At 37.4% G+C, this 72,089-nt stretch overlaps 5 protein-coding genes and 1 long non-coding RNA gene across 9 annotated transcripts in view; 2 read left to right on the top strand and 4 right to left on the bottom strand.

Annotated features, from left to right (window-relative positions):
- LOC137389575 (uncharacterized) overlaps positions 1–10,740 on the top strand; it is a 12,354-nt gene extending 1,614 nt beyond the window's left edge. The window contains exons 4-11 of the mRNA XM_068075623.1: positions 12–125; positions 1,310–1,420; positions 1,818–2,017; positions 5,629–5,865; positions 6,409–6,575; positions 7,695–7,826; positions 7,966–8,163; positions 9,984–10,740. Of these exons, the coding sequence (XP_067931724.1) occupies positions 12–125; positions 1,310–1,420; positions 1,818–2,017; positions 5,629–5,865; positions 6,409–6,575; positions 7,695–7,826; positions 7,966–8,163; positions 9,984–10,142 (1,318 nt within the window). The 3' untranslated portion in view covers positions 10,143–10,740. The remainder of the gene's footprint in view (positions 1–11; positions 126–1,309; positions 1,421–1,817; positions 2,018–5,628; positions 5,866–6,408; positions 6,576–7,694; positions 7,827–7,965; positions 8,164–9,983) is intronic.
- Positions 10,741–11,775: 1,035 nt separating this feature from the next.
- Positions 11,776–24,554, bottom strand: LOC137389871 (regulator of microtubule dynamics protein 1-like). Of its 4 annotated transcripts, none has more exons than XM_068076021.1 (9): positions 24,535–24,554; positions 23,765–23,964; positions 22,609–22,717; positions 20,315–20,447; positions 20,001–20,127; positions 17,548–17,637; positions 17,067–17,122; positions 15,216–15,334; positions 11,776–12,288 (listed from the first exon to the last, which is right to left on the bottom strand). In XM_068076021.1, exons 2-9 carry the CDS (start codon positions 23,942–23,944, stop codon positions 12,113–12,115), a joined length of 990 nt encoding a protein of 329 aa, XP_067932122.1. In that variant the 5' UTR covers positions 23,945–23,964; positions 24,535–24,554; the 3' UTR covers positions 11,776–12,112. The 4 variants fall into 4 exon arrangements, with proteins under 4 accessions (XP_067932122.1, XP_067932121.1, XP_067932123.1 ...); XM_068076020.1 differs by lacking the exon at positions 24,535–24,554 and adding an exon at positions 24,510–24,529; XM_068076022.1 differs by lacking the exon at positions 24,535–24,554 and adding an exon at positions 24,371–24,521 and having other exon boundaries at positions 15,212–15,334.
- A 4,768-nt stretch (positions 24,555–29,322) lies between these two features.
- LOC137391239 (WD repeat-containing protein 38-like) lies at positions 29,323–43,518 on the bottom strand. Its single transcript, XM_068077653.1, has 7 exons — positions 43,386–43,518; positions 42,681–42,792; positions 41,897–42,054; positions 39,752–39,910; positions 31,027–31,173; positions 30,405–30,590; positions 29,323–30,128 (listed from the first exon to the last, which is right to left on the bottom strand). The coding sequence occupies exons 1-7, from the start codon at positions 43,498–43,500 to the stop codon at positions 29,845–29,847; spliced, it is 1,161 nt and encodes a 386-aa protein (XP_067933754.1). The 5' UTR covers positions 43,501–43,518; the 3' UTR covers positions 29,323–29,844.
- Positions 43,519–49,598: 6,080 nt separating this feature from the next.
- LOC137391738 (uncharacterized) lies at positions 49,599–51,963 on the top strand. Its single transcript, XR_010978161.1, has 3 exons — positions 49,599–49,662; positions 50,999–51,118; positions 51,743–51,963. It is a non-coding gene; the product is annotated as an uncharacterized lncRNA (long non-coding RNA).
- A 6,047-nt stretch (positions 51,964–58,010) lies between these two features.
- Positions 58,011–72,089, bottom strand: part of LOC137390265 (polyubiquitin-A-like) — a 253,552-nt gene continuing 239,473 nt past the window's right edge. Inside the window, 2 exon segments of the mRNA XM_068076600.1 lie at positions 58,011–59,875; positions 60,003–60,110. Coding sequence (XP_067932701.1) covers positions 58,149–59,875; positions 60,003–60,110 — 1,835 coding nt within the window. The 3' untranslated portion in view covers positions 58,011–58,148.
- LOC137390270 (uncharacterized) lies at positions 68,372–71,048 on the bottom strand. The gene is made up of 4 exons (XM_068076605.1): positions 70,191–71,048; positions 69,963–70,071; positions 69,159–69,264; positions 68,372–68,624 (listed from the first exon to the last, which is right to left on the bottom strand). Exons 1-4 carry the CDS (start codon positions 70,240–70,242, stop codon positions 68,514–68,516), a joined length of 378 nt encoding a protein of 125 aa, XP_067932706.1. The 5' UTR covers positions 70,243–71,048; the 3' UTR covers positions 68,372–68,513.

The following is a 72,089-nucleotide window of genomic DNA, read 5'->3' as shown; positions in this document are numbered from 1 at the left end:
CATGCTTTCAGAACATGTCGTGTGAAGCCAAGCGAAATTGAGGGAGTTGACAGCCTGAGCTCGTCCAACTGTAATCTGAGGTTGGCCAAGGAGGTTGTCATCAATGGCACATTGCCAGAAGACAGGTAGGCTTCACCTAGCTCTTGAGACGACTTCATATCACTCTGTATTTATTGGGCAGTTTATCTACAGTAAAATCATTATTTCTATTATTAGACTTTCCTTAAAATGGCAAATAACAGCAGCACCTTCATGGCCTGTGTTCCTATGGTGCTAGGTGAATTATTCACAAATGTGGTGCGCTGTGCCCCTGTTACGAGCTCCACAGTTTAACGATTAGTTTGAACCAGAACTCTGTATCATATCGAGTTTCTATAGCTCCGCTCTTAGAGAGAGACCCAGCTAGCTTTTATTAGATGTAGATATATAATATTTATTTATATATATTTTTAATTATTGCTCCCTGAGAGCAGCAGATTATATTGGCAGCAGTGGAGCAGCGCTGAGCCCGACTGTTGTATCTTGGCATCTATCGAAGGTCTAGTATGATACCTGGTTGCATAGGCTGCAAGCAGAAACTGGTGAGCAAGTGTTTAGTAGTGCAAACAATATCTCCGTTATCTAGACTAGGCGTGTCTGGTGTCAGTGGCATGCAAACCTCAATGACCGGAGATATGTACAGCTGTGTTGAACAGCCACTGATCCCTTTTTAAGAATTCATCTGCCCCTGCAGTTTATTGATGAGCGTTCACAGACCATTGGGTTTGGCAAGGAGAGCACTTCAAGGTTGAACACCTTTTCTCTCACAACCAGTGGCCTCTGTGGGACTAGAACCACAACGTAAGCTCAGCCTTTTCAAAGAATGACAGCTTGCGCATATATATCGAGGAGGTTGCGCTTGAACTATGTGTCTCTCGAGGAGTCTATGTGTCTGCATTCCTTACCTGGTGCAGAACTCAATGTCGTACTTGAAGACTGTTATTTTATGTTTGACAGATCAATAGCCAATAGCCTGCATACGGTAGGAGTTTCAGTGGCCGAAGATTATCTTCACCAAGTTCTAGCAACTTAACTTTTAAACTAACTGTTAAATAATCTTTCTGAATTTGAAGTTTGCAATGACTTACCTTGCATTGTTTGCTACCGTCCTACAAATGGATCTATATGCCATATATTTCTGTCTGTGCCTGTATGTCTGCGTATGTGTGTGTGATGTGCCAGTGTGTATCTGTGTGTGCCAGTGTGTCTCTGTATGTGCCTGTATGTGCAAACATTAGCTCTACCCCTATACCTGTGACATCATCAACAGGAAGAGCTCGTGTCAGCCCAGGGATTGTTCTTGTACCTCTAGTACTAGCCAGAGCATGGATACATTGACCAATCAGAAACTGAATAGCAACGCCCGACTTCTTTGGTTAAGGTCAGTCTCATTGCATGCCTATAAAGATGACAAGGAAAGTCAGGATGCTTTCATAGACATGTCGATAATATAATCTTGGGGATGCCTTATGCAGCCAATAGCATACCATTGAAAGTGTGTTGTGCAATGTTAATAATTGACAATTTCTATATAGTCAGCCATTGTTGATGGTTTTAAGCATAGTGTGTGGATTTTACAAAGAAAAATCTAAATGCCGATTCATATGTGAAACTGATTTATCAAAAAATGTAATTATCATTGGGCTGACAACTTCTAGTTCAAGATTGAAAGAAGTACAAGCGGTACTGACTGAATATATCTTCTCAAGAAGTACTTGCTGCTTGTTGCTATTTGTCTGGTGAAATTTCTCTAAGTACATGATTTATTCTATGTATAGCGAGCAACGGTCTAATAAGGCTGAAATGAAGAAAGGCAGCAGTCAAACGTGGAGCTCTTTGTCCGCAAGGCAAAGACAGCCCTTCATAGACAGGGCCAGACTTGCAATGGATGAACCTGCACTTCCTGCCACCAGAGCAGCCCAGCAAGATGAGACTGGAACACTACGCACGAGGAAAAAAACCAAAGCTAGTGCATTAGGTGAGGCTGTTCAACTCAATTATGCTTTACCTTGTGGTTAGTTAACTAGTAAAATTTTCATTGATGCATGTTATTGGTGCGTATAACAGAGGAGGTTGGGGTACGTATAACAGAGGAGGTTGGGGTACGTATAACATAGGTAGTTGGGTACATAAAATACAGTTAGGGTACATAAAATACAGGTGGTTGGGGTACATGTAACACAGGAGGTTAGGGTGCACATAACACAGGAGGTTGGGGTACATATAACACAGGAGGTTGGGGTACATACAACACAGGAGGCTGGTGTACATATAACACAGGAAGTTAGGGTACATATAACACAGGAGGTTGGGGGTATATATAACACAGGGGGTTGGGGTACATATAACACAGGAGGTTGGGGTACATATAACACAGGAGGTTGGGGTACATATAACACAGGAAGTTAGGGTACATAAAATACAGTTAGGGTACATAAAATACAGGTGGTTGGGGTACATGTAACACAGGAGGTTAGGGTGCACATAACACAGGAGGTTGGGGTACATATAACACAGGAGGTTGGGGTACATACAACACAGGAGGTTGGTGTACATATAACACAAGAAGTTAGGGTACATATAACACAGGAGGTTGGGGGTATATATAACACAGGGGGTTGGGGTACATATAACACAGGAGGTTGGGGTACATATAACACAGGAGGTTGGGGTACATATAACACAGGAGGTTGGGGTATATATAACACAGGAGGTTGGGGTACATGTAACACAGGAGGTTAGGGTACATGTAACACAGGAGGTTGGGGTACATATAACACAGGAGGTTGGGGTACATATAACACAGGAGGTTGGGGTATATATAACACAGGGGGTTGGGGTACATGTAACACAGGAGGTTAGGGTACATGTAACACAGGAGGTTGGGGTACATATAACACAGGAGGTTGGAGTACATGTAACACAGGGGGTTGGGGTATATATAACACAGGAGGTTGGAGTACATATAACACAGGGGGTTGGGGTACATGTAACACAGGAAGTTGAGGTACATATAACACAGGAGGTTGAGGTACATATAACACAGGAGGTTGGGGTACATATAACACAGGAGGTTGGGGTACATATAACACAGGGGGTTGGGGTACATGTAACACAGGAGGTTAGGGTACATGTAACACAGGAGGTTGGGGTACATATAACACAGGAGGTTGGTGTACATATAACACAGGAGGTTGAGGTACATATAACACAGGAGGTTGAGGTACATATAACACAGGAGGTTGGGGTATATATAACACAGGAGGTTGGAGTACATGTAACACAGGAGGTTGAGGTACATATAACACAGGAGGTTGGGGTACATATAACACAGGGGGTTGGGGTACATGTAACACAGGAGGTTAGGGTACATGTAACACAGGAGGTTGGGGTACATGTAACACAGGAGGTTAGGGTAAATGTAACACAGGAGGTTGGAGTACATGTAACACAGGAGGTTGGGGTACATATAACACAGGAGGTTGGTGTACATATAACACAGGAGGTTGAGGTACATATAACACAGGAGGTTGAGGTACATATAACACAGGAGGTTGGGGTACATATAACACAGGGGGTTGGGGTACATGTAACACAGGAGGTTAGGGTACATATAACACAGGAGGTTGGGGTACATATAACACAGGAGGTTGGTGTACATATAACACAGGAGGTTGAGGTACATATAACACAGGAAGTTGAGGTACATATAACACAGGAGGTTGGGGTATATATAACACAGGAGGTAGGAGTACATGTAACACAGGAGGTTAGGGTACATGTAACACAGGAGGTTGGGGTATATATAACACAAGAGGTTGGGGTATATATAACACAGGAGGTTGGGGTATATATAACACAGGGGGTTGGGGTACATGTAACACAGGAGGTTAGGGTACATGTAACACAGGAGGTTGGGGTACATATAACACAGGAGGTTGGGGTACATATAACACAGGAGGTTGGGGTATATATAACACAGGGGGTTGGGGTACATGTAACACAGGAGGTTGGAGTACATGTAACACAGGAGGTTGGGGTACATATAACACAGGAGGTTGGTGTACATATAACACAGGAGGTTGAGGTACATATAACACAGGAGGTTGAGGTACATATAACACAGGAGGTTGGGGTACATATAACACAGGGGGTTGGGGTACATGTAACACAGGGGGTTAGGGTACATATAACACAGGAGGTTGGGGTACATATAACACAGGAGGTTGGTGTACATATAACACAGGAGGTTGAGGTACATATAACACAGGAGGTTGAGGTACATATAACACAGGAGGTTGGGGTATATATAACACAGGAGGTAGGAGTACATGTAACACAGGAGGTTAGGGTACATGTAACACAGGAGGTTGGGGTATATATAACACAAGAGGTTGGGGTATATATAACACAGGAGGTTGGGGTATATATAACACAGGGGGTTGGGGTACATGTAACACAGGAGGTTAGGGTACATGTAACACAGGAGGTTGGGGTACATATAACACAGGAGGTTGGGGTATATATAACACAGGGGGTTGGGGTACATGTAACACAGGAGGTTAGGGTACATGTAACACAGGAGGTTGGGGTACATATAACACAGGAGGTTGGAGTACATGTAACACAGGGGGTTGGAGTACATATAACACAGGAGGTTGGAGTACATGTAACACAGGAGGTTGGGGTATATATAACACAGGAGGTTGGAGTACATATAACACAGGAGGTTGAGGTACATATAACACAGGAGGTTGAGGTACATATAACACAGGAGGTTGGGGTATATATAACACAGGAGGTTGGAGTACATGTAACACAGGAGGTTGAGGTACATATAACACAGGAGGTTGGGGTACATGTAACACAGGAGGTTGGGGTACATATAACACAGGAGGTTGGGGTATATATAACACAGGAGGTTGAGGTACATATAACACAGGAGGTTGGGGTACATATAACACAAGAGGTTGGGGTATATATAACACAGGAGGTTGGGGTATATATAACACAGGAGGTTAGGTACATATAACACAAGAGGTTGAGGTACATGTAACACAGGAGGTTGGGGTACATTTAACACAGGAAGTTGGGGTACATGTAACACAGGGGGTTGGGGTACATATAACACAGGAGGTTGGGGTACATATACCACAGGAAGTTAGGGTACATGCAACACAGGAGGTTGGGGTACATTTAACACAGGAGGTTAGGGTACATATAACACAGGAGGTTAGGGTACATATAACACGGAAGGTTGGGTACATATAACACAGGAGGTTGGGGTATATATAACACAGGAGGTTAGGGTACATATAACACGGAAGGTTGGGTACATATAACACAAGAGGTCGGGGTATATATAACACAGGAGGTTGAAAGAAGAAATAATATAAACCGTTAAACAAATGGTTGTATGATGCTTGTTTTTAAATTTTCAATCACAACATTTCCAGCAGTTTTTGAAGCTGTGATGGGTGAAGATTGACTGATTAGACACTGTCGACATTGTGATAGCCTCACTCCCTCATCTGTTGTCTGCCTACTTCAGGTGTCAAATACGAAGGCAACACTATTATTTTCTCGCAGGCAAGATTAAAGTCAACAAGCGCACATGTGAACCCAAGGTGCCAAAGGCTAAAGGTGGAGACTTGGTGCTGACGGTGACTCATCCGACTATGGCCCCAGCCGTTGCTGCTTCTGTTCCTGTAACGGTGGAGCCCTCCTCGCAAAGCCCTTCATCACACGCCGCAGTGGCCCGATGTTCTCAGTCTAAGCCATCTGACAGATACGATATGAAGAGGCCTAAAGTGAAGAAGTCTTCTAGTAGGTGTTTAATATCTGTTTTGCACAAGTTCATCAGGTTTCGCTAATGTTGCTTCGACTTGTCAAAGTCTGTAGCTGAAGTCACCCTTAACTTTTATCTCTGTACTCTCATTGCTGTCTTTTTATTGATCTCTTTGTGCCAGTCTTCACATTGAATTGACTCTCCCGCGTTGCACCCCTGTCTCTGTTGCAATGTACTAGCTGTTGGATTACTTCAAATCATATTGGCAGCATATGTATGCTGTGCGCTGTGTATGCCATCCTATTATTTCTGTCCTCACTGGATATACATTTAGTTGCCTGCAGCAAAAGCTATAGAGATGATGATACCACCTTATGTAGTCTGACATAGACTAGTAGACAGGTACTAGCAGGTAAACATACATACACTAGCTAAACTAGGTAGCTAAGTTTGAATGCTAATGGATACTAACTCAGTGGTGAGCTGAGAGTATCACAACTGATTGTAATCTGTGCGATTTAACTGTGTGACAGCTCGTGTGGTGCATGCCTGGCTGATAGTATGCTGCTCTTGTATTGCAGGTGGTTTTTCGCCGCCATTAAGAGAGGATTACAATGGATGCCAAGAAGCGCAGAGGTTCTATTCGATGCCGGGCACAGTGCAGAAGTTGTATTTAGAGAGGGAGCTGTTGGAGTGTCGGGGCCTGATGAACAACAGTCAACTGAAGACAATGCTTAATGACTACAAGGTGCTCAGGCTTGTTATCTCATTGGATTGTTATCTCATTGACTTCTGTTTCTTTTTGGTGGTTTGTTCAGCTGCTCCAAATCTACAGCAATCTCAAACTTTATCCAGGTTTTGCATGAACAGGTAGATGTATCTAGTTGCCCAACTCCATCAATTTCACAAACAGCAAACTAATTTCTTTAAGCTATTTTTAATTGATATCTTGAGAAAGCGATATTCTTGTGCAGCATTTCAGACGAAATTCTCGACGACATATGTGAGACATAAGTGAGTTCCCAGTAGCTTGGAGAATATCTGTGAGGGCATTAGAATAGCATAGAAGTTTTTAGTGATAGTTAATCAGATATGTGCAGATACTGTTCTCTATACTCTGGACAGTGTTCTCCTCATGGCTAGTATACCTCATCTGTGAGAGAGATTATTTTACAAGGTTGTTCATCTTGTGCCTGAAGGTTCAGCTATTCTTAAATTGAAAGATGTTTTTATTGTTTGACTCAGTCACATTTTATATCCGTGAGGAGATGATTCTTAACCCAAGCGTACGAGAGCTTGAGGCTGATCACACGAGCGAATGTCCAACCTCGCTAAGAGTGTTTGAAAACTACCACAGGCATATGATTAATTGATAGTTGGCGTGTTGAGATCTGTAATTCCAGATTAATTGGAGCTTGATGATTATTACAGATAAACTAGTAGATTGGTAGAGTGGTAGGGGGGTAGTGTGAACCAACCAACCAGCGTGCTATAGACTGTGTTTCTCTTGCTCACCTTTGATTCCTCGAGCAAATTGACGAGCACGACATTACTACAAATAAACCCCATTTTCTCGCGGCATATGTATTTGGAAGCGTGAGAGATTATAGATCATAACTGGTAACCTGAAAGCGTGTTTTGTGAAAAAGTTTTAAGTGAAATTGCTCATTGCTGTGTGAAAATTAGTACTATTTAGAAAATGTCTCCTCCTGTCAGCGACCTTGTAGTAATGTGCCACACGTATCATCTTGAGGCAGTCATACATTGTAGTTGCAAAAATTTTGTATTGCCATAATGCCTTGGCCTTTTTATTTTTCATCCTTTCACTGTTGCGCTATTGGCTGATCCTCAGCGTTATTTTTTGCAGCACGAGTACACAGAGGTGCGACGTACATTTATCGCTGCCAACAACCTAATGTCTTCGAGAACAAAGAAGGAAAACTTGGAAATTATACAAAGGTCTATTCTCTACTCTAAGATACAGCACCACAAGCAACAGGTGCTGGCTGTCTCATTCTTGGAGTTGGCTGCTCATCTTATTATAATTGTCAGCTCATCTCATTCTGCTAGTTTTCAGTTCATTTCATTCTTGTCTTCATATGGCTCTGCAATGCCCTGACTTGGATTTATTCTTGCAGGCAATAAACAGTGGCGTCTGTCCGTTTCCTCTCATGGATTCGCCTAACCTGATGTCAGATTTTCACAGCCTTGTGGACTACATTATCGATACAGGCATCTGCCCACCCGTCATGTATCCAACATGCTCCCCAGAACTCACCCTCGTCTTAGACTCGCTAAATACTGTTACTAGTAGTTTTGGACCAGAGGATAACACGGTAACTTGCTAAATCTTTGGTCAATCTATTCTGTAGGGCTACCATTGAGCCTGTCTAATGTGTTACTGTTGATGATTTTTCTCACATCTGCATACATGCCTCATTCACTATGTTTCCATGATGTGCAGTACTTCGGAGTTGCACCCTCTTCGTATTATGGAAACGGCGTCTTCGCACTGAAATCACTGCGAACTGATTAGTGTGAAGCCAGTGCAAATTCGCAGCAAGGAAACGGCATTGCACAGTGGCTACACATAGCTCTTTTGCCGTGGAGGCCGATTCATCGAGGGCCACGAACTAGTACAAAAGTTATCCCGCTAATCTTGTTTTTTTCTATTCTTCCGACCTTCTTTCACTTAAATTTAATTATGGTCTGCGCCCACGAGGATGATGAGGTGATTACTTTCCTAGACTTTGTTATCGATGCCAACACTTTTCGAAAACTAGGTGGCAAATCCTAAAGTAACGTTTAAATAGTATATTACCTAAAAATACTTATTAAAAATATATTACTTTGTAAAAATTGTGTTAAGGTTTGTAAACCTTGTGAATGTGTATTTTAAATAATAGTATAATGACGACAGAAGCATAAAAAGACTGTTTCTGATGTTTGGTATCCATGATCGATTCTATTTCTCCATCAGGCGATTCGATTTATACAATTTATTTTTTCTGGCCAATTTGCTGAAAACCACTGCGCAGCATGGAAACGTACAATCCCCTCGACTTCAGAGGGGGCTGCATCGCAGTACTGCGCATCATGAAAACATAGTGATTGTGTGATGATGTACGTTCTCTATAGGCACCAGTACCTCATAGTGCACCAGTATATCATAGGTACAGGTGCACCAAATACCTCACAAGTACAGGTGCACCTGTATCTGTGAGGTACAAGTGCACCAAATACCTCATAAGTACAGGTGCACCAACTACCTCGCAGGTGCGAGTACAGGTGCACCAACTACCTCGCAGGTGCGGGTACAGGTGCACCAACTACCTCGCAGGTGCGGGTACAGGTGCACCAACTACCTCGCAGGTGCGGGTACAGGTGCACCAACTACCTCGCAGGTGCGGGTACAGATGCACCAACTACCTCGCAGGTGCGGGTACAGGTGCACCAACTACCTCGCAGGTGCGGGTACAGGTCAATGAGCATGATGATTAAATATGTGGCTGTGTACAAGTTTTGTTTTATGAAATCTAGTACATGAATTTAAATTTTTTATTTTTACATAAAAATAAATTTTTGTGTTTATTGGCGTTATTTCAATGCTAAAAACCATGAGGGAAAAACAAAATTTTGGCTACCAATTACATTTACATTTTCTGTTTTTAAGTTTTATGACATTCTGGCATCCTTGTAATGTCAGAGCTGCCTCTAGAATCGTTTCAGAGTTAGTCAAACTTGGTAGGAGCTAATAATTGACCGCAGTGGTTAAGATCTCTAAATCGCTCATTCTAAATACACAAACAATGCAAAGGCAATGAATCTCGTGCATATCCATTGTGGGTCTTATCATTACATGGAAACTCATTATAAAAATCCTCAAGCTATTAAAAGTGTTTGATTTTCTTTTACAATGAAACTTTTAGTTATGTACACCTTTTGGTAAATTCTTGTCTATTAATAAGGTTAGCAACTCCAAAATCTTATTTCTTCTTCAACTATCTGAAGGGAAATAGGACATTTTTAAGGCGTATGTTTAAACCAAAATATTTGCCACGGTAATCCAACAGTACGATCCAACAGCTGCTTCACCAACTTCTAATATGATGAAAGATATCATATTGTCAAATAAACCTAACCTTGTCTGTTTTAGGCAGAAACTGCTAGGCAGAGTGACTCGTACGTCAGCATACTCAATTCTCTGCTCTCCGCTGAGCAGTGTATAGACTCGGAAAGTTCTTTACCTGATTGTGACATACCACTGCTACTCTCTCTCTCCGAGACAGCTCTTGACCTTCACCTTGACTCATGATGCCATGCCCTTTTTATGGCAGTACTTATCGCTAGTGATGCCAGGGCTTCCTCTCATGACATAACGTCCTTCACATTGTGATCTCACATTTTCCATTCGTAATGTCACTCCCTGCTTTCTTTACTTCACGTATTCTACCCTCGATGTCACACTTCGCTCTCGCTATGACACGTTGTTCACCCACGGTGTCATGCTTCCTACTCAGTGTGGCATCCCTTCCACTTATAACATCACACCTGATGCCAAGCTTCTCACTATTTGTATATGACACTGATTGACAAGGCTTGAAGCATCCTTGGTTACTTGTGCAATTTTCTTAGCCATTTTAAATATATCCACTGCATTTTTCATTGTGATTCTAGTAAATTCTAGTAGTATCCCGTAATGGGAACAGATTTTGCTATTGCTGGAGATGTTTATGACCATAGTCTTAATGGCGTAGGCAAAGTCCAGCGATTGACAGGTGGGAAGCAAGTGCTTTTTACTATGTGCAATTGTTGAGCTTAAGGCTACAGCTGCAGTAAAGTTGCCTACCAACCAACCTACCCAAGTATTGCCTACCAAGTCAACTCTTTAGGAACCTTTGGTAAAACGCATGATTTGGAGCCATATTTAGTTATAATTGTTATAAAGCTACCTTACTTTTATTAAAAAATGGTAACTTTATAACCACAATTTATCTTACCGCAATAAAACCCCACCAATCAGCATACCATGTCACCTTCACAATATAATCCTTGCTTTTCAGCCTATCACAGCAACTTTACAATATAATCCCTGCTTTTCAGCCTATCACAGCAACTTTACAATATACATGTAATCCCTGATTTTCAGCTTATCACAGCAACTTTACAATTTCAACATTCCATCCCTTAGAAGTTTGATTAATTTTTGCACCTGACACCCAATATTCCCTGTGAAGCCTTGTAGAAGCATTTCTTGATTGCTCTGTTCTTGGTAAACTCTAGATTGGTAAACAATAACTAACTATTATTATATACTTTTTCACCCCATATTTGTGAGAAAGTATATAATAATAGTTACTGTTTACCAATCTAGTTATTGTTTATTATATTCAGCTTTTCACAATTATTTACTGTGCAACTTTGATCTTTACTACAGTCAGACCGGTGTCTGTTTGTCCATCTGACCGAAGCAAGGGTTGAAGGTTGGAGTAAAAGAGCTGCTTCTGAGCAGCTCAGCACTCCACTAACCAACCGTCTTCCAACATTTCCGAATAATTGTGGACATACTTATTATCTGTGCTATATTGGTACACCTGACCATTTCTCGCAGTACACTAGACTGTCAGGGTACTTGTTATAATAAGTTTGTGGCAGAATTCTCCGTAGGTTTGGCAGAAACATGGTTGAATTTTGCGGGATACTTTTGAGCATATGAATTGTTGCAAAGCGATTAATTAAATGGGTTTAGTTCAAACCCAGGCTCAGTCAATGTCATGTTGGCTTATCGGGTCATAAGCTGCCCATAAGACTGCATTGCAACAAAATCAGGTCATCTAACTGGCTGGTCAGAGAACTACTAAATAGATCAGCACAGAAGCATCCGAGTGTCCTTGATACACTCTCTTCTATTTGTACTCGGATAGCCAAGTCAGCATTCATTTGACATCGCCAATGTACGAATATATTACTGTATAAATGGATTGTTCGGTCATGCCATTAGCTAGTTTGAAAGAAATGTTGGATAACACTATGCATTACAATGATGCCAACTGCACAAATCGGACATTTGACAAAGGACATAAATATTTGATATATAAATATCTTTGGCTAATAAAATATAAATGACGATAAGAGAAGAGTTATATGGAAGAGTATCTATAAATCTGCATTTTCACACAACACAGCTGTGATGGCTGTCTTATAAGACAAACACATACCATAGCTCCATGATGTGTTACGAGACAAAAAGTGCCATGCCACGTGCCAGCGAATAATCTATGTAGTCTACTGAAGTTGTTTGAGTAACTCTATTGACTCGGCATGAGCTTCCTTGTCATCAGGAGATTTGACTGGGAGATCTCTGGCTCTGACTAAATGTTCTTTGGCCTTGACCTTGTCATTTAATTTGATGTAAGTTTTGGCTAGCATAATGTGATTCATACTGTAGAAATTTGGGTCCGCTAAAAAGAAAAACTGACAAATTACCAACAAGCACAACAACTGAGCAATACGATACATATCAACCGCATTACATATACAGTAATACCTTGAGATATGAGCTAAATTGCAGCTGTATTACATATACAGTAATACCTTGAGATATGAGCTAAATTACAGCTGTATTACATATACAGTAATACCTTGAGATATGAGCTAAATTACAGCTGTATTATAATGCATATACAGTAATACCTTGAGATATGAGCTAAATTACAGCTGTATTACATATACAGTATTACTTGAGATATGAGCTAAATTACAGTTGTATTACATATACAGTAATACCTTGAGATATGAGCTAAATTACAGCTGTATTACATATATAGTAATACCTTGAGATGTGAGCTAAATTACAACTGTATTACATATACAGTAATACCTTGAGATATGAGTTAAATTACAACTGTATTACATATACAGTAATACCTTGAGATATGAGTTAGAATACAACTGTATTACATATACAGTAATACCTTGAAATATGAGTTAGAATACAACTGTATTACATATACAGTAATACCTTGAGACCTGAGCTAAATTACAACTGTATTACATATACAGTATTACTTGAGATATGAGCTAAATTACAGCTGTATTACATATACAGTATTACTTGAGATATGAGCTAAATTACAGCTGTATTACATATACAGTATTACTTGAGATATGAGCTAAATTACAGCTGTATTACATATACAGTAATACCTTGAGATATGAGCTAAATTACAGCTGTATTACATATACAGTATTACTTGAGATATGAGCTAAATTACAGCTGTATTACATATACAGTAATACCTTGAGATATGAGCTAAATCACAGCTGTATTACATATACAGTAATACCTTGAGATATGAGCTAAATCACAGCTGTATTACATATACAGTAATACCGTGAGATATGAGCTAAATTACAACTGTATTACATATATAGTAATACTTTGAGATATGAGCTAAATTACAGCTGTATTACATATACAGTAATACCTTGAGATATGAGCTAAATTACAGCTGTATTACATGTACAGTAATACCTTGAGATATGAGCTAAATCACAGCTGTATTACATATACAGTAATACCTTGAGATATGAGCTAAATTACAACTGTATTACATATATAGTAATACTTTGAGATATGAGCTAAATCAAAGCTGTATTACATATACAGTAATACCTTGAGATATGAGCTAAATTACAGCTGTATTACATGTACAGTAATACTTGAGATATGAGCTAAATTACAGCTGTATTACATATACAGTATTACTTGAGATATGAGCTAAATTACAGTTGTATTACATATACAGTAATACCTTGAGATATGAGCTAAATTACAGCTGTATTACATATATAGTAATACCTTGAGATGTGAGCTAAATTACAACTGTATTACATATACAGTAATACCTTGAGATATGAGTTAAATTACAACTGTATTACATATACAGTAATACCTTGAGATATGAGTTAGAATACAACTGTATTACATATACAGTAATACCTTGAAATATGAGTTAGAATACAACTGTATTACATATACAGTAATACCTTGAGACCTGAGCTAAATTACAACTGTATTACATATACAGTATTACTTGAGATATGAGCTAAATTACAGCTGTATTACATATACAGTATTACTTGAGATATGAGCTAAATTACAGCTGTATTACATATACAGTATTACTTGAGATATGAGCTAAATTACAGCTGTATTACATATACAGTAATACCTTGAGATATGAGCTAAATTACAGCTGTATTACATATACAGTATTACTTGAGATATGAGCTAAATTACAGCTGTATTACATATACAGTAATACCTTGAGATATGAGCTAAATCACAGCTGTATTACATATACAGTAATACCTTGAGATATGAGCTAAATCACAGCTGTATTACATATACAGTAATACCGTGAGATATGAGCTAAATTACAACTGTATTACATATATAGTAATACTTTGAGATATGAGCTAAATTACAGCTGTATTACATATACAGTAATACCTTGAGATATGAGCTAAATTACAGCTGTATTACATGTACAGTAATACCTTGAGATATGAGCTAAATCACAGCTGTATTACATATACAGTAATACCTTGAGATATGAGCTTAATCACAGCTGTATTACATATACAGTAATACCTTGAGATATAAGCTAAAGCACAGCTGTATTACATATACAGTAATACCTTGAGATATAAGCTAAAGCACAGCTGTATTACATATACAGTAATACCTTGAGATATAAGCTAAATCACAGCTGTATTACATATAAAGTAATACCTTGAGATATGAGCTTAATCACAGCTGTATTACATATATAGTAATACCTTGAGATATAAGCTAAATGCTTTTCGGGACCCGATCTCGTGTGTCAATTCACTCGTATCTTGGTTTTGAAATTGCCCATATAAAATAACAATGACAATTTTTTCCATACAAAATAACTACACACATATCAATCCGTTCACACCCTCTCAAGAAACATCTAAAACCATGATTAAACAATGAAAAAACTCGTTTTTAGTTTCTCTTTAAGTGGTTCAACACCTACGCTCAGCGACATTTATCAATCTAGTGGTTATATTCTGCAATACAATGTAACATTATTAAGTACAGTACTGTATGGAGTGCTTACTTTTGAGACAGACAGTGGTGGCTAACGGCCGTATGCCCTACTTTTGTGGCTGTGTAATGTAACATAGCTGTCCTGAATTTCAGGGCAAAAATTTGCATGGATTTTTCCTATATCTAAAATTTTTCATGTATCAAGGTATTAGATATAGTTGATGTTGACAACTTCAATAGAAGCATCAAGAATATAATGGGAGTTCACTGGTAGAACGTAAAACTACGTCGCTGTGAAGTACCTACTTTCCTCTGCCTGGGAGAAGTACTTTAGAGCCTCTTGAAAGGTAGACGTTGGAGGAGTTCCAAATATCAGACCAGCTATTTTCTTTGTGTACCATGACATCTCAGCAAAGTAGTAACACCTTTAATACAGCATAGGTAGGCATCGCTTGTGTTATTTATTATATGTTGTCACAAATAGGAACACATTGTCACAACCAGTAACAACTGACACACTCCCCAGGTAAAAACAACTAGACTGGTTCACACCATATCGCTGTATCTCGGCATCGATGCCACAATAGTTTGACAATCCTCGGTGATAACAATGCTTACACTATCACAAAACCTTTTCACGTTTGCATCAGCGAACTTTCCGCGACACAGTGTTATCACTTTTTTTGTAGGAATATTTTTGTTTCTGCGTGTTCACATCAAATACTAGTCCAGCATCAACTATCATAAACGAAAACAGCGAATCCCCATTGCTGAAATGGTGCACAATGTACAGGCTGTCATCAATGCTGGGCGAACTATTGGGAAAGCTTGACAGCTGCACACTTTACGACGTATCCACGTTGCTTCATCGAGGTGATTACTTTACAGTGCACATGGTCGATGCTATCGGTCCCAGGTGCGCATATTCGATGATGAATGTCGAAAAGACAACCCCGACATACGATAATACAGTGTGAGCCAGTCTAATGGCACATGCCACAAGTAACAGCATTTGAATAATAACAACTGAAGTGAAGTTTACAGGTAATAATGAATCTTCTGACACACGCCACAGGTAGTAACGAATCGGACACGCCACAGGTAGTAATGAATCGGACACGCCACAGGTAGTAACGAATCGGACACATGCCACAGGTAGTAACGAATCGGGCACGCCACAGGTAGTAACGAATCAGACACGCCACAGGTAGTACGAATCAGACACATGCCACAGGTAGTAACAAATTGGAGACATACCACAGGGACTAATGAATCGGATACACCACAATTAGTAATGAATCAGACACATGCCACAGGTAGTAACGAAACGGACACGCCACAGGTAGTAATGAATCAGACAAATGCCGCAGGTAGTAACAAATCGGACACATGCCACAGGTAGTAACAAATCAGACACATGCCACAGGTAGCAACAAATCAGACACATGCCACAGGGAGCAAAAAATTGGACACATACCACAGTGACTAACGAATCGGAGGCATGCTACAGGTAGTGATGACGGTGACTTACACCACAGATAGCGACACCCACAGTGCATGACCTTGTTTTTAGGTGTTCTAGAAGCACAATGCAGGAGCCAATGTAGAGCCTACCCTTAGTGGTTTTTAATTGCTGTTTTGCATTTGTTCAGCAGACGGATTTAGGACAACTCATATTGTACCTCACAGCGTGCGTACAATTTGTATTAATCAAGATTTCACCTTGGAAAATGTATTTATTATTATTGAAGACCAGTATCTTCGACGCAATGACAAACCACAGATAAACAGTTTTGTGTCCTAATAGAAAATCTACTTAATTTAAAAGGTAATGTTTTATGCAGTCAAAAAAGTATTGCAAAGTAGTGTAGAATATCATTGTAACAGTTTTATGGCAAGTTGGGGTGACGGCACAAAAACTATAACAACCATTACATGTATTCATCACATGTTAAAGCGTCCACAGCAATCTCAGCCAACTTAACTACATCAGATGTCAGCTAGGGGTTGGGTATCCAGCCGAGCTTTAATGAACAAAAATAACTTGTTAAATTTAGATAATCAAATTGATTGATCAATGAAGCCATCAAAGACTCCTTTTCTGATCAGTGAGAAATACTTGTCACCTACACGCAATGACATACGAGTATATATTACCATTGTCCAAGGCAGTACATAGAGGTGGCATCAGTAGGATCCAACTCCATCGCTTGCTGTCAACACAAAGTAAATATTTAGAGCATAGGGAAAGTAGCGTGTAAAGTGACACTTCACATTTCATACTGCCAAAAAAATGGTTGAAAACTTTCCATTGGCAGACTTTGTGTTTGACTCATTCAGCTACATCACGGTGGTTATTTGTGTACCAAGTTTAACAATATATTTTGTGAAAATTGCAAATGTTAAAAAACCGAAACCGCTGCAGAAAGTTGCAAAATAAACCGATATGACAGTGAATACCAGCTAAGCTCTCCTATTCACTAGTAGATGTCAGAGAATCGGCGAAGTAAATGCAAACAGATAGGTCAAGGTCAGTTAGTGTCTCAAGAGTCTGATTAGTGTGAAACTCACGTCTCGAAAATGTTGAAATTGAGTGACCTTAGCACAAGCATAAACTTTAGCATAGTGGTATAAGCACCTGGAAATGTTGCTGTACTATATAGGAATACTTTATTTTCTCTTTGTTTCCTTCATAGTCGCCAACATAGTTTAACATTACAGCATACCACTGTAACAGAGTGTATGACATGACAGCGTACCACTGTAACAGAGTGTATGACATAACAGCGTACCACTGTAACAGAGTGTATGAGATAACAGCGTACCACTGTAACAGAGTGTATGAGATAACAGCGAATCACTGTAACATAGTGTATGACATTACAGTGTATCACTGTAATAGAGTGTATGACATAACAGCGTATCACTGTAACATAGTGTATGACATTACAGCGTACCACTGTAACAGAGTGTATGACATAACAGCGTATCACTGTAACATAGTGTATGACATGACAGCGTACCACTGTAACAGAGTGTATGACATAACAGCATACCACTGTAACAGAGTGTATGACATAAAAGCGTACCACTGTAAAAGAGTGTAAGACATAACAGCGTACCACTGTAACAGAGTGTATGACATAACAGCGTACCACTGTAACAGAGTGTATGAGATAACAGCGTATCACTGTAACATAGTGTATGACATTACAGCGTATCACTGTAACATAGTGTATGACATTACAGCGTACCACTGTAACAGAGTGTATGACATAACAGGATACCACTGTAACAGAGTGTATGACATAACAGCGTACCACTGTAAAAGAGTGTATGACATAACAGCGTACCACTGTAACAGAATGTATGACATAACAGCGTATCACTGTAACATAGTGTATGACATTACAGCGTACCACTGTAACAGAGTGTATGACATAACAGCGTATCACTGTAACATAGTGTATGACATTACAGCGTACCACTGTAACAGAGTGTATCACATAACAGGATACCACTGTAACAGAGTGTATGACATAACAGCGCACCACTGTAACAGAGTGTATGACATGACAGCGTACCACTGTAACAGAGTGTATGACATAACAGCATACCACTGTAACAGAGTGTATGACATAACAGCGTACCACTGTAACAGAGTGTATGAGATAACAGCGTATCACTGTAACATAGTGTATGACATTACAGCGTATCACTGTAACATAGTGTATGATATAAATAACTGTATTAGCATCTGTAAAATAAAGGAAATGTCCAATATTGATTTATACGCATGGACACAGCGTGTTCCAAACTTGTCTCTTTCCATTGACATTATCGCTAACATGACCTCTACAATGCAGTTTCAGCTCCTCTACTAGAATTATTATAACATGTCAGCTAAAGATATTTCATGCTGCAGAATCCTTCAACAAGCAGACAAAAAACGATCTGTTTAAAGGTTGACTTGCAACAAATTTCACATTACAGTTATTTGGTATCAAAAGATTCACCATGTCTTAATCTGTAGTGTTGTAGGTGCCAAATATGTGGAAGTGTGATTACAAGCTCTTAAAAGCTCAAAAACGAAAAGCCGCCGTAGATTGGAATCTGTTTATTTCTCTGACTTTGTCATTACAGGTTGGTTATTGTCTTGTCACATGACAGTCTCACGTGAACTGAAAGGCCAATAAAAATCTCAATATAAAACTTATCGTAGCACTAGTTTATGACAAACACTTCGGAGTTTGTTGAAGACCCCGTATCAAATATAGATGCTCGCTACTTTACAGTTTTGTTTTGGCTTGGTCTAATCAGCAAGTCGTAATCTGATCATGTGACCCAATACTGCGCAAATAATTTCTGCAGCACTTATCGATTATCACAGGTGACCAACAGGCTGGTCATGATTATCAGACAATGATATGTGCTCCTTCGAGGTAAGGTTAAAAAATTAAATGAATTTTTACGGTAAGTTATAAGATATCACTGCTAAAAGTGACAGCATTACAATGACGATAGAACAGACGCGTAAGAACAATAAACATGGTTTTATTGAATGCGTGAAGTATATTTGTGAAAATATTTCGACGAATAAGGTTGCATGAAAGTGTAAACAGAAACCATCTACCACAACTACAGCACATTTGAGTCGTTTTGGAAAGAGAATCCAAACTAAGGCGGTCTCGTGTGACTGCGATTAGCTGTTCGCTTTTTAGCTTTTAAGAGCTTGTAATCACATTTCTACATATTTTCCACCTATAACCCAACAGAGTAAGACATGGTGAATCTTTTGATATCAAATAACTAATGTGAATTTTGTTGCAAGTCAACCTTTAAACATACATTTCCCCAACGTTTCCGGGTTATAACAGACAGACACTGATCATCCTGTAATTATCTGTACATTATAATAAATGCCACATAACCTGGAGATGACATATTAATAAGATAATAAATAGGAAAGCTTGGAAATACGAAAATGAGAAGCTGAGCAATAACTATCCGTATATCCACCAGATGGTAACCTTTGGTTAGATTAGCTTTCAGACAAAGATTGGCTGACACTGAATGATGTGTTACACTTACTCTATGGCACGGTCCACATTTGTCATCCAGGGTCATACTCTTCTCCGCATATTTTAGCCCTTCTTTCATGAGAACCTTTCGCTCCTCTGACTTGGCTTCGCAATGCTTAGCCTTATCACACGCTGCCCTAGAAATGAGTACCCAAACCTAGATAAGTTCGGTTCTCGTCCGCCTCAACACGACAGCGACATTAAGGCTACAGCAAAAAGCAGGAAATGTCACTCGTAAGTAGCATGTACTCATACTGTTACGCAGTGAGCAGTCAAGGTAATATTTATCTTCATCTAAAATTGCTAAATATGATCTAAAGAGACCTAGCTTGTCTCCAGGCGATCTCAGCACTTGTCGCATCATCGTAAGTACGCAGGAAATCATACAGCTTGTCGACTTCACTCTGGGAATAGAGAGTATCAGCCTCACGTAGAATCCTTCTCAGCTGCTCCTGACCTATAAAATGAATTGATGCTTTAATCGGCTTCTTCTGCAATGCAGGGTTTACTGTTTTGGCGTTTGGTTCCCCGTGTTTTCTATACAAAGAGTTATTCTCTAAACAAGATCCGCCAGTGCATAGGCGCTAAATACTTGGGAGATTTCCTGAAATTCCATGAAAAGTGCAACATGCGCGCATTCACAATAACATTTGACTATTTTTCATCATTCGAATGGTTTTACTCTAATGGACGATAGCTTTTTGCTATTTGGGTTTAGAAATGACTTGATAGTGGTTTGAACAACCTAATTCTAAAATAAGCACCACAAACTGTACAAAGAGAAGCCAATGCTCAAATAACATGACTTTTAGGGAAGCCCTACAAGATATACATGCCTAACCAGAGTAGCGAGTTACCACAGCATTAAACACCAGATCATGCAATTATTTATAATCAAGTCAGGGTTGAGGGTGCCACTCCAGCTGGAGTGGAAGCAACAGTGTTATGGAAGAGTAGAGGGTGTCAGTACTAACAGAACATGAAGAGGTGGCAGTGAGACAAGAAGGGGGGGGGGGGGAGTGCAGCTCTAGTGAAACAAGAAGGAGGGGGGTGCAGCTCTAGTGAAACAAGAAGGGAGGGTGCAGCTCCAGTGAGACAAGAAGGGGGGGTGCAGCCCTAGTGAAACAAAACGGAGAGAATGATTTTGGAAAAAGAACAGATGGCAGAGGTAACTAGAAACACAGCAAGAAATGAAATATGACCAAAGCAGGCAAGTTGTGAAACTGATTATCTCTATAGCGCTCCATTTACCAGCCTTGTATTGCCGTCTGCCATTGACCAGAATGAAAATAAAACCCTTCAATTGAACTTATTTTGTAATATTCAAGTTAAACTCAAGCCCCATTTGGAAATAACTAGATACTTGTTACAGGGGCAACTAGTACTACCAGAAACGATGTCTTTTTCTGTTACCCCCGCATTAATATTTCATGACGTGCCAAAACACCAACCAACAGAACAAGGTCTTCTGTTGTATTCCATATACATGTATCTGCTTAGAAATTAGATTTACATTGAGAAATGAGGCTAATGCAACAGAATACAGTAAAGTACGGCCAGTACTTGTTACTTCACGATGAACTTATCTTCAGTTATAAACAGTTTCCAAAAACTAAAAATATCAACTTGAAGAAGATGGTGGAGGCAGACTGCTGCCTTTCTTTAGTATAGCACTATTTACAATTAATGAATCTATTAAAGTAAACACCAATTTCAGAACAAGTTCTGAAAAATGGTAGAATGCATACATGAGGTCAGCTGGACAGATTGTTAAAACACCATGAGATTCTTACAACAGATATCTGTGCCCAAATGTCACATTGAGAAACAATATTCGAATGTGAGCTAAGCTCAAGGCATTGGAGAAGTTATAACATGTGTCAAGGGCTACCTTATGCCAATACCGAATACCGATTACTTATTTTCAGGCCACTACTTTTAATAACTTTCTAAACGATTTTTTGGACAACTAATCAGTTGTACTAATCTTGTCTAACGAATTAGCAGTAAGATATACTAGCGCCGGCAGCAATACAAGTTGCTTGAATTGTTCGTATAACCATAGCCCAAACCAGAATAGCATCTAACAATGTGAAAAGATAATCATATTATGCAATAATATATTATGTAATAATCATTCAGCGACTCAATGGTATACTGCTGCCAGTTAGAGACCAAATGTGAAGTAACTCAGTAACATGCATTTGGCAACTACGACTTATCCACACTTTTACATTAGATTTGTGTTTCACTTCCAATGAGCGATTTGCTCAATTAACTGTTGCTAATAATACCCAAAATGTTTTCTGTGTTGCCAAATCATGAGCAGACAATTAAAAATAAAAATAAAACGAGGTTTGTTTCTTTGTTGAGCGACTTAGCTCAAGCATTTCATGTGGTTGGAATTTTGGATCGCAAATCTGTGATAATATTTATTGATGGCTCATGAAAGCAGACAGTAAGTATCTGGTAGTCAAAACGCATTCGTATGCAGCAGTTGTACCAACCTCACCTCAAACCAGATCACTAAAATAAACCAATCACAGTTACATATAGAAGGTTAATAAACTTTACCAACATTCCTTCGATAAGTGGAAAACTAATAGTTTGATACATACCTAATGTTTTTTGTAGTGCTTTGGGCTCTGCTGCATCCTTTTCAGCAGCTTTCACTTTCTTTTTCACAACCAGCAAAGTTGCAGCTAGACATCCTGTATATAAAAATGCCTACAACGCAAGTATTGGGTTAATTATGGCGCCTTACAGTGCCTCGCGTTGCGTGTTCACAACTCGAGTTGCACAACTCGAGTTGTGAACACGCAACGCGACTTTTCAAAAGTAAGGTGCAATATATTGGTATTACGGTAGGATAACCGTAGATCTGGTTATATTAACAATGGTACATCAATAGGCACCCGTTAGCTAATAGAAATTAAACTATGTATGTACTGTAAAACTAGAACTAATAACGAATTATTAGAATTATAGTGTGCCGAGTTTGCAACTCGAGTTGTACAACTCGAGTTGCACAACTCGAGTTGCAAACTTGAGTTGTGTATCAAGTTACAACTCGAGTTTCAACTCGAGTTCATCAAAACCCAAGCCGAGTTCTTTCAACAACAACTCGAGTTCAACAACTCGGCTTGAGAACATCTAATCTCATCGTTTCATTTTCTCTAGCTATATGGAATTTATTTTGGTGCATCATTAAACGCTGTTGAAATAATTTCTATTTTCATTTTCGGTGTTCATTCAGTTTCTTGTCAGGTACTAGAGAGATAACCCTTTTTTCATTTGAAAAAGAAGTGGCCCAGCTCTCACATACTTTGTTTTTTAGTTTGCTTTTTACATTCTACAATTGTTTTTGTCTCGTTACATTAATAGAAACAAATATGCGCAAATATCGCCAATATATATAATTTAAATGTGTATATATATTTAAATTATTACTATTAAATTTCTGTAAATGTTCTGTAAATGAGACACCCCAATTACTCACTTTGCTTTCTTTACGAACCCGTGTTAGTTTTGCGTAACACAACTTGAGTTCATCAAAAACCCAGGCCGAGTTGTACAACACAGCAACTCGAGTTGTACAACTCGAGTTGTGAACACGCAACGCGAGGCACTGTAAGGCGCCATAGTTAACAAAAAGAAGTTAATGAGTTAGACATAATTAAGAGACAGATATTCTTTTTAAATGAACAATGATGTAATTAAAGGAGTTATTTAGCAAATGCACTAATATCAAATCAAAACTAATAAAAACACTACCTCAGGCAAAGACGACCTATAGTTTCTCCAGTCTGAGTGGTATCTAGTGGTGTTTAAAAGAATACATGCTTTCTGTGAAGTTCTCATCAGCATATCCAAGCTAAAACCTGTGCGAGCGCCAGCTACTTTTGATTTGTATATACCAGCCAGAAATTCGTGAAATAACCGAACTCTAGTCATGATGCGTAGAAATAGACCCTCTAAAACACATAAAACAGCAAATCGTAATTGTAACGGACAACAGCTAAAATCGTTGACAATATGTAACAAGATTAACACTTAATAGTTATATCTCAATTTCATTCGAATCATATAAAAAGCAAATAAGCACTTTATCCTTATTAAACGTACACACCCACAAAAATAAAGTTATGCCTCAGTATAATAATTAAACTAGAAAGCTAGCTAAGAAATCAATTCAATGATGTGAGTCTACCGCTGCTGTTATATTTGTTAGACTAAACATTGGATTTTTTATACACTGCTTTTTGGTTATTTTACTTGTTGCGGTACCCTGTGGAAAACATACTGTAAAATATGACTCTTGATTACCATAATATACATTGCTCATAATAATCTGGCAGATCTTTATTTAAATCCACTTACTTATATGTGTGATAGATTTTATAGATACTCAGAAAGCTCAACAGAACACTAATCAGCAAACTTCAACAGTTACTGAAGTTTAAAAGCACGTCAAATTTAAAGCGACAAACTAAAAACAAAAATTGTAAGATTACCGCACTTAAATAACGGAAGCAATGTCCTACATTAGACTTGGATCTTTGAGTGTTTACAATATGTCACGATTGTGTTTACATGTTGTCCCTTTCCGACAGTAAGATTAACAACTTCGTTGTCCAATCGCAAACTTATTAAAAATCTGTTGGCCAATAGGATTTCGAGAATAAATATTCATCTTCGGGGAAACACTATCCACGTGAAAGATCGGTCGATCCACTACTACATGTACAACCAATTAGCGCCGAAAGTTGGACTGTTGGGTAACCTGGGATGATTAATATATCGTGGCTACTAAATCAAGAAGCCGTTATCTACAATAACTGTCAGATAAAAAAACGCAGTTTCATTTAGATAGAATCTAGGTACATTGGCGAACCGAAAAATTACAAACAACGTCTATTATAATATGCTAAGAATTCTTCTTTTTCGTAATGCAATTTGCATCATAAGTGAAGGATTGTTCTACACGACAATACTATTAATTTATGAACGAGCTAAAAATTAAGTCAACGTATTTTATACCTGTCCATACAGTACATATGTAATGTAAATGAAAAGCGCGACTCGTTGTTTGTCAAAGCATTCAAACATGTGCTGTAATTACGCTATGCTGTAATAATTGCTATAACATAAACAATCATAAACATTGTACACGATAGGCGCGTAAGTCTTATAGCATGGAAGAGGGGACAACTCTAATTTCAGGGGCTGAGCATTTCACATCTCGCTATACCCTCCTGCAGCCTACTGAATGCCCTTATTCCAATGATTCTTGTGATACAACCTGCTAGACCTGAAAGGAGAGTCCACATCGTTATACTCTGCTAAAGTCAAAAAGGTGCACTATGCCAAATGCTACCTGAAATGCAACCTACCGAACCCAACATGAGGGAGTTTAAACTGACTTATTATACTTCCCTCAAGCCGACAGAAGACACTGTCAAAACACTGCCTCAATACAACCTACCAGACCAAACGGATAAATCATTTATTATAATAATGGTTTGATTTGCGTATGTTGGTCTTTGCTGCTAATTTATTATTCCCTTGACCATAATCAAAAAATTGGCAAGTTTCTAAACGAATAAAAACATTTTTTATGCTGACAAGTCGAGTGTCTCTTAAAAGAGCAAAACACCAGCTGAATGAAGATACGGTAAAAATTTCAGCAATATGTATTTGTTATGATTGAGCAAAATTTGGTCTGGCAATAATTGGTTAAATTGCTCAATTACAATTCTTTGCTGACAACCAATTACCATATGTAAAAATTCTTATCAAAAAAATAACAAATTTTTATGCACGGATTAGCCAAAGTTATGCAAGAAGATAAACACCAAGTATTAAAGCTAGAGAAATTAGGTATACTTAACAATGGCCAAAATTTTAGGGTAACCACAAGCGAAATTTACTTGTACAATGAAAGAAAGTAGATATTAAATTCTAAATCATCGGTAATATTATGAGGTTTTAAAAATAGATTGCCAGATGTACAGGCAATTCGTATGAAACACAGAAAAACTCATCTTTAAATTTCTTTGGTCAAATTCAGTTTGGTCAACTGATAACTTTAATATGATGAAATTTTATATCTTAAATTTAGCATTCTTAAGAATGCTACATATATATATACACTAGCTGTGCTACCCGGCAATGCCTAGGTAATAAAAAATTTTTTGGACAGAAAATTGATTTGTACTTAACATATAACAACATTTGCCATTCTAAATTTTAAACTACATATCATGAGAGAACTGTTTTGTGTAGTTGAAATAAATTAAGAGAGAAAATAAAAACAACTGTAAAGGTTTTCAAACTTTGTCAAACAACTGTAACTTTCAAACTTCATATCATGAGGAAAAGGTCTTGTGCAGGGCAACTAAATTAAAAATAAATAAATCAACTGTAAATGTTTTCCATAGATATATAAACCTATATATATATAATGTATTTATGAGGTTTTCAAACAACTGTAAGTTTAAAATTTTATGACTTGAAAAAAGTGTTTTGTTGAAGTAAATTAGAAGGAAAAATAAAATTTTAAAGGTGGTTAAATGTAAATGTGAAATCATTAGCAAGTTATGGCTATATATAGTCTGTTTTGCTACGATTACAAGGAAAAATTATTTGGTATACAATTATATGATTTCAACTCGTTTCAGTGTTGACATGCAAAAATTGGCACGTCAGTTTTCTACAAAAATATCGTAGGACGTAGGGTATCGACTTACATAGAATGGTATAGAAACTCATAGTCATTACCTAAAGCAATCAGAGTAAAAATCATCATCATTAAAAATAGTACCAAAACAATATGTTAACCTTAGTGACTAGGTCACTAGAGGTACTAACAATGAATTTAGTGCATTTTTGGTTATGATCTGCAAGATAATATAATATTACAATGTACTACGTGGAGAGTTCTTTCCTTCGAGACAGACGTGTAACATAAACGCTGAATCTAACTTAAATGAATTTAGTTTACTAAACGCATACTTGAAGGAAGTTTTAGTATGCATTTTAGTAAACTTTAAACTGTTAACAAAAATCTTATCGTTTAGCTGTTTGCGGATCGTTTTTATTATAACGGATACCGGATATACTGGATATGGATAACTCGCCATGGCGAAATCAGCGACATATATCTTTTAGTAGCGTATATAATCAGTACACAAATCACCAACTTTTATGTTCGAGATAAATTATTGTTGATATCGTGGGCCGGAATCAATTAGCCCTAACAAAAAAAGCCCTAACAGATACTTAGGTCCCAAAATATTTTTTCAACAGAAGCATCGTTACGCGTGAGTGCAATTCTAACATAATAGCTATAGCTAGCCAATCACAACAACAGACGAATACACAAACTTTGAAAAATATATATAGATATATATATTTTTTTATATAATGCTGCAGGTGATTCAGACCAGAGTGAATGCATATCCGTGTGCATCGCGACTGCAGCACAGTGGAGTTGTGTCATGTGGAACAAGTAAAACCCGCCACATATTTGCACTCACTGATAATGTGATGGATGGTCACTAGAGCATTTTTCTACAAAGGTCTGTATTGAGAGTCATCCCCTATGTAGAAGAGCACTTGTTCTGAAGTGACCAGACATATCGATTCAGTATTGGTCGCCAGATCACTACTGTTCAGCCACTGGTATGTTTGCTGGAGTTCCCGAACCTTTGACACCTGCTGATGGTGACATTTGGAAAGCAATTTGTTATCTCTCTATGCGAATCGTATTTGTACAGCAGCAACAAGATGGAATCAGCTAGCAACTTACTTAAGCCTGACATTGAGGAGACCTTGCATAAAATCTTAACTTCTTCCACATTGTGAGATTGCTTCCGCCATCTTTTCTACTCTGATGTAATAGATTAGTACTTGACCTTGATTGGAAAGGCTCATACATGGTTAGCAGCTTTCTAGTCGCGTTAGGTATCGGAGTTCTTCCTTTGTCTACTTTATGATGCTTGCCAAATACCTCACTGCAGGTGTGACAAACAAGTTGATTACCTTAACCTGACTTTTGGCATTATGCTGGCTTTTAAAGAACTGTCAAATGTGTTCATTGTTTTCTGTGAAGGCATTTTGATTGATCTCAGAGTATTGGTTCACACTACGTACTTTGGGTAATGTCAAATACTCATATCATTTTCCTACACCCTTTATGAAACTTGTAAGCAGTTTGAGACTATCTATCAAATGTTATTCCTATGTTGTTGCTGAAGACTCTTGTAAGATGAATTAATTAATCCATATACCTTTTTAGCACACGGTTTGATGTCATCCATATAGAAGAGGTGGTTGTTTTTTGTACCACTCCTGAACTGATACCGATAGTGGGTGCCCCAAAGCAAGTTGCTCAGAGGATATAGACAGGTAGGAGAGTGGAGGTAAAAAGTGCATCAGCATTGTACATGTAGATGTTACATTTGATAATGACACTCGCTATTTTCCTGTCATCCGATTGGTCATTGACATCTTAATGAATGTCACTAGCTAAGGATTGACATTATATAGCCAGAGGCACTCGAATAGAGTCCTGTACCTTCTTGTAATCAATGCCTTCTATTGCCAGATTCATGTCTTCAACTGCTATAATGCAGGACCAGAAGCTGTGTTGGCACCTTAGGTGTTATGGTCAACACCTTTCTGAGCACTAGTCATATATTGACCAATGTGCTCTTGTAGTTTGTAGACACTGACTCTCCAGCTTCTAAGTAGTTGATAAGCAATTTATGGGTCGATAATTGGATGGAGACATCCTTTTGCTAGGGCCTTTCATCACCAGCAGGGTTTGTCCTTTAGTCAACCATAGTAGATTATCAGTTTGCTCAATTTGACATATCATCTGGCTTGCCACTCTGGTACGGAGTGGCGCTAGCTTCTTTAAACAAATACATGTACATCAAATAATGTCTAGCCTAGAGTCTGTTCAATTTGTCATGCTCTGCTTTCGATGTATGTAATAAGTTAAAATCATGGATGTGTACAAATGTATTATTAAAATACTAACACTGAATACGCTATAAGATACAACTTTTAGTAAATTTTTACATATTGAATGTAACTAGCTAACCATAAGCCTTGCAGTTTATACCATCAACTTATCATCCCTGCATGAGCGATTAGCTTTGCTAAAAACCTACAGCACTAAAATAATGCTAGGAAACAGTATAATTTTCACCGAGTCGTGATACATGATGTAACAATAACGTTTATATTATATACAGTATGCTAGCACAGAAAAATATGCTTTGAACAATACGTGTAGTTTTAAAGTAGGAACACATTCAAAAATTAATAGCATTTTTATTACAAAGACTATTGAATTTGAAACCATAAAGCATCAGCGTGGAAGCCAATCTCAGCAGAATCAAAATCAGTGGCATAAAGTAAAAGAATAAATAATGGCGAGTCAATTGAAAAAGATTTACTGGACGGGTTGATATCTTAAATGAACGACTTCTGACAGAACTGTGTAAGAGCAAGAAAGCACTACAGGCAATGACTGCTGAGCAAAAGATTTCGATGGTTTTTTAGGATTGAAAATATCAGCTAATTGAAAACATATATTTTGGACAAAAATTAAATATAATAATATATTAACATATAATAATATATTAACATAACCTCACAGAAAGCGAGGCACTGGAGTGAATGCAGCTATAAGACTAAATAAAACTGCTAAAGCAAGATATAGCAATGAAAAATATTTGTGAAAGTTGAGAAATATTAAAAAAGTGTGAGGTAATGGAGAGGAAATGAGCAAACGTAATGAGCAGACATATTTCTTCTGCAGACGTATCTTGCCTATACGAGCTTTATAACCTCTGGCAGGAAGAAGTTAGCCATCTCTCTACGTTACTCAACTTCAAGGGTTGTAGGTCAGCCTTACTACTAGTAGTGCCGGCAGTTCTTGGTCTTTCTTTACGTACAGTGCAGCTGGGTGCACTGCTAACTCCTATAGCACTCTGTGGTCTTGTCTTCGCTTTCTCTGTAACTCGATCCAGTATTTCCTCTCCGACAAGTTTGTGAGGTGGCTCACCAGGAATAGTCATCTCTGTTGACAGTTTGTTTTCCAAGGAAAGGGTACTTGTAGCAGAACCTAAACAGGTCCACAGGCTTATTATGCAATACATTGGTCTAGTGCAGCCATTTCTGACAAATTACATATGTTTAATAATGAGTGAAGAAAGATTTAATTTCTTGCTAGAAGAAAACTAATCTCCTGCCAACAGCAGGAATTGACTGTCAAAGCAGCACTAGATATGCTAAGATTTAGAGCGCTGTAGAGTTGTCTTCACTTAGAGTTGTCCCTAAGTGAAGGAGTTGAGAATAAATAACAGCTGTATTTCAAGGCAATAATTAATAGACTGAGTACCAGAAGCCACGAGAGCACCAGATGGATGGAAGCCACAATGGGAGGAGCCGTCAGTTCTACCCTCCAATGTCTTGAGACAACTTCCATTAGAAACACTCCAAACTTTTACCATATCATCATCGGCAGCGCTGGCCAGTAGGTAGCCATCGGTAGAAAAACATAGAGCCTGAACCCAACCCTCATGACCTGGAATAAGTAAAGAATGGCAGGAATGCTTTATGCATGGTACTAGACCACCCAATCATGTTGATGCTTGAACTGACTACAGATAAGCTTGTTAATAGCTTCTGATGAAATGACAATTTAAAACTTGACACAGAGTGAGTAGGCTATATTAGTATAAGCTAGCTGACTGAGGTGCTGTACATGTACAACATGGTGCTGTACATGTACTACATTTTGCTATACATGTATATTTACTACATGTTGCTATACATGCATGTACTACGTGCTTCTATGATATGAACTCAGAACATTAAAGTTTCTCTAAACTACACGGTTGAAATAGTGCAGTTGGACACAAAGCATTAAATGAAAGAGACAACAATTGATCAGCCCACTGCTGGAAAAATGCTGTACACAGTAGCTGAGATATACCGTCTTTCTGCAGCAACAGACCTACCTTTAAGACAAAAGAGCATTTCGCCATTGTATGGATTCCATAAAATAATTTGTTTATCCCAGCTGCCAGAGGCTAATATGTTGTGGCAGGAGAATACAACTGCGTGGACATTACTCTTGTGGGCACACAACTCCTGAATATGTTCCTCTACAATACATGTAGGCATATTTATTGCAGTTCATAGTCATGCAGTTTGGAGACTATAATCAATGTCTTTAGTCTTTTGAATTCTTTTTAAAACCATCTGACAAACTAGCTTAAGAATATTTCAGAAAAACCAGCTGCTAAACACTGCTGTCACGATCGCTTACTACGTGAAGAACAAATCGAGGGGAACAATAATTGTTCATATTGAGGTTTTCTGGCATCCATACTGCAAAAACCTTTTTCCAGCCAACACCTGAAACATCTAATGTGTGACGATATGCAACATAAATATATCCTTTCTCTTGGTGATGCTATTATTAGCTAGCATCCTGTCACAATTATACCCAAAATATCTCAACATAGGATAATGGAGCTTATGTATTTGAAAGGTGTGCATGCCAAAGGCTGTTGCAATGGTTGGAATTTGGCAAGAGTTTCGTCAAGAGATTGCATGAAAGAGGATCTACAATGATTATATAGCAGGTGCTAGTTCTTTTGGGTAAATAAATGATGAAAACTTAACAACTTGTATTGTTGATGTTATTACTAGTCTGGGAGCCAGACTAGTAATAGTCACAGGTGACTATTTTAATAATTTTACCCTTGCCCTTGCATCTTCCTACCAAATATTTTGCCATAGTATTTGCTTTCTAGCTTAACCAATCTGGAATATCCAAACAAACTAAATATCTGTATTTATCATTGACAGTCTATTCAAAAAGTCCAGTAAACATTGAAAAAATGTATATCATAAATTTTTATAACCAATATAACGTTAGCTAAGTTTTGGGAGTACGCCCCTTTATAGAGTGCTAGGGAAGCAACCCCTTTGTAGAGTATTAGGAGAGCACGCCCCTTTATAGAGTGCTAGGGGAGTACGCCCCTTTATAGAGTGCTAGGAGAGTACGCCCCTTTATAGAGTGCTAGGGGAGTACGCCCCTTTATAGAGTGCTAGGGGAGTATACCCCTTTATAGAGTGCTAGGGAAGTATGCCTCTTTATAGAGTGCTAGAGGAGTATGTCTCTTTATAGAGTGCTAAGGGAGTATGCCCCTTTATGGAGTGCTAGGGAAGTACACCCCCTTTATAGAGTGCTAGGGAAGTACACCCCCTTTATAGAGTGCTAGGGAAGTACACCCCCTTTATAGAGTGCTAGCAGTCTTTAAACTCAGGTGAAGTCAGCTTACTAGATTCAGGTCTAGTAAGAGGTTCCATTGCTATAAGGCTAGTGGACAACCATGTTGGCTAATAGAGATAGTTTTTCTATCGTGTTGCTATACTTAGAAACGGAGGATACTCAACTCCATGATATAACATGTGAGTAACTCCGGAACAGACATTTGGAACCACAGGCTCGCCACAGCTGACTAGCGCAATGACATCTAACAAAGGTTTAAGCTACGATTATGTAATATGATTAAAGTAAGTGAGAGATTACAGGAAAGATGGATCACATTCAAGCTTCCAAGTTTTTCTTTGTTACCAAATAACCCCCCTAGGTCAGATGAGAAGTGCTACTGCGAGCAGCGTGTAAAAAATAAGCGATGAAAGTCAGCGGCCAAAAACTCAAAAGTATACAAAATAAATGTATTGAATCTATATACATGTATATAAATCTCAAAGTCTGTCATTCGGTCTGTCTAGTTATAGTTATTAATATCTAGGATGAAACATCCGCTTCATGCTGGATTTTGATCTCAGAACCTCCGATTCCCCAGGCATTAATCTTACCAATTAGACTACGCGAGATGCAATGATTTCAGTAGGCGACGTGAGTTAGCTAGTGAGTTTAGCGATAAGAATAGTAGTTAACTCAAATTAGCCATTGGCAGTGTGCCAGGCTAATGACAAGTGGCAGGCAACTACATTACCTGGCACTGTTTATAAGCTCTTTTTAATACCCGTGCAACGCCGCAGGAATTCCACTAGTTAGTCTATAAAACATTAAATTGTGGTTTTCATGGGATACAGTCAGTTCTGATACATGTGCTTACAAACACATGTGCTCACAAACTCATGTGCTCAACTTCTGATACATGTGCTCACGAACTCATGTGCTCAATTTCTGATACATGTGCTCACAAACTCATGTGCTCAACTTCTGATACATGTGCTCATGAACTCATGTGCTCAATTTCTGATACATGTGCTTACAAACTCATGTGCTCAACTTCTGATACATTTGCTCACAAACTCATGTGCTCAACTTCTGATACATGTGCTCACGAACTCATGTGCTCAATTTCTGATACATGTGCTCATGAACTCATGTGCTCAACTTCTGATACATATGCTCACGAACTCATGTGCTCAACTTCTGATACATGTGCTCACAAACTCATGTGCTCAACTTCTGATACATGTGCTCATGAACTCATGTGCTCAACTTCTGATACATGTGCTCACAAACTCATGTGCTCAACTTCTGATACATGTGCTCATGAACTCATGTGCTCAATTTCTGATACATGTGCTTACAAACTCATGTGCTCAACTTCTGATACATGTGCTCACAAACTCATGTGCTCAACTTCTGATACATGTGCTCATGAACTCATGTGGTCAACTTCTGATACATGTGCTCACGAACTCATGTGCTCAGTTTCTGATACATGTGCTCATGAACTCATGTGCTCAACTTCTGATACATGTGCTCACGAACTCATGTGCTCAATTTCTGATATATGTGCTCATGAACTCATGTGCTCAACTTCTGATACATGTGCTCACGAACTCATGTGCTCAACTTCTGATACATGTGCTCACGAACTCATGTGCTCAACTTCTGATACATGTGCTCACAAACTCATGTGCTCAACTTCTGATACATGTGCTCACAAACTCATGTGCTCAACTTCTGATACATGTGCTCACGAACTCATGTGCTCAATTTCTGATACATGTGCTCATGAACTCATCTGCTCAACTTCTGATACATGTGCTCATGAACTCATGTGCTCAACTTCTGATACATGTGCTCACAAACTCATGTGCTCAACTTCTGATACATGTGCTCATGAACTCATGTGCTCAACTTCTGATACATGTGCTCACAAACTCATGTGCTCAACCTCTGATACATGTGCTCATGAACTCATGTGCTCATGAACTCATGTGCTCAATTTCTGATACATGTGCTCACAAACTCATGTGCTCAACTTCTGATACATGTGCTTACAAACTCATGAATATTTGTTTCAACATGAAACACTCCTTTATCCCAATAGACTACATTAGTAAGCTGAGGTTTGACTGCATAATTGACTTAGAAGTAAAAGCATTAAACTAACAAAATATCATCAAAAAATTCAAAAATAAAACTTATTCTACACAAGGAGATGCTAATTACAGGTATTGCAGAGGCATTCAGTTACACGCTAAAGACATCGGCAGTATCAGTGAAAAGGTGTTTTATTGTTTCAACAATAGACCTATTAAAGCACATCAATTATATTAGTACTATTTCAGCTTATTCAGGTTCTTCAATATCTTGGCTTTCAAATGAGCCATTGTTTGACATGGTGAGACAGACATTGGTTGGTGTTTATAGGATTTCCCCGGATTTCCCCTGTGTCATTAGCTCTCTATGTACAGATTATTTCTATGATAATTAGCTCAGATTCCGAGCACCATGCTATGTTTTCCCGATGGTATTATGCACTAGCCCTCTATTTTTATTGTGATGTTGAGGGGCACGACTGAGGATAATTAATTTCAAGCATGGCGTGATTTCGCGAGAGACAATTTACATATAGTCCTAGGGCCACGCCACTGCAGGTCACAATTTAATCGATGTGATTTCATTACCTTTGTACATGAAAAAAGCAAACTTTAGCAATCACCCGAAATCTATTAACCCAGAACATGTGTTTGTATTGGTCGGGCGTTAGCACGATCCCCGGACATTGTTGATTATCTAGAATCCTAGTTTACTATTAGCACTCTCTGGGTTTAACAGCACCGATTTTTAGAAAAAAGCGCAGCCTCAATGGCAGCGAAAAGGATCGACGGCCTAAGGCTAAATGCTAATTATGACATCACATTGTGGGAACCACAACCAATTGTTTTTTTTATCACAGGACATACTTTTGACACCCTGTTTTTCATAGTTCTATTATTCTTACTATTATTCTGTGTGTATTGAATATAGGCTCATTCGAAAGCTCATTCGAAGACTCTGAAGTACTGAAATATACGATAAAAGTCCTGATCTAATTTATGTGCTTTAGCTATACAGTATAGTTAATATATATATATATATATATTTGACTGTATATATATATATATATATATAGAAAACAACACGTTCGGCGCAACAAGTTTCGCCCATAGATATATGTGACGTATACTAGCTTTTTAGGAACGGAAGTTGGGGATATGTTTAGTCCGGTTTAGAATGATAAAAATGGGTGCCGTAAAACCCATTATTATCAAAATTCAGCCTTAAAAATTAACTTAGTCTTTTGGGAAAAGTAGATAAACTATTTAAAACTCATGGCTTGTTACAGCTCATAGCTTGTTACAGGATGTTTAATAGGCTGAACGCCGAGAAAAATGATCTCAAAAAAGCACAATATCAACGCTAGCTTGTGCTTTTCTTGGCGTTCAGCCTATAAACATACTGTAACAAGCTACGGGCAATTTTAAATGTCCTCTCATGACATTTAAAATTTTAAATGTCCTAAGATAATATTGTAAATGTTAAATATCTTCTCAGTCCTTTCATAAAAAAACTGAGAAGATTTTGATGACTGAATTTAGATAATAATGTGTCTTGAGACACCCATGTCTATCATCAGCGTCTAACATTCCCAACTTCCAATCCTAAAAAGCTAGCGTACATCACATATCTATGGGCAGAGCTTAATGTGCCGATTGTGTTGTTTTCGAGACCGAAATTAAAACGCTGTAAAAAGCTTCATGACTTTGAAAGTTAGTGAACCAATCTTTATTTTGAGTACAAAATCGGAAGCAGCACGTCTGATTTACCTATAAACTACAATTTAAGTGGTACGTGACAGTTATGGTTTAATACAGTGGTCCAACTTGACTGCTTCTAAATCTCATTTGATTCAGTAGTTATTAGTTTAATTTCTATTTGGTTACTCTTTGTATTATCAATGATATAGGAGCTTCTAAATCATTGGTATTATCCATTACCATGTGTGTAAGATTCTTGCCTTTCTCATCCAAAGTCAGTTTTATATGTTATCAATAAAATATGCAGTCTCAGATGCACAAACTATGGAAAAATTGAGCAGTTTTTAGTGCTAAGTCAATAGGAGTTAATAGATCAGCTGATTAGCTTTGCACATCACCGTGACGTTGCGTCATGCTAATTATAGGCCTCACTTGTTTTGATTATTCGCATATCTAGGGTTTACTACCGGTATATCTATGTACAAACTATAATATAAATCAAAAGCACAAATGGCTTGTTTCAAATTAAATGCTTCTAATGTAAAGTTTAAAACGTTTTCATGAAAAAGTATAGAGATTTTTCTATCACTTGAGATTGGTTTGTTGTTTGAGGTGATGTTATTGCCAGGACATTTTTCAGATTGACATTGGCAAAACTTGATCGTTGTTGAAATGCTCAAAAGAAAAGACATTTTTTTCTTTTGGGGTTTTACCCCCGATCAATTTTGCCGTTTCTTCTTGAAGTTTATGCAGATTACCTTACTTTACCTGGGATTCGTTAAGAGCAACACTCCGAGGCAGTTCAATTAGAAGTTTTACGAGGTTTTACGGTACATTCTATATCACTCACGCTTTTTTAATAGATACTTATTGAATGGACACACGTATTCTGTGTTTAGGTCAAACGATGAATAGTTTTTTGTAGCTCAGACAACGTATACGTTTAATTACACCAATTTTAAGATGTTTTAAACATTCAACATTCCGACGTTGATTCAACACAGAATCAACGTCGGAAAACTATTCATCACGGGCTAGCCGGGTCACGCACTCAAGGATTTTCACCACGCACATACAAAACAACATGCGATTTTTGTTTTGTGTGTGCGTGGCAAAAATCCTTGCGCGCGTGACCCGGCTAGCCCGTGCTATTCATCGTATGGCAGTATAAATCATTTTTCACCAAACTTTTAGAAAAGTCGTTGACAAAAATATTTTGCCGATGGTGGTAATAACGACGCTTATGAATTACGAAAAGATGAAGTTTACCTCTATGGCTTTGAATAAAGTGATTTTCTAAAGCGATAACAATCGTTTCGGTAGCCGTTGGGCAAAAAAACAGTTCGAATTAACAGTGTTGAGTTCGAGTTATCTATAGCAATTTATCATTACGTGGGAACGGACCAAAGGAAATGTTCGAATTAACCATGTGTTCGAGCTATCCGTGGACGAGTTATCCATGTTTGACTGTATATATATATATATATATATATATATATATATATATATATATATATATATATATATATATATATAGTCTTACCACTAAACACGAGCGAGGCGAGTGTTTGGGAGCTTTATGATAAATGCATATGTGCACATAACTCCCGAAAAGTATTCATCAACGGCCATACCCAAACCCTTGTACCGAAATCCCATCAAAAAATTTAACCATTTTTCTGTGAAGTCGTTTAAGTATAATAATGATACAAAACACATATAAACCTATTTAAATATGTTACCAAGCCTTTGAAAAGTGTCGACAATATCTTAAAACTTACCTATCTGATCGAATTTTACATAACTAGAAAGAATAATTTGGCCTACAATCGCCATTAAAACCTGACAAGCCTTTTTAATCAAAATTGAGACCGGCCAACAAAATGCCCATGAAGCCGTGCGACAGATGGTAGAACCATAAAGTCGTGCGTATTTCACGAGAAAAATGTGCACACTTCACCAGTTTATGGCATTGTCCAATTGCCGAAGGTTTCTGTAATAAACGTAGACCGTTTGAGGCATAGGCCGTAGACTGATTTACAGGTGCGAAAATGCGGTACACAGTTTATCAGCGTATGCTCTTTTGTCCAATTACCGAAGGTTCCATTAAATTATCTAGAAAATTAGCCAAACTTCTTTACATCTTATGTACAAGCTAGGGCCGAACTAAAATGCCCCTTTATGACGAGAACGTTTTTTTAATTTGCTCCAGTTTGCAGAAAACTTCCAGACACACGTGAAGGCTAATGCTTGCTTTCTGTTACAAATCGCTGTCAAACCCATTCTACATTCAACACAACCAACTTTCAAACTGTGTTTATTACACAGCAGCTTGCCATTTTACTTCTAATATTGCATTTTTCCTATTGCAGGGAAGAGATATAAACATACAGTCAAACATGGATAACTCGCCCTCGGATAGCTCGAACACATGGTTAACTTGAGCGGTTTTGTTTGGTCCGTTCCCACACAATGATAAATTGCTTCAGATAATTTGACCTCAACTTCGTTAGCTCGAACAGTTTTTTGCCCAACGGCTACTGAGACGGTTGTTGTCGCTTTAGAATATCAATTTATTCCAAGCCATAGATATAAACCTCAACTTTTAGTAGTTCGTAGGCTTCGTTATTACCATCATCGGCAAAATATTTTTGTCAACAACTTTTCTAAAGGTTTGGTGAAATTTGATTTTGACCAAACATCCGCTTAGTGATGGTCCTTGGAAGGCAAGAAAAAGCAGGGTAACCTTCACATAAACTTCAAGAAAAATCGGCGAAATTGATCTTGGTTAAAACGCTCAAAAGAAAAAGATGTCTTTTCTTCTGAGTATTTCAACAGCGATCAAGTTTTGCCAATTTTAATCTGAAAACGTCCTGGCAGTCACATCACATAAAACAACAAACAAATCTCAAGTGATCGGAAAATTTCTATACTTTCTAATAAAAATTTTTTTGAAAAATTTAAATTTGAAACAAGCCATTCATGCTTTTGATTTATATTATAGTTTGTGTATGTACATGTATCTACTAATAAATACATGGAATTGTGACAGTTCTCTGATAACTTGAACGCTCTGATAACTCGAACACTTTCACTCGGTCCCGTGAAGTTTGAGTTATTAATGTTTGACTGTATAATCTTATCCTTTCAATATTGCTGTTTGTTGTACATAATAACACCCAGTACATTACAGCTACCATTGCAGCTACCATTGCAGTTCCCCTATTTCACTGCAGTGCCATTTGACTGCTAATATTGCATTTCTCAACCAGTAGTACCCTTTCTTTTTTCCATTATCCCTTTGGTCGTGGGCTGTATGGCAGGGGAATTTCTAGTAACCATATATATAAAATAAAAGTACTGATATAATTGATGTGCTTTAATTATACAGTATAGTTAATATATATAGTAATATATAATATAGTTAATATAGTATTAAACTATAAAGTATAGTTAATATGTTTATGGTTTTAGCAAATGCCTTAACACCAGTGTTGCCGGCACAGAACGAATACAGCAGGGTGAAAACAAATTTTTAAACTGTTAGATGACAACAAGACCCATTGAAGAAGCATTTGAAACAAAATGGAAAATTGTAAACACTTGCTAAAGATACCTTTATAAAGCAGAGATATTCAGAACTCATGAGCTTGCTCATACCTGACATGGAGCGCTTTAAAGGCCAAACTCTGACTGTATAGTCCCAGGAGCCAGTAGCAAGCATTCTCATGCATGGTGAAAAAGCGGAACACTGCACGAGGCCCTTGTGACCTTGAAACAGCCTCAGCATGTGACCTGTCTCTACTTGCCATAAAATACCTATAACCGTATAAGAGTCAGTAACATTTGATCTAGCTAATATTGATAGGTATAGACGTGACCAGTACAAACTTGTTTCCCACGACAAACGTATGTTTTGGTAACAATTGATAGTTGCAACATGATAGCTGTCAATTGATAGCTGCTAATTGCACTGCTGCATATCATGCTACCATGCTAATTTGCTATTCACTGACACAATGTGACCAGCATGTTCCTGAGTTCATGTTAAATTATAGTTGCTTATAGTTGTCAAGTGAGGTAGCCTAATAGACTATCCATTCGTGAATCAGGAAACACTTGACTATGTCAATAATTTTGATACTTTGGTACACATATGTACACGTCTGTATGAATGTGTATGAGTGCACATTTGCTGATCTATACGTACATGTATTCATGTACACTGCCAATCTAGATGTCCAACTATACATATGCAGTCAGGGCTAGATAGGGGCACTTATCTGATTGTTAATGACAGTTCACTTTTCTGGTGTACAATCATGCACCATATTAATACATCAGTGAATATGTGTGCTTTTTGTTTGTATACATGTGTCTACCTACTTTACTGAGAAATGTCTGAAGGCTAAATATTTGTGCAACCATATTTTGATGCAAACAGAGACAGTTACGAGTACGATGAGTGAGTGCTGTTGCCCTCTACCCACACAAATATTCAGTTAAGCACTACCAAACACTAGATTCTAAGCAATGCTGATATTTTACTCCGAGGAGGTGCGGTGCAAAGAAACAGATTCAGTATTTAGTACAAAATACACAATGATAAGACAATAACTCAATATTGATGTACAGTTTAATATTTTCATCTTATATTTTACGTACATTATGTGGAATATAGTTTATGTTTCTAATAATGAATTCTCACTGAGACTAGGAATTATCTTCTCTTTCCTTCATCTAACATATAGTTAATAAATATTTTCATTGGCTTATTTTAGCTGAGACTAGAAGCGCAGGCTAGAAATTAGACTGTTCAACAGTCTTATCTTTCGAAAATATTGTTAAAACAAAAAAGCCTATGATTATTATTATTATAACTAGTCAAAATGGTAGTTTTGACCCTGCTAAAGGGTCAGCTACTAAAGGGGCTGGCCACAGCTAGCATGAGGTAGAATTATCACCGGGTACAATGCTGAATGGTGTAGGAGACAAGTCGTCTCCTATGAAATAATTTAATTAAATAATATTGTAGAGTTAAAAAGTAAAATTAATAGAGCACCATGTTAAAAATAATACACTTATACTATAGTCTATAATACTGAGCAAGCAGTAGAATGAGTAAACTGAGTCATTTACACAAATACTTAGTTAGAATTAATTTAAAGGAGGGAAGATCTTCCCTTCCTCAAATCAATTCTCATTTCTCAATCAACTTCTTAGTACATTGCTCAAATAACCCACACGCAGCTTAAATAATGTAGTCCAACAGTGTACTCAATTAATGATCTCTTTGGGCTGCAGTTGAATTTTCAAAAAACGCACTTGGCGATGAGCGGAATAATTTGGACATCAATGATACCTCTCGCGAAGCGCATGACTTAGTGTTGTTACCACAGATACTGATTCAACATGGCGGCGCCCAAAAGTGAAAATTTTGTGTTTCTTCAGCTTTTTAAAGATTTACTACAATCAAGCAAAAATGACGTGAATTTTGGGGTTTTGAGCCTCAAAAATGGTACTGCCATGGCAGTAGCCGCAGTATAGGAGAATACGGCCCTGGCTGATGTACTAGAAGATCAATAAATATTGGCTGTCGATGATAAGAATTATACATACAACCCTGGACTGTCCCCAAACATAGAGGCAGACTGAAGGCAAGGGGTCTCGCTCACAAGGTGACACAAATATATCTGCCTAACAACATTTACTGGCAAAAATATAAACAGTGGAGGAGATAGTGGACGCACCAAAAGTAACAGCACAAGATAGGTTACACAGAGCAGATATAAAAACAGATCAAACCTGTCCTGTCCCATGATGTGGTGCAGAGCAGAGTGGAACAAGGAGAGAAGAGAACTGACTCAACACTTTTGAGGTGCGCGGTGAGTTTGTGGGTAAGCTCAGCATTGCATGTCCGGTACAGGGCGACACTCTTATCAAAGCTTCCACTCGCAATGTACCTGCCATAGAGTGTCAGTAGTTTAGGGCTACAGCCTAGCTGTTAGTCAGATAGGTAGAGCTAGCAGAAATCATACACCTGCAGCTATAGTCGGGTGAGTTAAAAATCATATGATACTATCAGCTGACAGGGCTTGTCACGGTTGCAGGCCAAACGGGGTGACAACTAAAACATAGTGTCATAGTCTGTCACTTGACACAGCATGTTATCAAATGTGGTTCCCATCTACACTGCCAAACCCCAGTCAGCATAAATGCTGACCTTCACCTGTACAATGCATTTTTATAAGATTCTGTCTGTAGCTCTTTGCAAAAATTGAACATCTCTCAGTTTTTGCACTGACCGCCAATGGCACCGATTTCATTTACTGGTAGTGTTACGACCAGGTTGATGGAGCTTGCAACCCAATACAGTAGATGGTATCCTGGATTACACAATGCCTTTTCATTACCAGATATATAAATATTTATTTTGTTTAAAATCGTGGTCAGTGAAAAAGGTACATTTCATTAATTACATTCAAGAGAATCACCTCCAACCCAAAATAAAGGTTCGACACAAAAAGGCAACTCCACAACAATGGCATCAACCACAGTGGATTACATGAAATTATCAACGCATGCTCACTTGCTGTCAGGAGAAACGGCCACACATCTTATAGCTCCTTGCTGACCCTTCAGCCTCACAACCATCTTACCCGTAGACGTATTGAACACTCGTGTTCTCTCATCATCTGAGCCTAAAACAATATCGCTTCATCAGACTAAGCATTTTATCTGATGAGTGTTACACACCTTTTGTGTAATATGAAACTTTTAGTAATTTTTATGCTTAGCCAAATTTTAATAAATTTCTTACCAAATTTATAGTAAGCTCTACTTTAGTATCGAGCACTTTATGCTGACTTTTAGCTTATACTTTATCGTAGCTTCATAAGATAATATCTGCCCATTCACAAGGTTAAAGGTCATTGAGAGTGGAAGCCTAAATATAAGTAGCATCCAAACGTCTAACAAAATGCATCGAGTCTCTTTATAGTGAAAAATTATAATTTAACACGGCCGCAATTCGTGTCTGTTCTACCACAACAAAAAGTGTTGCCATAATTTGAAATGTTGTAAAAACTACTTTAATTCCACCAAAACCTCAGGTCTGTTTTAACATACTAATAGTATTGCTGAAATTTGAATAGGTTCAAATCGAACTCTATTGGACTCTACTAGAGAACAGTTCATGAGCAGCTGTGGGCTAAATGCTGTCGGTCATTTTCTAATTTCTGTCGCTGTCAATTACAGTATATGATGTGTAAAAGCTTGATAAGAGCTTGCAAACCTGTGACTAGGATTTCAAAATCCGGAGAAAAGGCAACGCAATTTACTTCATCTTTGTGTCCTGTGAAACTTTTCACGTCGATGTGAGTGTAGAAGTCAGTGTTGAAGACAGCCATTGGACCATCCCATTGCTCTACTAATTCAAACAACCAATTAAATAACGTGTGATGACATCATACTAGCTCATAGACACCCGTTATAAAAGAGATCTGCAACAAGAGCCAGGATATCCCAACTTTGAAAATAAAAAAGTGACAATCAAGTTTCAACCTATTCGACTTCATGGTTATTCATATTAAAAAATATTTTTTCGACTTGAAAAGTTCCGCATTGTGTTTAGTTACAAAGTAATCGAAGCTGAGATTTATGCTTCACTATTCTATGTTAATAAACAAACTAAACAGAGACTTCTATATTGAACTTCACTATTCTATGTTAATAAACAAACTAAACAGACACTTCTATATTGAACTTCACTATTCTATGTTAATAAACAAACTAAACAGAGACTTCTATATTGAACTTCACCATTCTATGTTAATAAACAAACTAAACAGAGACTTCTATATTGAACTTCACTATTCTATGTTAATAAACAAACTAAACAGAGACTTCTATATTGAACTTCACTATTCTATGTTAATAAACAAACTAAACAGACACTTCTATATTGAATACCAAGCTGTAACTCCCAAAGGTGAAGCTGAACTATGGCTATGCAGTAGAATCGTTAACCTACTGTCATAAAATTTTAGACATTTGAAGCATTGCTCTCGAAATGAAAATGAAATTCAAATTCCAAAAGGCTTCACCCAATGTTATTTTCTATACAAAACAGTGAACAGTTAGCGATGTAATTGGACTTTGAACAACAAATTTCCTTCGGATACCACAAGCATATCATCCTTTTTGAAAGTACAAAAACCCACCAAGAGAGTGATATTATTAGAAACTAGCACCCTAGCAGTATAATGCGGTGTGAGAGATCGTCAGGTGTGTCAATAAAGCGCAGAGAATAACTATATGCACAACTATAATTCTGACACCCCAGAAGGTGGTCTATTGGTGCAGGTGATAGAATGTTGGTTTGCCTAGCTGAAGGTCATGGGTTAGCAATCGCCTATCTCAACCTTTAACTGTGCCTTCGGGAAGATGATAGTAGTGAGGGATATCAAATGAGATGCTAGTAGGGGTGGGCCTGTAACTGTTCCTTCATAGATTTAAGTGTCTTCAATAGCATAATTGAAAAATCCAGTTATGAGTTTTACACTATCTTTGTATACAGATGTCTGGCAGGCTATGAACTCAGCGGTACACTATCTTTGTATACAGATGTCTGGCAGGCTATGAACTCAGTGGTACACTATCTTTGTATACAGATGGCTGGCAGGCTATGAACTCAGCGGTATACTATCTTTGTATACAGATGGCTGGCAGGCTATGAACTCAGAGGTACACTATCCTTGTATACAGATGGCTGGCAGGCTATGAACTCAGCGGTACACTATCTTTGTATACAGATGTCTGGCAGGCTATGAACTCAGTGGTACACTATCTTTGTATACAGATGGCTGGCAGGCTATGAACTCAGCGGTATACTATCTTTGTATACAGATGGCTAGCAGGCTGTAAACTCACCGCTGTAAACAATGACTCATGGAAACACCCATGCATCATCAGCTAATTTTTTAAACTGCAGATGTTTTCTCATGAGGGAGGAAAAGGATGAAGGTGCATTTTTATTGCAAAAAACTGATGCTTCAGATGGTCTGAAACTAGATGATTCGATGTAAAATTCTGCGACAAAACATGGAAGTAACAGATTATTTCAAACCACCATAACTCAAGGATACTTCAAATGTCACACTTTCGGTACTCTCAGCCTGATTATAAATATATTTCTTCAAATGAAATTTCTTAAACCTTGTGCGAAGTCAGGCTACTATGGCTAATACGCAATGATATGCCTGTGTTCATGAAAGCTTACAGTGTAATGTACGTATTAGGGTGAAATGATAAGGTAGGTAACACCTGCCGACCTAAAGGATTCCAACACAATTGAGCTTTTGGCTCAGACCATCTGAGTGTTAAACAACTACAGGAAGCTTATTAGTGCGCTGACTCAAGAACACAACAATAACTTTAAACTCTGTAGCAACTCATGCTGAATCTGAGATTAACTTAAAAGTTTTCCATGACAGAAAGACTTGGCACAGTAGACAGCACCCTTAAGACTGGTTCACACTGTATTGCCGTATGTCGGGGTTGTCTTCTCCGCGATTATTCATCGATATGTACACCGTAAACTGATGACATCGCCGAGGCAATGCAGATACACCAGGAAACATTGAAGCTGTCAAACTCTACTGACATTTGGCCGAGTAGCCACAATAGTCTGTGCAGCACTTCGGGAATGGTGATTGGCTGCCATGGATTGCTTACTACGGTATATATTTTTTCCATGGTAGTTGCTGCGGGAATAGTATGTTATCATTTCAGCAACTGCATTGTGAGATGAGAATACTGTCACACGCATTTCACTGATGTAATTGCAGATGAGTTTGTGATAGTATGAACATTGTTATTACAGAGAATCACTGATGCATTGTGGGATTAACATACTGGATAAGCTGCGGACCAGCCTTTAGTTAATGCAACTCCTCTTTACAATTACTAGTTGAATATCCGCTGCTAGGTTTCCTGTATGCAGTCAAGTGGCAGATTGATCCTGCAAAGTATTATTTTGGGAAATCAAAAATTACTCTAGTTTGTTCCTTGCTGTTGCAAGAATTTGGAACTATCTTACCCTTTTCATAACTGCGTAACAGTGCCTCATAATAAAAATGTTATGGCAGTTTTGAAGTTCCACTGGTAGAAAGTAGCACAACAATTACAAGAGTTCATTGAGAGTCTTTCCTACCAATATTAAAATAAGGAACAAAAATGTCAAAGCATCTCTCGTAACATATCAATGTTATAAGCCAAGAGCCATGTAAGAAAGCATCACTAGTTTGTTCTTGACCCAAAAAACGAGCTCTTAGGAATGAATGCCTAATCTACCGGTATATATACATTTCTCAAAGTATGTCCATCTGTCATCGTGTGTGGATCTGTACGCATTCCAGCTATTGATCTTAAAATCTTGGAATAAACAATCCGTACTGAAGAAGATTTGATCTCGGACCCCACCGTATGCCAGTCCGATGCCGTAATCATTGGCCAACGAGATTGATAGACTATCTAAGCCATATATGTCGCGATATTGGAGCAAATACCTAATAGCTTTGCGTACGGCGCAGGGTCATAGCATAACGTCACAAGAACCTGGTGGCTCACATTATTAAGTGTCCTAATATTTTCCATTGGCAATGTGCCAGGCTAATAGCAAGCAACTCTTATTACTTCTCATTGTTTATAAGACAAAACATTTTTCTCATGATATGTAGTTTGAAAGTTAGAGTGTTGTTACATGTTACATATAAATCAATTTTCTGTCCAAAGCACAGCTAGTTGGCATATATACGTATATATATATGACATACCTATAGAGTGGGAGTTGGTTTTAGAATGGCATTGAGCCAGTCTCTTGCCTAAAGATAAATAAACACGTTAGAATAGAGTCCTTCTATGCAAGACCCCAAAGTAATCCACTATTAAACATTGTAGCGAGTCTTTTAGGAAATAACGTGTTAGAAAATGCTAAAGATAACCAGAAAGTTATTGTTAGGCACCACATTTAATTTGGTCTGCCCCTAGAAAAATCAGCAGTAACAAGATCAGCAAAAGATGTCTTTTGATTTTCATCCTTTTTGGCTTATTAACAAAAACATGTCAGAAATTGTAAAGCGACATACGCTGTATATAGAGAGGCAAGGTCTGTTTAGAGAGTGACACTCGTCCTCACAGAGAGACTGATGGAAAACTGTGGATAGCTGATCATAACATTGGCATTATACTTATACAATAGCCAACAAACATTCAATCGTGTCTCACTCTAAGCTTATTCCTCTACTATTATTCCCAGGCCAGTATTTATGGATAAAAACATATGTATTAATCATTATAACAGTCTTCTAAAACAAGACTGCATAAAAAGAATTAGCAAAAACAGAAAACCAGATTCATAAGGTAACAAAAACACTGATCATAAAATAGAACAATATATACATGTATTAAATATAAACATTATCCATGGCATAATGAGAAAAAGCCTATCAGAAGTAAGTAATGCAGAGGATAGTAAATTAACCATTATCCATACTTGTTTCTAACCTACTAGCCTAAACTACTTTAATGCATAACTTAATTTTATTCCAAATGTGATCTTTTGTGTATTTCTGTTAGCTGCAGCGACTGATCGTATACTTTAAGTGTTATTCAATCACATTTTGTACTTTTTTCTCCTGGTGTATTTATGCTACAGCTCATGAATAGAGCAGGTCATTTAGTCTCACATTGAGATATTGATAGAACGCGCAATTCTCACACACTCACTTGAGATTTCATATTTGAAAAATATATGAAAACTGTCTGTTAGTGAAAAACATGAGAGACTAAACGACATTAAAATTTCAATGTTATGCAGCTAACTAATATAAAATAATGATATGCAACAATTATATAGTTACTCAACCAAAACATAATATTAAATTTTCGCCACTATCTTAATTTCTTTCATTTCAAAATGGTTCAGCTGACATCTTGCACAAAACCAACAAATAGCGCAAAATCTGCAGTAGCCCCAGTAGCTGTACTGCAACTAGTTCAACTAATAATATCCAGCATGCAGTATAGCTGAAATTTCCAGATGGGCATTTTTCTGGACGTTTCAAGACCTTTTCATGGACATTTCTCTGGCCTTCAATTTGAGTCATCATTTTGTTCTCAAGCCTATTGAGGTTTACTGTTACACATTTTAATAACTTATCAATTTTTTACGGTAGTAACTCATTAACACATTAGATACAACAATGTAAATATTGTTGTGTTCAAGTGTAAGGTAAAACGACGAAATCATAAGCGTGAGCGAATATAAACACTTCCAGTAATTATTGTTCGCATAGCCTCTAGAACCTGGATTGAAAGCATGCAAAACTAAAATGCAAGACAAATGCTAGATCAGTGAGCATTTGCTCTACCAGTCAACATTTCCACCATTAATAATTTATGCGTTGGCAATGCCTGGAAACACGGCTTTTCAACAAAACAATATACACGACTTAACACTTCGGCTTCAATATTTTATTCACCTATTAAGTTTGTAATGAACATTGAGCGACCGACAACGGTATAGACTTAATTTAGGTTTATACCGTTGTCGGTCGCTCAATGTTCATTACAAACTTTTAGCGCCCGTTATAACCTAAAAGTAGTTCAAGCCATAACAGAATTTATTATTACGTAGTCTTCTCGTAAACGCAGTAAAACATACTATAAGTATGTTTATTAGCTATACGAAGAAACCACTGCAGTTATAATTTATCCTTGCATTATTATTACTATATATTAATACCGTTTCAACTTATGTAATCATCCAAAAAAATCAAAACATCATCAATAGTCAGTGAATGTGACGTACAACCTAAAAGGACGAATTGTTCTTGACACGAATAATTTCTTTGCACTCTATAATATTCTAGGTTGGCATCACTACAACAATCTTTTTAAAACGGAACCGCCGAATTGCAGCCTGAGATTTTTGCTATAATGATGATTGCGTCGAACTAACTGTTCATGCACTTTATACGTTAATAGTTTCATTAATTTGAGTCAGTTTAATGACAGTTTTGTAAAAATTGGCTAATTTTTTTTATAAATTACTTCACATGGTCTATGGTGAATTCAATCAATTCATCAATTTTATTCTTGTCAGTGTCAAAGAAGATCTCCCAAATTACCGATTTTACATCCGCGTCACGATTGCCTACTGACTTTTTTACGGATTTTGGGTTATCAAATCGCGAAACCAATATTTGCGTTCATTTTTTATTAAAAACTTTAAACTGGTGTTTATAATAGTTAGTAATCTTTTATTTTGCTGATAACAGAATTAAAAAAAGCCTCTATTTGCAAGCATAGTATCAAATAAAATGAAAACTGTAAAAATATCCTGAATGGGTTACAGAGATTACGCCTACAAGAGGATTCGGCTACAAGAGGTTTCGCCTACACTTCCTGGAGGTTACGTCTACACTTCCTGGAGGTTACGTCTACACTTCCTGGAGGTTACGTCTACAGTTATGGAGATGGTGCATACCATTGATTGTTGAAGAAAAAATGTAAGAAAAATGGTAAAAAGTAATGCAATAATAGTGTTTTCACTTAACATTGATCGAAAAACATACTATTGATTAAAGTCATCTATCAATCAGAACGAAAATCGTGGAAGTGTAAAATAAAAACAATTTATTATCTCCTTTCCTTTCTTGGCTTTCTTAACGATTACTACCACTGCTACTATTACTACTGGTGGCTGTTCGGAGCCACAAGAACGCTAAGACGTGTGCTTAAAATCTCAAAGTTTTGGTAGATGCTTTGAGTCTGATAAAATCATCACCACCTTAGGGTGGTAGTACCATTCGTTGTACTACGAATTATTATTTATTGATAGTTTGTAATTAATAGTCTGCAACTAACGGTGAACTAGTATTAATAATTCGATATATTGGGCATTGGTCTGTCTGCTTATAGTAATTTAATAGTCAAACGAGTGTGGGTAAATGAATGAGACAAAATAATATGATTATTTGCGAATAAATGACAAAAAATAAATAGTTGTTTTATAACTAAATTGTTCCATTCTTCTGATCACTTTTAATGTTTTACGCATTGCTTTGTTTTAGCTTGCTTTGTAAAACATTGTTTTAGCAATGTCTTATGCATTGCTAATATATACATAGTAGTAGTAATATTATATCTTTGGTATATTATACCATATACATAATATATATTACATATAATTATGTAGTGGTTTTATTATTTTGTGTTGCAAGCAAGGTTGATTGATCGAAAGGTTGAATCATGAGTTAAAACTGTTTGTCTTGGGATGGCTAATTGTGATAAGTAACATTACATTAAAAATTTCATCCTCTGAGCAGTACAATTAGTCTAAAACTGTAAATTATGAAACGCCAATACCGTGTAGCAGGCTGTACGCTACCATTTTCCATGTATGTAGCTTTGTACGCAACATTTAAATTACAAGTCCCAGGTAGCGAATGGGACCAATGTCAATATTGGTATATTGATATTGGTCCTGATCAATAAGTCAATATCACCACCCAGAATTTTACTAAAAACATTATGGCAAAGTTTAACTCATCTGTCTTTCAAGGTTTCAAAATAATTAATTTCTCATAGTTGAAGAAAACTAACTCTGCTTTTTTGTCTATACAAAAATCTCAGTGCAGCGTTTTGAGTTCACTTTAGTAAAGTAATATCCTTTGTAAGGTAAAGGTCCCAAACCATGCAGCCATACTCAGAACCAGGTCTAACTCGTGAAGTATCAGCTATCTTTCTTGTCTTTTGATCTGCATCTTTCAGAACCATTGTAAGCATGCCGATTAATTGCTCTTCCTCAGATTCAATTTTAAAAATATGTTGATTAAATTTCAGATCATTCTGCAACTCTACCACAAAATAAGGATTAGAAGTCACACTTTGAAGATGGTGATCATATAAAATGAGAAAGTTATTTGTATCCATCGGCAAAGACGACTTGCCAAAAGAGAGATGGTAATACTTTTGTGGATTAAATTTCATGTGCCAAATTTTGGCTCAAGATTCAAGAGAGCATAAATCTTGTTGCAGCATGGGAGCTTTGTCTTGTGTAGCTGTTGAGGCTTTGTGTTATCAGCTAAGTTGTCAGTTCATCTTCGGCCACTTTCTTGGCACTCGCATGGAGTCCCTTAATACCTGTCTCTTAGCCTACCAAGCATCATTTTATGCAATATGTAGCAGGCACAAAAATAGCTCTAGACTCTCTCAACAAGCGGTTTGGGAGTTGTCTGTTAGTTTTGCTGTTGTTGAACACACAACTCCTTTCTTAAAGCTAGTCTAAACAGGCTAAACTAGCTCATACAATGATTAGCAGGGCTTTTGGCTCACAAAAATGAAGCAAAAGTTTAATCATTATATTACTGTTTGAACATTTTAGAATATTATACCTATAACCTCGCTTAAGTTGATTTGTTTTGTATCTTGCAAAAATCTTGCATTTGTTCTCTGTGCAAATTTTCTTATCCGCTCAGTGTTGGGTTTCTGATGTATCGAGCTAGAGAAAGTAAATTGCATTATCATACTTTCTAATATTCTCAAAAAACATATTGCTTTTTCATGACCTTCTACTCTACTTTGTAGAACATTGAAAGTCAATTGAGAAAGAATGATGACAGTCAGAAGATAGGGTGATATGACGATACATACGTTATTGAACAAATACTAGTACAAGTACAGATACTACCATTTTAAGATGTATCACTGACATAATGGTTCTTATATGTGATGAATGAGAAAATGGAGCAAATAAATCTGTAACTGGATGTTTGTATTTTTTTGCAGAATAAATCCTAAACTTATAATCTATCTATTGATTCAATTGATGAAATAGGAAAACTTCAGCAAGTAAAAATACTGCAAAAATATGTACTTAGCATATGAACTGTTGCGTGTACAAAAGTAGCCCAATTCCTCCAAATTATACAAAAGTGAGTAATTTTGTATAAGTCTAAATGATATTCACTTCAAAATAGTCTTTTAATGTATGCTTATTATATAGCAAAGCTAAAGAGAAGGAGCAGTTATAGTAGCCATGCAAGGAGATTGAGAAATGGGTTTTTACTTCATTTCAAAGATATTTATTACAGCATTACAAAGTGGTTGAAGCTATGGCCACTTTAGCATAATTTTATCAAACGTGCTTAATTGTTTTGTGGTCTTTTTGTTAATTTGGAGTTGGCTCCTTTATATGTCATATTTTTTCTTGCTAGAACAATATTGTTTAGTAAATAATTTCTTTTGTATCAAAGTGAAATAACAGGTTATATGCAGAAAAATCAAATTTTTATGAGAGCCTTCTTTTGCTCATTTATGATGGATGTCACTATTGTAAATCATATAACTTGTATTTGTAATTTACTCTGTATATATGCATGTACCCAAGGGTGATCTCAACCGGCTGTGAGGGAGGCTCCATGTAAAAGTGAAACATAATGGTATGCAATAGGAGATAAAAAACAACTCTAAAGTTATGAAATGATATATTGACCAACAACCATTGATCACTTTTAGTGATGGGCTGCTTGATAACATAGAAATACTCAGTTATTGACATGTGTCTGTATGTATAAGAGTAACAACTTCAAAAATACATACGCTTGTTTTTTGCTTATTAATTCAATAAAAATGTGGTTTTAACTTCAATAACACGGTTTGTTGCAAATTAACGACTGTTAAATCACCATGGTTCCCAATAATCAACTCGAATTAAATTTATATATTTGCAAGGATTTGATATATGGATGATTATAGGATTTGATATAAAAATAATTTACATAATAAAATACATCAACACACGTTCATAACATGCATTCATCGTGCCATTCGTAATTTTCTGCATCACAATTCACAGAATTAAAGTAGGGGCAATATCCTAGATCGTAGGCATTGTCTATTAGCTTGTAGACGTAATCTCCTGTAGGCAAAATCACTTGTAGACGTAATCTCCTGTAGGCAAAATCACTTGTAGGCGTAATCTCCTGTAGGCAAAATCACTTGTAGGCGTAATCTCCTGTAGGCAAAATCACTTGTAGGCGTAATCTCTGGCACCCTCCTGAATGCAAGATAGTAGTGAACAACTCATGTTTAGTTTGAGATTATTTCTGTAAAAATTAAAAGAAAATTTACATGAGAGGATAACTTCGAATAAGTAATGCAGGATAACTTATACAAAAATAAATTGATTGATACTATTATATACAAGGGATCAGGTCTGAAGAATAGATCATCTATGAGTATTGATTTTGGCAAGATTGATTGTTATTAATAATTGGATGACTAAAATATGGTCTGTATCATCTGTCTGTGTAAGTATCATTGATGTTTACTTCTATGGTTTATTTGCAGTGGGTTAGTGTATGTTTTCAATTGAATCGGCCGCTTTCATGTACAGCAGGTTCTAAGTTTCATGTCTAGCAGGTGTCGATAGTTGTGAGGGTTAGGAAATAATTTCATTCTTAGATTGGTGTAATTGCCGCATCTGTATAGGTAATAGTCTACTGTTTCGTCCTCATCCAGGCATGTGCATGTCGGTGTAAATGTTAAATTGAGTTTGTTTAAGTGATATTGTAAGGTTGTGTGGCCTGTGAAGAGCCCAGTTAAACCAATGATATACAGCCCCAAAGGATAGCCGACGGCGCTCATATGGGCGGGGTTTAATTATGAAGCTCTGTTAGGATTAACCCGGACACGGCACCCGAAAAAAACAAATATGCTGAATAAAGCACCTTGTAAATTTACGAATATTATGAACTATAGTGGTTATTTTACTTATCTGTTGAATTCATTTTGTTGTCAAACAAATATAGTATCCCAATATTGTCACCGTTATGATCAGTCAGTTGCCATTCACAAGCATTCGTGATATTAATAGTCACAATCGTAAAATAGCTCAAATTCGGTTTTGCATTTAGATTTTGAGTATGAAAACTACACTGCACAGCTTTGCCTGCTGTCCCATCTTATTGGCAAGGTAAAACTATGTGAAACCGATGAAGGACTTTGTCATTTTATGTTAGGGGTGGCAAAATATTAATCAAAAACTAGAAAAAAAATGCCGTTGTTCGGGTAATTATATTCAACTTTAGGCATATACTACGACCTTTACTAATTTTAAATTTACTAAAAATAGGTAATTTGAAATGTTTTATTTTGATTAGATACATTATTTTGGTTAGGTATTACCCCTACATTGCAGAAATTCAATGTTTGCTATTGTGACCCGCGGGGTCTACTGGCTGAATAATCTAATGAAACGATAACAGCGATTCGTGTTTTCTAAAACCTAACAAGGCAACGCGACCGCCCCGCGAGAGTTGTGTTTGCTTTGAAACCCAGGCTAGCACAATCCTAATAGAGCTCCATAATTAAACCACGCCCATATGATAGCCGTCGGCTATCCTTTTGGGCTGTATATCATTGGTTAAACTTGTTATTTGTCTCCTTGGTAATATAATTTATAATAAAATTATATTTATTTTATGCAGTGCAGCATAATTAATATACAATGCATACCGGTATTTCAAATGGCAAAACTTACTACATGTGTTTTTGAATTTTTTCAAATGTTCTTTTTCAGAAACCCTCAGTATTTCAGAAAAAAGATGGGACAACTCACATTTTTGAGCTTGGTAATTCACAAACTCATTGTTCACTGCTGAAGCCTTATCTCTGAAACTCGGCCTAACTGAATGGTTAGGCCAAGCTGAAATGCTGAAATTCTAAATTCTTTTGTCTTCTCAAGAGATAAGCAATGAGTAAGTGAGTTTAGTTAAGCTTGCAAATCAAAGCTTGTTTTTTGGTAGAACAAAACTACAAACTGCAGCTTTATAAAGATCGTGGCAGTAGTTGAACTGAGTATTGAACAGCAAGTATTTGAATTCCCCAATCGCAATTTTATTTGCTATTGTAAAATTTCATTATGTTACAATAAGATAATCAATTAAGCCTTAGCAGAAAAGAATTGCGTATCAAATGTCTGTTATTACACAATAAAGCAGCTTATTATTAACTACCGGTATATGCTATATACATAGAAAAATGAATGTTGAATGATATAAATAATACAAATAAAAGAAAAATTTCTCAGAAAATGTAGAAGAGAACAAAAAGTATTCCCATTTAGCAACTATCTAAAATGAACGCCTGCGTTATTCTGGCAGACACACAAGAATACTAATAAGTTGTAACAACACACCAATGCAATAAATATTTTTTTAAAGATTGTCAGTTATAAAGAATGATTGTTTCAATAAGTAAAAGAGGGGTTTTTATATTTTTATATAAACCAGCAAGTGTGCAGGTACCAGATTATTTTGAATTGTTGGGCAACTATTTGGAGTTATCTTTTCATAGCCAAGATACGAGAGTATATGGTTTGATACCATAAATTTCATGTTTTACTGCCCCAATAGAACATTCTATAATTTATGGCTTTACTTTATGTTTTATGCACACTTACTTATTCTGTACTTCTGGGTTAAATGCATCGGTTGATTTCTATATAATTATAAGTTTTATTTTAGAGGGTTTTGTGGCCAGTGTTATTCCAGATATTGTTAACTTGTAATGAATAAAATGTCAGAGTTAGGTAAGAAAGCCGGAATAAAGAAGTTCAAATTCCAGTATTCAGAAGAATTTCACATATGGCATATGCAAGACTTGTTCAGTCTTTTAACCTCTCAACGTGCTGTGTTCTGTGCTTTCGCTGTCAACTCCTGCTCATTAACCAGTAAACACTGATAACAAATTCATTTTGTTACCAGTAAAACAAGTGGAAACCTAAACTTTATTTTACATGATGTAGGTGAAATACAAGATGATATTAAAGTGTACATCATTGTTAAGTTATTGTCTTATCACCGTATCAAGTATCAAAATTATTGACATAGTCAAGTGTTTCCTGATTCACGAATGGATAGTCTATTAGGCTACCTCACTTGACAACTATAAGCAACTATAATTTAACATGAACTCAGGAACATGCTGGTCACATTGTGTCAGTGAATAGCAAATTAGCATGGTAGCATGATATGCAGCAGTGCAATTAGCAGCTATCAATTGACAGCTATCATGTTGCAACTATCAATTGTTACCAAAACATATGTTTGTAGTGGGAAACAAGTTTGTACTGGTCGCGTCTATACCTATCAATATTAGCTAGATAAAATGTTACTGACCCTTATACGGTTATAGGTATTTTATGGCAAGTAGAGACAGGTCACATGCTGAGGCTGTTTCAAGGTCACAAGGGCCTCGTGCAGTGTTCCGCTTTTTCACCATGCATGAGAATGCTTGCTACTGGCTCCTGGGACTATACAGTAAGAGTTTGGCCTTTAAAGCGCTCCGTGTCAGGTATGACCAAGCTCATGAGTTCTGAATATCTCTGCTTTATAAAGGTATCTTTAGCAAGTGTTTACAATTTTCCACTTTGTTTTGAATGCTTCTTCGATGTGTCTAGTTTTCACCCAACTACTTAAAAATTTGTTTGCGCCCTGCTGTATTACTTCTGTGCCGGCAACACTGGTGTTAAGGCATTTGCTAAAACAGTCAAAAATTTCCTTGCTGATACTGCCAATGTCTTTAGCGCTAAGAACCTCTGCAAGAACTGTAAATAGCATCTTATTATGTAGAATCAAGTTTTATTCTTTAATTTTGTGTGTGATATTTTGTTAGTTTAATATATTATTTTGTATACTTTTGAGTTAACAAATTCATTTCGTTATCAGTGTTATATGTTACTACATTAACATATAAAGAAGCTAATAGATCATGAAAGACAAAATAAAAAATTACCCAGTTGACAGCAAAAATTCCACTTTATACATATATGTACAGTGTGTGATGCTTTTGTGAAAACAATCATGTATCACATTTTCAACAGATGAGGAACAACAGGTAGTCATTGCCTTATACAATCATGCTTATGACATGTTTAGATGGTTGTCATTTAGATGGCGGTGTTGTCATTTTATTGCAGGTAGGAAGCACCTTAGAAAACCTATACCATTGATACATCATCAACCCTAGCAATGACTTCTTTACATGGCTGGTTTTACACACCTAGGGGACAACTACTCATGAGATGTAAATGACTTGATATGATTATGTTGTACCAGCAATCTACACTACCAATGATATAAAACTTACCTCCCCTATGGGGGGGGGTTTATATCATCGCCAGTACATAGTATTATTTCCTCTTTACTGGCCAACTTCAATATCTAGCAAGAAAGCACAATTCCTAAGATCAAAAGCTCCAGCAAGATATTGGCCACGAGCATTTTATTTTTTAGATATATCACTGTAACTAATTATCTCAGCATACATTGTACTAATCTTCTAGCTACTCTACATATGTAGTCTGCTGCTTATACTTCCATCAAGAACCAATCTCACACTCTGGAGACGCAAGTGTCAGATTGTCTTCATTTTTTAACAGTACTAACCAAGAATAAATGTTTTATGTTCTAGCCGAGTCAATACTCTGGTTCAGATGTAATATATTTTCGTTAGACATTGCTGGCCTGTCTTCTCCATTATGCATTGCGCCACGTCTAACAATATTAACTGTAAGCACTAACCAACTACTAAGAAGAATGTCGACCCATTTTGTCCTTGCCATCAAACACTTGCACTAAATGCACCTAGCTTTTTTTACACATGGAAACCTGCATTCTTTTTGGATAAGTTAATTTCAAGCCATCCAGATTATTTGCTTAATTAATAGGATGATTGACACTAAAACTTCACTGTCATGCAGATAAAAACCAAGCACGAATATTTTTTAAAATATCCTGCAATAGTTCAATACTGCAACCAAATCTCCTAAAACAAGAGGGCCTCCATCACGTACATTGACTGAAACCAATAATTTATTTGATAGCACACATGACAAACATTTAACAGAACCAGCTTATATTTTTCTTTAAATTATGAATCCAGAAAACTAAATATTTATATCTATTGTCATTAAACGGTGGTAACAAGCTTAGAAGCCTCCTCTCAGTCTAAGCACAAGGTGAAGGGTTGATTCCTTTTGAATATTGTAGTCAGAAAGTGTACGACCATCTTCCAGTTGCTTTCCAGCAAAGATCAAACGCTGCTGGTCCGGTGGAATTCCTTCCTTGTCTTGAATTTTTGCTTTCACGTTCTCAATAGTGTCGGATGCCTCAACCTCCAATGTGATGGTCTTGCCAGTCAGTGTCTTGACAAAGATCTGCATACCACCACGCAGACGGAGCACCAGATGGAGGGTGGATTCCTTCTGAATGTTGTAGTCTGAGAGCGTGCGACCATCTTCTAACTGCTTGCCAGCAAAGATCAAACGTTGCTGGTCTGGAGGAATTCCTTCCTTGTCTTGAATTTTTGCTTTCACGTTCTCAATGGTGTCGGATGCCTCAACCTCCAATGTGATGGTCTTGCCAGTCAGTGTCTTGACAAAGATCTGCATACCACCACGCAGACGGAGCACCAGATGGAGGGTGGATTCCTTCTGAATGTTGTAGTCTGAGAGCGTGCGACCATCTTCTAACTGCTTGCCAGCAAAGATCAAACGTTGCTGGTCCGGTGGAATTCCTTCCTTGTCTTGAATTTTTGCTTTCACGTTCTCAATGGTGTCGGAGGCCTCAACTTCCAATGTGATGGTTTTGCCAGTCAGTGTCTTGACAAATATCTGCATACCACCACGCAGACGGAGCACCAGATGGAGAGTGGATTCCTTCTGAATATTGTAGTCTGAGAGCGTGCGACCATCTTCCAGCTGCTTGCCAGCAAAGATCAAACGTTGCTGGTCTGGAGGAATTCCTTCCTTGTCTTGAATTTTTGCTTTCACGTTCTCAATGGTGTCGGAGGCCTCAACTTCCAATGTGATGGTTTTGCCAGTCAGTGTCTTGACAAATATCTGCATACCACCACGCAGACGGAGCACCAGGTGGAGAGTGGATTCCTTCTGAATGTTGTAGTCTGAGAGCGTGCGACCATCTTCCAACTGCTTGCCAGCAAAGATCAAACGTTGCTGGTCTGGAGGAATTCCTTCCTTGTCTTGAATTTTTGCTTTCACGTTCTCAATGGTGTCGGATGCCTCAACTTCCAATGTGATGGTTTTGCCAGTCAGTGTCTTCACAAATATCTGCATACCACCACGCAGACGGAGCACCAGGTGGAGGGTGGATTCCTTCTGAATGTTGTAGTCTGAGAGCGTGCGACCATCTTCCAACTGCTTGCCAGCAAAGATCAAACGTTGCTGGTCTGGAGGAATTCCTTCCTTGTCTTGAATTTTTGCTTTCACGTTCTCAATGGTGTCGGATGCCTCAACTTCCAATGTGATGGTTTTGCCAGTCAGTGTCTTCACAAATATCTGCATACCACCACGCAGACGGAGCACCAGGTGGAGGGTGGATTCCTTCTGAATGTTGTAGTCTGAGAGCGTGCGACCATCTTCCAACTGCTTGCCAGCAAAGATCAAACGTTGCTGGTCTGGAGGAATTCCTTCCTTGTCTTGAATTTTTGCTTTCACGTTCTCAATGGTGTCGGATGCCTCAACTTCCAATGTGATGGTTTTGCCAGTCAGTGTCTTCACAAATATCTGCATACCACCACGCAGACGGAGCACCAGATGGAGGGTGGATTCCTTCTGAATGTTGTAGTCTGAAAGCGTGCGACCATCTTCCAGCTGCTTGCCAGCAAAAATCAGTCTCTGCTGATCTGGGGGAATGCCTATAACATTTAGTAAATACCAATGATTGATGTGTGACTAACCAATCAACTTAAGTAAAAACTCGATACAAATAGCACAAGCCGTTCACGTTAAAAATTGAATGCTAAATTTAATACATTCACATACCTTCCTTGTCCTGAATTTTGGCTTTGACATTTTCAATTGTGTCAGATGCCTCAACTTCGAGAGTAATGGTCTTTCCAGTGAGCGTTTTCACAAATATCTGCATAGTGACTAAAAAATAAATAGGATGTGTACAATCTATACATTATAGAAATATATGTATTAAAACGAATAATAAATCATTTCATGCGTATAACTTGCTCGTGTCGAGTAGTAAACGAAATTTATAGGATTTTACTCCCCAACTACTCATTTGATACCACATTCGTAGCATTATTGACGATACTTTTTTAAAATTCAAACATTTGTTTGCGCCGTCTATGTGAAAACTAATCATCGCCGTACGTTTAGTTTTCCAAGCTCTTTCCAGTACACAGCCTACCAAACAATTAAAGGTAGCCGTTTCGCAAACTCACCTTGTGTTTAGAGAGAGAGAAAAAAGAATGCTTCGCAATCTGAACTTCTTCGGCTAGTGATGCTTGAAACTAGTTTAGGAGCGATTTATATAGCTTGGCCGAACGTCACAAAGCCTTCGGCTGAGCTTGCTATTTTCCGTACAGATGTAACGTTCCTATTGGTCAATTTGGCGGACTGATCTTTTGAGAAGCTGCTTGAATCAGCTACATGTACATGTATTGGAAACTTTTAATCCTCCACTAGGCGTATATCAACCGATAAAAACACTCCGCAACGCGTGACTCATCGCTCTAGTTTGTAGCCGCTCATATCATTGCATAAGCTAGCGCAATATTGTGCAAGAGTTGCGGTTCGTTGAGTCATTTATAAACAACAACGTAATGGGTTGGGATAGTTAGAACACCGAAATATAACACTGCTATTAGCAATAGTTATTCCAAAGCATTAGTCATAGTGATGATGCGTTCTCTATCTCCCATTACTCTAAACATCATTGCTCTACCAAACTGATATGTAGCCTACATTGTAGCCAACATAGAATACAATGAACTCAATATCTCATAGAAAATTATGTTTATTAGCGCTCTGTGTAAGGCATGTATCACTACTGGCACCAGCATAGAGAATTCTGGAGTTTTATAACTATAGTCACATATATCTTCTAGGATTGTATTGAGTCAGTACTCCACTATACTGTAGACAAGCTGCTTGGCTTGTAACTTGCCAAAAGGCTTCAACGGTCTGTGAAGCCTATTGATTTCCTTTATGCTTGCCTGCCTAACGCTCCTGACGCAAGTTCAATCCCTTATCCCTTTCAATGCTAAACATAATATTGAACACTTGTGCTGAATCACAGGATGGATGGTTCTTTGTTTCCAACTTATCGCATGAAAGACTTGGTCTTTGTCTAATATACATTAGCGTTGTACCAACTTCCTGCTAGGGATGGGGGAGAGAAGCCAGTAGTGAGAGAACTAGCAAAAACATTCACTATTGCTATCATCATAGTATCTACTAATGCTATACTTGCTTATCCATAACAAGTGCATCACTATCCACCACTGTCCATCGCAATCTTTGGGAAGGCAACAATACTAGATCAGTTTTCAGTGTTTTCTCAAATATCTCTTATTACATTTGTAAGAACTGCTATAGCCTGTGCTCCAACTGTTATAGCCTGAGCTGGAGAGCTGTTTTGGGGAAATATGACCAACCTATCAGGACAATAGCAACATATTCAGAGTACGATTAGCAGTTGTAATGTTAAAGATGAACGCACAAAATTTTAGTAGATTTTAACAGAAGGCATCGGCACTTTTCTATTATTTGCGATGGTTTTTGATGTTTGAGGTGATCTGACTGCCAGAATAATTCAAGATTAAAACGACCAAAGCTGATCTCGGTTAAAACACTCGGAAGAACATTATGGAAATAGAGAATGTTTATGCAGTAAACAAACAAACAAACTAATTCAAAGCTTGTTTAATTACATGGAGTGTAAGAACTACCATTAAACCCCCCTGTTTGTTTCAATCTTAACTTACGGATTCACCAGCTTTCAGAAAGCAAAAAGCTTGATAATCGCTGGTCTTCAACTGTTTCACCGGCAGCTGAAAGCCAAATCATTGGTGTTACTTTAGCTAAAGGTTGCTTTAGGTTACCAAAGGTGTTACTTTATTTCAACGTGAAGTCCACCAGACTTTATATAATAATATTATATGTAATATATAAGTATAAGTAGTTACCTTACATTTATGTTCAAAAGTAATTCTATGACTAAACATAAATAAGATAAAGTAAAACTCAAAGCTACAAAAGAACTCTATCCTAGTAGTAATAAGTGGAGTGATTGTTTATATTAAAACTTATCTGGAACTTTTCTTCATTACAAGTCAGTTTCGTGGTCTCCACCGCGAAACAGACTTGTAATAAAGAAAAATTCAATTTTTCAGATGAGTTAGAATCTATTTTATAATATGTATATTATATTACATGAGATATTTTATATAATATATATGTAATATAATATATATTATATAATATATAGTATATAATATATGTCACACTATATAAAATATATATATCTCTGATTTGAGACATCCGTTTGCATTTCTTTACATGAGCAGGTCAACCTTTTGATGGGCTGGTACAGGGAGAGCAGATACAAGAAGGGCGGGTACAGGGAGGGCAGATACAGGGAGGGCAGGTATAGGGAGGGCTGGTACAGGGAAGGCAGGTATAGGGAAGGCAGGTGCAGGTACAGAAAGGGCAGGCACCGGGGGAGCAGGTACAGAGAGAGCAGGTACGGGGAGGGCAGGTATAAAGAGGGCAGGTACAGAAAATGCAGGTACAGGAAAGGCAGGTCCAGGTCATACGATTTGTCTGACAGACAGGTGCGAAGAGGCTACACATGGCGGTAGACCTCACGCTAAAGTAACACCAAATCGTCTTTTCAACCATCTACGAGACATATTCACACTTTAATTAGACTTGCGACTAGCATAGAGGCTCACATAGAATCATAGAGGCTCACATAGAAGCATAGAGGCTCACATAGAAGCATAGGGGCTCACATAGGAGCATGGAGGCTCACATGGAAGCATAGAGGCTCACATGGAAGCATAGAGGCTCACATGGAAGCATAGAGGCTCACATGGAAGCATAGGGGCTCACATGGAAGCATAGAGGCTCACATGGAAGCATAGAGGCTCACATGGAAGCATAGAGGCTCACATGGAAGCATAGAGGCTCACATAGAAACATAGAGGCTCACATAGAAGCTTCGAAAAATCTACCCGTTAGTCAAGCTTCATTTGAACTAGCTGGGCCATTGAAAACCTTACAAGGAACTACAATTTTGATAGAATTTAGTAACACGACACCTATTGACTAATCACCAATGGGCGACATGTCTGTCTATTGGCTATCGAAGTCCATTTTAATTTGACTGTTTACTAAACTATAGCTAAGAGGTCTACTAGTTTTCATTATAAAGAACAGCCGTGAGCATAGACCTATCGACATTGTCTGCTTTAGCCGGAGCTCCGGTTATAGAAAGGGCATTGACTATGCAATCAATAATCACATGAAAGGATAAACATCTGCTACTCAACTATAAGCACTCAGATTACTGATAGGCAGTCATGTACACGACATTATGTGAATGACGTCTCCCAGTCACGAGGGGTGATGTGCAATATGCTTATCACTACCGCGTATCAACTTTGTTCTACTTGGTGCCTACAGATAAATTTAGTAACCTGATTGTTTGATAAACAAGTGTCACGTCTCTTCATCAGATAGATGCCCATAGCTCCAGCTATTCTCAGTCAAGCTAGCAAATTGCCCATAATTGTGATCTGGAAGCCTACATATCATATCTAGCTTTCAGCTTATTTCATTCTATCAGCTATATAGCGTTGTTAATAGCAGCAGAGTGTCTTGAAGATTCTATGATTGAGCTGGGTGAATAATCGGGATTGATGGCTTATTTTGGGTTGACAGTCACTGAATACTTGTCAAGTTCAGCTCCCTAATAAGTATGAGGCAGGATTTTCAATGACACAAGAAAGTTTCCTGGCTGAGTGTGACCTACCAATAGATGCCATGGCTAGAAAAGGAAGCTGTACAAGGAAATTGTATCAGATGCAGTTTATCTCCTAATCAATACCCTCACATATTGTGTAGCCCAAAGACCTTCGCAAAGCTTGTCAAAGGGCGGCTTGTAGACCGCCCTAGCCTACAGATGGGAGCTTAGACTAACCTCTTTGACAATCAAGGCTATACCGCTCCATTGTCTCTACTAGCGAGCATTTATTGTGATGACTGTCAAGTGGTCAAAACTCTATTTGTGCAAAATAACCTAAAGACCTTTGCTGACCTTTGCTAGTTTAATATAAACACTATTTCAGTTGACCCCTGGCAGCTTTGGTCTGTGCCATTCCTCTATGGCTCCGCTCTCCCTTGGATTTGAAACTCCTTGGTGACCTATTATTTATTCACTGTCTCTGCTTGTAGCAGTTTACATTAGATATGGATGGCCGGTCACATATGCTCATGAGCGGACAACTCTGAGGCTTTGGCAGCAGCTTTACCAATCAGAGCTCCCAGCTAGTAATGACTAGTGAACGCTAATCTTGTGGTGAATTAGCTAAACTTTTGAAAAAGCAGAAAATTTTCAAGTTGGTAAAAAATTATTTGTCCTTTTGCTACATTTTAAAACAAAATACCTACAATATATTTCACTTTTAAAAATTGTTGAATAACAACATTAAATGTTTATTAAATCATTTCAAATTGCTACCAAGGCCACAAAGCAAAAGGTTTTTGCTGTGAGGTCTTGGCAGCAATTGAATGACATTATGCTAAAACCTAATTGAATATCAATGAACATTAACCCAGCATGCCAAAGACAATATCTATAATTTTGATTGTGTAGCCAATTAATAATTGCTGAACACGGGCACTGGTTTTTTCTGTAATGCAACATTTGTATCGCAGGAAGCAGTGGTGCTCAGGTTTAGCCAAAGCTTGCTATCGCATTCTACAAATGAAAAGTAGTATTGCTCAGGTATGCTAGCAAAAGGTATGCTACCACAATATCTTGACTTCCAAAAATACAAATATCTAGATATCCAGATAATATGATATCCAGATAATATGATGCCCAGATAATACGATATCTGATATTCGATACCAAAATAATATGATAACTGAGATTTGATATCCAGATAATATGATGTTTGGTATTTGATATATTGCCAATATATTGCCAATATATTGCCAATATATTGCCAATATATTGCCAATATATTGTAATATTTGTATTATTTTTCTTGAAATTATAAGGGAAAAAAGTTTAGAAATCATGGAATAATGAGTTCATCTTGCTAGTAGAAGGCAACTTAATCAATAGGTGAGCTATATTTCAACTTTAAAAGGTAGCCTCAATTATAAGAGTGGAGCAAACATTTCTATTTTGCAACCTTCAAGACACAAAGCTGTTGAAAGTAACTGGCAACATCAATGATCAAAGTTGTTGATCATTTTATTTACAAGTTTTCTTCCTTTTGTGATGAGGTGAGAATGTCCTACTCTGATATTATATCCCACTCATGGTTTGTGGTTTTTGTACAAGACCAGCAGAGCTCAGCCAGAAGGCCTAACTTGTTTATGAAAAATAGCTGCCATTGTGATTAACAGAAGCAGCAACGAGAAGAGTTTAGCCAGAAAATAGTGAAACATGTCTATCAGCGAAACAAGTCTATCAGTGAAACATGTCTATCAGCGAAACATGTCTGTCAGTGGAACATGTCTGTCAGTGAAACATGTCTATCACCGTAACATGTCTATTAGCGAAACATGTCTATCAGAGCAAACTAGGTAAAATTAAAAACTTTTTACGATGAAAAGAGAAGATCGTACGTTTAACAGTAAGTTTCTACTTCTAACATACTTCACTCCAAGAAATTAAAAAAATTATATCAAGTAAATGAGTTAATAAATAACTTAATAACCAGCTATATACAAATAATGGCATAAATGCAATGCAACTTTATTCACCTTTATTGACCTATATACAGCTTCATTGACCTATATTCAACTTTATTACCCTATATACAATTTCATTAATCTACATACAATTTCAGTCACCTATATACAGCTTTTTTGGCCTAAATACAATTTTATTGACTTATCTACATCTTTGTTGGCTTATATGCATTTTTATTGGCCTATATACGACTGTATTCACCAGGCCTGTATTCACCGGGCCTGTATTACCTGGTTGCAAGTTGGGGCGGCAAATGTTAGGCGACTAGTTATGAACATTTGGGGTTTTGGAGGGGCGGCGTAAGCCCCCCAAAAGGTTTCTTTCATGTAGGGCCTCAACCGGACCTCTCATGTAAAGTTTTAAAACTTTTTATCGGAAAGTATAAATATTTTTCTATTTTTTGAGATTTGTTTGTTTTAAGTGATGTGACTGCCAGGACGTTTTCAGATTAAAATAGGCAAACCTTGACCGCAGTTAAAACGCTCAGAAAAAAAGACATCTTTTTCTTTTGAGCGTTTCAACAAAAATCAATTTTGCCGATTTTATTTTAAGCTCATCCGAAGGTTTCTACGCTTTCGATGGGCTATTGCAAGGCGGATGTTTGGTAAATGGTAAAATTTGACCTTTTGCAAACCTTTATAAAAGTCGTGAACAAGAGTATTTGCTGATGATGATAACAATGACGCCTAAGAACTACTAAAAGTTTTTTTTTATATCTATGGCTTGGAATAAAGGAATATTCTACAGCGATAAAAAACCTTCTCCATAACTGTTGGGCAAATAACTGTTTGAGTTAATGATGTTGAGGTCGGGTTATCTAAAGCAATTTATCTCTGTTTGGGAACGGGGACCAAACAAATCCGTTCGAGTTAACCAAGTGTTTGAGATAAAATTTACATTTTATCCGAGGGCAAGTTATCCGAGTTTGACTGTACTTAGCCACCGAAAATTCCTAAAAAGTTGGGGCGGCTCAGCCGGCCAGCCGCCCCAGGGAATTCGGGCCTCCTATTCACCTATATACAGCTTTGTTGACCTAAATACAACTAGCAGAGGTATTATTGAATATTATCCCACAATGCTGAGAGTACAATTTGAAAATGAAACATCTTTCTATGTTAATGACAAGGGCTGAGGGAACAACTCCTAAATGCTCGGAACAAAGCTATCCACATCGACACTTTTAGTACATCATTGGCTAATTCTGTTAAATGTTCGATAACTTAATAGAAATGAGAATTTTGTTGATATGTTAGCTACGCTCATGTATAATAAAAATAGAGAGAAACAGTTTGAAGGTAACCATGGACATAGACATAGCACTTCATTGACCTATATACAGGTAAGACAGCTATAAGGATATTGCAAGTACCGGTACTATGTTGTTGAATATTAGGGATTTTGTATAAAATAGTGCGAAGACATCAACAGTGGGCATTTAGAAATTTTCCGTAAACTTTTGAACTCTTTTCGTACAATCTTAGCTATTCAGGGTTTTACGCACATACCCTTGTGTTTGGAGCGTTTTCACTAGTCTAATTGATGAGGTTTTGTATCACAAACTGAAAGCACAATTTGACAAGGAAAGTAACTTATGGCATTAAACAGCTAGACAACGGAAAAAAACACCTAAAATAATTTGAATAAAGTTACTCTAGCCCGAGTTCTGACCACTTTAGAGCCTCAGGCTGTAGCTATTTGAAAGCTTGATGACTTTGTATTTGCTGATAACTTGAAGCACTGATGTACTAACTGAAACCCCTTAAATATAGCCTCAGAACTACAGTTTAGAGGTTTCATGCTGAAACTATACGAATAGCAGTAGTTTAGTTTTGGATACTGTTACCTTGCTGTTACTAGACACTTGTACTTGCTGTCACTGCATATATGTGTTCTCTATGACATAGTTTAGCGTGGGAGCTACCTCCACAAGCCACCTTTATTTGCTGTCACTGCATATATGTGTTCTCTATGACATAGTCTAGCGTGGGAGCTACCTCCACAAGCCACCTCTACTTGCTGTCACTGCATATATGGGTTCTCTATGACATAGTCTAGTGTGGGAACAATCTCCACTAGACACCTGTAGTTGCTGTCACTGCATATGCATGTATGTGTTTCTGTGACATAGTCTAGTGTGGGAGCTACCTTCACTAGACAACTGTACTTGCTGTCATTGTTAAGTTTGGCACACTCTCACTCCAGCACAGAATGCTGATCAGAGTTGATATTAGTAATAGGCTGTCAACTAGGAGACACCAGCGGAGTCAGCGTCACCGGGTTTGAGTGGTGGGAGACATGAACTATTCGATGCTATTTAAATCAAACATAGCCTAAAGATTTCACCTTTGTTAAACTAAATAGAAACACATGTCAAATTTTATTCAATGAAATGACTTGCGTTTATAACAAGAAGGAAAACCCTGGTGAATAAGTAAGGCATGAGTAGAAGGTACAACTCCCAATAATAGGTAAAGTCTCAGCAAGTGACTAAACAATGTAGCTCAGTGATGGATGAGTCAAGTTACTGCTCGAACACGATGGGTTGACTACACGATTTCAGAGAGCGGAGGGAACTCTATCTGATCCGTAGCAACCGAGTTGTCCCATTTAGTTTTGGTAGTCTTTCTCACAGTTACCATTATGTAGCCGTCATCTATCTATATAACATGTGTATATATAAGGTACAAGTGTACACTGTATACAAGCATATAATACTATGTACAAGCGTATACTATGTACAAGTGTATACTATCTACAAGTGTGTACTATGTACAAGTGCATACTATGTACAAATGCATACTATGTAAAATGTATACTGTGTACATATGTACACTATGTACAGATGTATGCTACATCCAAGTGTATGCTAAGTACAAGTACATACTGTGTACAAGTGTATACCATGTACAAATGTATACCATGTACAAATGTATACTATGTACAAGTGTACACTATGTGCAAATATTTACTATGTACTAGCATATACTATGTACAAGTGTATATATGTACAAGTGCAGACTATGTGCCAGTGTACACTATGTACTATGTGTGACAAACCTCATAACGGTCTAGCAGATGATGACAGCAATCTAAAATTTATGGAATTATTAGTGATTTGAAAAGCTGACAAGTTGGCTATGACAAATGAAAACCAATACCTTGTACATGTACAGTGATCATGAGAATCTCACCTTGAACTTTGGAGGTGTATTAGACTCAATATTGCTTGGTAAATTGCTGACACAGCATTTCAGCATTGGTTTACCATTATCACCATTCACCAGGAAAGTGAAAGACCTTAAAATGACATTTAGAAAGCTCATTCTATGTCAGCTTGTTCAACAATCTACTAGTGATAGATAGCCCAACCATCGGATTAGTAGCACTACTAGAAATTGACACTGCTTCATACTGTGTGTATGCGATACCAACTATAGCGTGTGAACAATGTCAAAGGGAGGCATATAAACCGCAGCATATGGCATATTAACAGCACGAGGAAACTGAACTATGGCATATTACCTGTGGCACACAAACTGCAGTAACAAAAGTAGAGCATATGAACTACAGCATATGAACTACAGTATGTGATGTATAGCTTACGTCCCATACCGTAGTTCATATGCTGTTCGTATACTACAACATACCAACTATAACATATGAACTACAACATACAACCTACAACATATGAGCTACAACATATGAACAACAACATTTTAACTACAACATACCACCTACAACATATGAGCTACAACATATGAACAACAACATATGAACTACAACATATGAGCTACAACATATGAGCTACAACATATAAACTACAACATATGAGCTACAGCATATGAACTACAACATATGAACTACAACATATGAACTACAACATATGAACTACAACATATGAGCTATGACATATGAACTACAACATATGAGCAACAGCATATAAATCAATAAATTGAACTTCAGCTTGTAAAAGCTAGCAAAATAGAAACACATACCGACAGGTGAATCGTATTTCAAAGTTTCCTGTGGCCTTATTTTTTGTTAATGATGGAATAACAAACTTGAACTCGTGCTCTGTATCGTCGTCTTCCCTCATGATATCACCTGGTGAGAAATATAAGATGGTTAATAAGACAGCAACTGACTACAACTTGTTTATGGTAGAGATTACTAGCAGGCGGCATGATCTGTAGTTAGAGACCAGTGCCCCTGGCAGCACTTACAGCGCATGTTGCCTGGGTACAATTGAATTCGAATACCATCATTTTTTCCCATAATTGCTGAATCTTGGCTACTCCCCTCGGTGTACGCATCTAAAGAGAGATAAACACATCGGGTATTAGCTCTACTGGATTATTTGTTTAGCTACAAGTTAGTATGACTAACTTGTGTCATCATATATATATATCGAGATGTGACACACAGCTATATAAACTAAATCAAGACTGCTAGTAGATAGAATTTAGTAAAAACGTACAAAATTTTAGTAGATTTTATTCGAAAGTATCGGCATTTTTCTATCATTTTCGATTGCTTTTGATGTTTGAAGTGATCTGACTGACAGGATGCTTCAAGAGTAAAATCGATAAAACTTGATCCGGTTAAAACGCCCAGAAGAGAAATACATCCGCAAAAAAGGATGTCACTAGTCAACACCTCAAACATCAAAAACAATCGCGAATGATAGAAAAGTACTGATAATTTCTGATAAAATCTACTAAGATTTTATGCGAGTTCTTCTTTAAGTGAAACTCTGTTATCTAAAATAAACCGACTAATGATCCAAAGAAGAACAGCTAGAATGGACCAGCAGAGATATTGTTTTAACACGAGGTCACCATCTACTGACCTTCAAATAGGATTGACTTTATGAGTGGAATACATTTCAGAATACGGCTGCAAGTAAATTAAACCGTGAAAATATAATTATATATATAATTGTACAAATAAAATATATAATTATATATATAGTCATGATGGTAATTGTTAGCACCTCTACAATATTGTCCCTTTGTATTATTGGCTCAAAGTGGTGTAATTAAGTTTAATCCCTTTACCATTCCAATGAAGTTCATCAGACTATACATGTACATCATTAGAAAGCTGATGTTCTACTCCGTCTGAATCTGGTAATTTTAAATTAGATGGCCATATAATGCTGGAGTCATTGACTGGCCAAATCCAGTCAATTTGCGACTAATTCCGTTATTCTGTCTGGTGTGGTATTGCTTTCTCTTTGTGTAGCAAGTTTGTGACAGGCCTCAACAAGGACATGAGACCTCTGAGGAAAGTGTAGTGTTAGACGTTGTGATGATCATAACGGGATTTCAAAATATTTAATTGCTGTTAGTGTGCTATATTCGTGTTATGTTACACTGCATTGTATAATACTAGGAGTTGTGTACCTCCGGGTTTTGTGTTAAAGGACGTCAAATAAATATAGACAGTTGCGCTCGTTACAACGGCAATGGCTACTTCTTTATTATCAGTGTTCACGTGCAGAATAAATAATCTCCTACCATCTAACTAGTAACAATTACACAGTTTGTAGCTTTAAAACCAAACAACCCTCTTCATCGGAATAATTCAAACTTTCTACAGTTGTGGAAGCCTGGTTTCAACAAAACAATGTGAAGGTGATGGAATGGCCGGCACAATCACCGGACCTTAATCCAATAGAAAATATATGGCAGCAAATCAAGGTCATAGTTTGTACACAAAAACCAAAAACAGAAAGAAGACTAAAGGAGTTGTATCACATATCACAGCCTGGCATCACCTTATCAAGGATGATAAACTTCATACCCTCGTCAATAACATGAAGCCTCGCTGTCAGGCTGTCATCAAGGCCAATGGCTACCCTACCAAATATTAATGATTCCATAATCCTTATCAGGGCAACAACCTTTTGTTTATGCCACAAGTTGGGCTTATATCATGTAAAACTAACTATGTTGTTGACCACTCCTGTATCAAAATGTCATTTTTTGTTGTATTATCATTAAACATGTACTGTATTCATCCAGTGATTGTTAATATGTCAACTGTGAAAATAGATTCCCTGTATCATAAGCTTTTATTTGATGTACGGTTTGTTGGAATTTGTTCAAACCAATGCTCAC

The sequence above is a fragment of the Watersipora subatra genome, chromosome 3 (genome assembly GCF_963576615.1).
Source record: "Watersipora subatra chromosome 3, tzWatSuba1.1, whole genome shotgun sequence".
Taxonomy (NCBI): Eukaryota; Metazoa; Bryozoa; class Gymnolaemata; order Cheilostomatida; family Watersiporidae; genus Watersipora; species Watersipora subatra.
This window is presented reverse-complemented; position numbering and strand designations above follow the sequence as displayed.

Coding starts and splice junctions, on each gene's coding strand:
- LOC137391239 (XM_068077653.1), bottom strand. CDS start 43,500: ATGGCTGTCTTCAACACTGACTTCTACACTCACATCGACGTGAAAAGT. Junction 42,793..43,385: donor TTTTGAAATCCTAGTCACAG/GTTTGCAAGCTC, acceptor ATATTGTTTTAG/GCTCAGATGATGAGAGAACA. Junction 39,911..41,896: donor CACATCATGGGACAGGACAG/GTTTGATCTGTT, acceptor ATACGGTTATAG/GTATTTTATGGCAAGTAGAG.
- LOC137389871 (XM_068076021.1), bottom strand. CDS start 23,944: ATGACTAGAGTTCGGTTATTTCACGAATTTCTGGCTGGTATATACAAA. Junction 17,123..17,547: donor TAGTACAGCAACATTTCCAG/GTGCTTATACCA, acceptor TTGTGTTGACAG/CAAGCGATGGAGTTGGATCC. Junction 15,335..17,066: donor ATGTACTGCCTTGGACAATG/GTAATATATACT, acceptor GCTGTATTAAAG/GTGTTACTACTTTGCTGAGA.
- LOC137390270 (XM_068076605.1), bottom strand. CDS start 70,242: ATGGGAAAAAATGATGGTATTCGAATTCAATTGTACCCAGGCAACATG. Junction 70,072..70,190: donor GTACCCAGGCAACATGCGCT/GTAAGTGCTGCC, acceptor ATTTCTCACCAG/GTGATATCATGAGGGAAGAC. Junction 69,265..69,962: donor GAAATACGATTCACCTGTCG/GTATGTGTTTCT, acceptor TGTCATTTTAAG/GTCTTTCACTTTCCTGGTGA.